General features: G+C 41.4%; 1 protein-coding gene across 1 annotated transcript; it reads left to right on the top strand.

Moving 5' to 3' along the window:
- Window positions 1-11,611: 11,611 nt before the first annotated feature.
- On the top strand, window positions 11,612-54,114 carry LOC127549106 (dual specificity testis-specific protein kinase 1-like). Its single transcript, XM_051976920.1, has 9 exons — window positions 11,612-13,330; window positions 25,240-25,430; window positions 45,921-46,042; window positions 46,815-46,863; window positions 47,424-47,573; window positions 48,125-48,298; window positions 50,017-50,100; window positions 51,297-51,383; window positions 51,975-54,114. The coding sequence occupies exons 2-9, from the start codon at window positions 25,245-25,247 to the stop codon at window positions 52,062-52,064; spliced, it is 942 nt and encodes a 313-aa protein (XP_051832880.1). The 5' UTR covers window positions 11,612-13,330; window positions 25,240-25,244; the 3' UTR covers window positions 52,065-54,114.
- The last annotated feature ends 6,429 nt before the right edge of the window (window positions 54,115-60,543 follow it).

The following is a 60,543-nucleotide window of genomic DNA, read 5'->3' as shown; positions in this document are numbered from 1 at the left end:
GCTCTCTAGGACTATTTGATGTCTGAAGTGCTCTTGATAGAGACAGGAGATATTTTCTTGGTCCTAATCCTGGAGCACTGTCCCTACTCAAAATTGAATGGAGGTTTGACTCCTTCAGCCTTCTCTCACCCCCTCATCTTTAATTAGTTTGGAAAGGAGAGGAGCCCTTGATGTATTGGAGTTGGGGAGAAGACTTTGCCCTGCCTGGTAGATGTTTGAAGACAAATCTAAGCAAAACAATTCAGACTATAAACTTGACTTTTAAATATAACTTTGTCCTGTCTTTTAATTAATCTTAACAACATGATTAGCAGGGCCAATAAAACTTTCTATATCTGGTTTCTGTAATTCCAAACTCCCTTATTATTATTATGTTGTAAGAATATGATTAAGTTAATTAGAATTTTTTAACTGTAATTCTAACCTTCCTGACTCTGAAGAATGAAAATGAATCATTATTGCTTTATAAGGACTATAGCTATTTTTATATGCATATATATATATATATATAGCCACCTGCACATACATATATACATTTATACAATAGGAACTTTTATATGTGGGAAATTCATTTCCCCTCACCACTAAAATCTGAGCCAGCATTTTACTAGTATAATCCCACCTCTTCTTTTCTCAAGTGCTGGCTTTCTGGAAACTGGTGGCAAAGTTAACTATTACAGATCTGGGCTCAAGTCAAGAAGACTTGAGTTCAAATCTAACCTCAGACACTTGCTGTGTGATTCTGCACAAGTCACTTAAATCCTGTCTGGCTTAGTGTCCTCAGCTGCAAATGAGGATGATAATAGTACCTACCTCACAGAGTTATTGTGAAAATCAAATGAACTAGCATTTGTTAAAATGGGTGTAGTACCCAGCACATAGTAGGAGCTGTATCAGGGCCTATTCCCCCTCCTCCCCCCACTCTCTATCTAGGCATTGGAAATAAAAAAATTAAATCAAAAGATTTATAGTCTACTGGAAGTTTATAGTCTACTGATGAGCCATACATATTAAAAAGTATATGCAAAAAAAATGAAGAAAATTTAATGGGAAGCCAAAGCAGTTTGGGGGCAGGGGTGGCAAGAGGAGTCTGGCAAGCAGACAGGTTTGGGGAGCATGGAGTGGGAAAGACTTCATAGCTAGGAATGGGAACACAGGTCTGAAATTCCAGCTTTTAAGGAGGCTGAGGCTGACAGATCCCTCATGCTTCCTCAGTTGGTCAACAGATGTTTATTAAGGTCCTACTATGTCCCAGGCACAGCACTAAGTGATAAGGTTACAGATTTAAAAAAAAAAAGAAAAAGAGTTATCTGCCCTTGATGAAGATTAGTCAAATCAGTCAAGGTCTTGGAGAAAGAATTTCAGGGAACAAGTTGGTTTTCAGTTAAGACAGATTTTATTGAGAATACTGTGGCAACAGCATGGCAGGCTTAGTCTTTAAGGGACCAGCAACAAGCCAGACAAAGGGTGTCATATTGATATAAATTTCTGGACCAGCTGTCACAGGCTGTTGGTTCTTATATGGTAACCACAAGGAACAAAAAAACATATTTTCAGGATGTGGCTGTCTACCAGCCAGGTTCAGGGAGCTTGGATCATGCTATATGTTTCAAAGACCTTAGTAAATAAGGTCTATCGTGTTTGCCCTAGTCCCAAAATAGCCTCTGTTACTGAGCAGTTTTCACTGTTGCTAGGCAAGTTTTCAACAAGATAAAAGGCAAGGGCTAAAGTCCATTGCATCACCCTCAAGGAGCTTACAATCTAAAGGGGAAGCCACATAAAAGAGTTGAAAAGCAGAAGGATGAGGAAGGAGGGGGGTAGAAGGAGACCTGGAGAAGGGATATGATGTTCTATGGAACTGAAAAGAAACAAAAGGAAAAAGTAAGTTCAAAGCTCTCTATAAAAAAGTGCAAATAATTATCTACAAAGAAGCATTTTAATTCAGTTATGTTTGATTTTTTGTGACTCTCGAGTTTTCTTAGCAAAAATAATGGAATGGTGAAAATATATATATATATCCTGGAATGGTTTGCCATTTCCTGCTCCAGTTCATTTTACATATAAGGAAACTGAGACAAACAGGGTTCAGTGGCTTACTTAAGGTCACACTGGTAGTAAGTGATCACATATTTAGATTGAAGTCTTCCTGACACCAGGCCTGGTACTCTATCAACTAACTGCACCACTTAGCTGTCCATACAAAGAAGATACATATAGGGAAATTTAGGACAATCTCAGGTGGAAAGAACTCAGATTAAGAAAGACTGAGACAAGTCTCTTGTTGCCAAGATAGAACTTTAGCTGAAGAAAGCCAGGGGAATTCAGGAAGCAGAGATGGAGGGAAAAAAGCTCGGAACATGGAAGGGGCAGCCAATGAAAATTTTGTTTCGTGTTTGAGGGCAGTGTCATCAGATGACAGAGTATATGGAGGGGAATAAGATGTTAAGAAGACTGAGAAGGTAGCAAAGGATCAGCTTATAAAAAGCTTTAAAAGCCAAACAGATCTCATGTTTAATCCTAGAGAATAGAGAACTTCTGGAGTTTATTGAATAGTGGGGGTGACATGATCAAACCTGTATTTTAGGAAGATCATTTTAGCAGCTGATGGACTGGAGTGTGGAGAAATGATGTAGGAAGATCCAACCAACAGACTATTGTCATAGCCTAGGGATGAGGTGATGAGGGCCGAGTGTTGGAGGAGAAAAGCAGACAGAAAGAGAGAGAGAGATGTAAAAAAGGTAGAAACAACAGGACTTGATGACTGATTTAAGATATAGGGGTGAAAGATAGTGAGGAGTAAACGATGACAACCAGGTTAGCCTGGATGACTGGAAGAATAATGGTAGGGGAGAACTGCAGGGAAAATAATGAATTTGTTTTGAATAAGCTGACTCTCAGATGTCTATAGGATATCCAATTCAAGATGTCCAATAGGCAGCTGGAGATGGGAGACTAAGAGCCAAGAAAAAGGTGAGAGCTAGATAAATACATCTGGGAATAGATCTGCATAGAAATGCAGATTGAAATTCATGAGAAATGATGAGATCACCAAGCGAAATATTATAGGGGAGAGAGAGAAAAGGCAGGTATGTGGTACAGTGGTTAGAACTCTGGGTCTGGATTCAGGAAGAGCTGAGTTCAAATGCAGCCTGAGATACTCACTAGTTATGTGATCTTAACCTCCATTTTTCTTGGTCCACTGGAGAAGAAAATAGCAAAGCATTCCAGTATCTTTACCAAGAAAACCCCATACAGAGTCAGGAAATAGGAAATGTTGGCTACAATTGAACAAGACAAGGAAAAGAAAAGAATTCAGAAAAAGAGGGTTGGAGTATGATCTAGATCAAAGTTTCTTAAACTGTGATTCATGAAACATACGGAACTATGCAAATGAATATGGGGGTCACAAAAATTTGGCAACATTAAAAGTTTTCTGAATGCTCTGTATTTTGTAGTATCAAATGTTTATTTTTTAAATAATGGCTTTTTATTTTAAACATACATGCAAAGGATAGTTTTCAGCATTTACCCTTGCAAAACCTTGTGGTCCAAATTTTTCTCCCTCCCTTCTTTCCACCTCTCTCCCTTAGACAGCAAATAATCCATATTAAATATGTGCAGTTCTTCTATACATATTTCCACATTTATCATGCTGCACAAGAAAAATCAGATCAAAAAGAGAAAAAAAATGAGAAAGAAAAAAAGCAAACAACAACAAAAAAGGTGAAAATATTATGTTGTGATCTATATTCAGTCCCCATAGTCCTTCCTCTGAATGCAGATGGCTCTCTCCATCACAAATCTATTGAAATTGGACTGAATAATCTCACTGCTGAAAAGAGCCAAGTCCATCAGAGTTGATCATCACATAATCTTGTTGCTATGTACAATATTCTCCTGGATCTGCTCACTTCACTTTTTAGCACCAATTCATATAAGTCTCTCCAGGCATCTCTGAAATAATCCTGCTGATCATTTCTTACAGAACAATAATATTCTATAATATTCATATACCGTAACTTATTTAGCCATTTCCCAACTGATGGACATTCATTCAGTTTCCAGTTCCTTGCCATTACATAAAGAGCGGCTACAAATATTTTTGCACATGTGGGTCCTTTTCCCTTTCTAATGATCTCTTTGGGATACAGGCTCAGTAGAGACACTGCTGGATCAAAGGATATGTACAGTTTGATAACCTTTGTGCATAGTTCCAAATTGCTGTCCCAAATGGTTGGAAAAGATTTAATTCTTTATGTAAAACTAAACAAGCACATTTATCTTACTAGCATTCATTTCATCTTTAATAAGTGGTAATATATATGTATATGAAAGAATTGTTTTAAAATAAATTTCTTCTGAAACCACACCAAGGCCACAGAACTAACCAGATGTTTCTAGAGGAAGGGAGACATCTACTTTTCCCCTTTGTGCCTTTTATCTGTAATGTCTACTTATCAAAGGAAAGTGCCCTCTTTGATTTTGTCAGTGTTATCAAAGAGAATTACCTCTTTGATTTTTGTCAAAGCACCATCCATGTTTCCCTTTTCCCCTCACATTGTCTCCCCTCATAAGTCCCATAATTAGAAACCCTTGATAAAGTGTTTGATGTATGTTTGTCCACAATTGTCTATAGTCTAAAAGAGATGGCCAAATGTGGTTAATAATCTCGATCTTATTAATAAAATGATTAAATTCCTCCCAAAATAAAATAAATTTATCATTTATTATCAGTAAACATTTTCTATTTCTATTTTTAAGTATTTTTAATTTTTTTTAGTTATAGTTACAATTTTTTTACATTTGTTTTTAAACTTAAAAAAAAAAGTTCCAGATTCTCTCCCTTATCCCCATCCCAATCCCCATTAAGAAAACACATGTGAAGTTATTCGAAACAAAACATCTGATTTCTATACTATTTTATATACCTATATACTCAGGGTCAGTAAAAATTTCTCTGGCACAAAGGGGTCATGAGTAGAAAAAGTTTAAGAAGCCCTGATCTAGATGAAGATCCATCAAAGCAGACTGAAGACACGTAGATGAACAACCATCATGAAAACCTTACAGAAAGTATCAAGAAAAAGAATAACAATTTTAAAGGTTGCAGAAAGATCAAGGATGAAAATTGAGAAAATGCCTTTAGAAGAACCCAGGAGATCATTGTATAAAGCAGCAAGAAGATATACCATGATCAATTTTCAACAATGAGATGATCCAGGACAGTTCCAATGGTCTTGATGAAGAGAGCCATCTGCATCCAGCAGAAGAACTGTGGGAATCCAGTGTAGATCACAATATAGTATTTTTACTCTTTTTGTTGTTTGCTTGCATTTTATTTTATTTTCCATTTTTTTCTTTTTGATTTAATTTTCCTTGTGCAGCAAGATAATTGTATAAGTGACATGTACATATTGGATTTAACATATATTTTTACCATGTTTAACATATAGTGGATTACTTGCCATCTAGGGAAGGGGGTGGAGGAAAGAGAGAAAAAAATTACAATACAAGGTTTTTTGCAAGGATTAATGTTGAAAAATTATTCATGCATATGTTTTGAAATTTTAAAAAAAATGTCATTGGTAACTTTGGAGAGAAAAGTTCCAGTTGAATAGAGTTTTGAGCTGCAGTGAACACCACAGATGAGATGTCTCCTCTAAATTAGTCCTCCACATGGTGACTCCCTGGGAGCAATGAACCTAAAGTAGGACAATTGGACCCAGCTTGGATTTGGAGGAGGTCAAAGGTCACATGATGATCAATAGTTGGATTAGGCTATGAGTGACCTCTGAGTTTCTACGTGGGCAAAATGAAGAAATCCAGTCTTTAAAAAAAAAGCAAAAAAAAAAATTTAAAATAAAAAAGGAAAAGACTTCCTATAGGATTTTGAAAAGATTGTCAGGATTCTAAGAAGTCAAAGTGAGAAGCAAGTATGTTCTAGGATACAGCCTGTTGGAGAAAAAGATGCAAAGTGTCATGTGTGAGGGACAAGAAGATGGTTAGTTTGGGCTGACCACAAAACAGGTGATGGCGAGTCATGTATGACTACATACAATGGGAGGATGGAGCCAGGCTGTGAAAAGCTTTCATTGCCAAACTAAGGACTTTGTATTTGACTGTAAACATAGCTGCCAGATTGATAATCTTAAAATATACAAAGATCTGATTAGTCACTTCTCTGTTCAAGAAGCTTCCTTGGCTCCCCATTGCCCTCAGGATAAAATACTTCATTGTTTGGCATTTAACACTAAAAGTTAATTGAATTAACATTAACTGCTAATTGACATTGATGTTATTTTTTTTTTTATTATTGTACTATGTTATCTAATTCTTGGTGACTCTATTTATTTATTTTTTATTTTAAAATGTATTCATTTATTTAAAACTTAAATGCAGTATTTGGATTTTTTTTTTGTTGTTTTTTTTTGGTTTTTTTTGGCAAAGATACAAAAGGGTTTGCCATTTTTTTCTCCAGTTCATTTTATAGATGGGGAAACTGAGGCAAACAAAGTTAAGTGACTTATCTAAGGTTACATACAACTAGTAAAATATGAGGTAGAATTTGAACTCAGGTCTTTCTTGACTCCAGGCTTGGTGGTCTATCTATTGTGTCACCTATTTTCCCAATTTTACTATAATTTACTCTGATTTCGCCTCTCTCTTTAAATAAAACATAACAATAAATAGAATTTTACTTTGAAATGAAAATTTTCATCCTCCTCTTATTTGCCTTATGGATAAAAAAAAATGCACTGTGTCATATTGGTTCTTAGCGTTATTCTCAGATTGCTGTTCTTTAAAGTCCTTGACAATCTGATCTCACTTTATCTTCTCAAACAGCTCACCTGTTGTTACTGTGTCTAGCATAATGCCTGGCATCTACTAGGTGCTTAATAAATTTTGAGTGATTCTATTTCAAAGTCCAACTCTTTTTGTACAACAAAATAATGGTTTGGACATATATACTTATATTGTATTTAATTTATATTTTAACATATTTAACACGTATTGATCAATCTGCCATGGTGGGGGGAAGGAGGAGGAAAAATGGAAACAAAAGATTTGGCAATTGTCAATGCTGTAAAATTACCCATGCATATAACTTGTAAATAAAAAGCTGTAACAGAATAAATAAATAAATAAAATTTGAGTGATTGGTTGAAGGACAAATTGGATAAAAGAGAGAGACTGGATTAGGGAGACACGGGAAAGACATTTCACAAGTCTGTGTCTGGGCCTCTGAAAAGTGAGGGGTTGGATGAGCTGACCTCAAAAGTCCCCTGAATCTGCTTTGATCCCTTATATAATTTAGGAAATAAGTCTTAGAGAGTTGCCAGGGATCAGAGGAATTAAGTGTCTTGCCCTGGTTAGTCCCTCAAGTAAATTACCTTTAATAATAGTCTAGTAAAATTTTGTTAACCCTGTTCAATCTCTCTTGGCCTAAGAATCCTTCCAATTCAACAAACATTTTGTAAAACACCTATCAGAATATGTACCTTGAGGAAAAATTACATGGTTGCAACTTGCACATGGACATAAATACAATTCAAGGTGGAAAGTGACAGATGCAGAAGAAGTCCAGACAAAACACTGCGTGGAAATTTGAACTATTTGGGGAGAGGTAAAGCAGTGGAATGTAAAGGTTTCTCAGGAAAGATAGTGTGACAGTGGGAAGGAAGCTGAATTTGGAGTCAAGAAGATAAAAGTTTGATGTTTAATCTATATGGGATTGCTTGCTATCTTGACGAAGGGAGAAGGGAGGGAGGGAGAAATTGAATACAAGGTTTTCCAAAGCTGAATGTTGAAGACTATCTTTGTATATCTTTGGAAAAATAAAATACTATTTTAAAAAAGGATCAAAGTTTGAATCCTGTATGTGGGCAAATTGGGTTTCTTTTTCCTCATCTGTTAAATGGGAATGGTAATACCTACCATGTCAGGAGACAGCTAGGTAGTATCCTGGATAACGGGAAGACCTGCCTGCCTCAGCAATTACTTGGTCTGTAACTGAGCAAATCCCCTAACTTCTACCTGCTTCAGTTTTATCATCTGTAAAATAAGGATGATAATAACATATGCTTCTCAGAGTTGTGAGTCTCAGAGAAATGTGTTTTGCACTACAGTATAATACTGTAACTGGCTCACAGAATAATATTGTTGTTCAATTGTGTCCAATTCTTTGTGACTTTATTTGGGGTTTTCTTGGCAAAATGCTGGAGTAGTGTGCAGTTTCCCCCTCCAGTCCATTTTATAGATGAGGATACTGGGTTAAGTGACTTGTCCAGAGTCACATAGCTAATAAGTATCTGAGGCCACATTTGAAGTCAGGTCCTCTGGACTCGAGGCCTAGTGCTCTATCCATTGTATCAATTATCTGCCCCACATAGTAATAGAGAAGATTAAATTAAATGTGAAAAATGCTACAGCAAGTGGCCAGGATAATATATGCAAAATAAAGATAGTGTAGGTAAAGTGCTCACAGCTAGGGGGTACTGACCTTATTTTCTAACACTTTGGTGACTGATTTCCTTTTACAATCTAAAGTATCCTATTTTCTGCATTTAAAAACATTTCCAGAAGGGGCTCATAGGGCTGACAAAGGGGTCCTTGCACATAAAAGTTTAAGAATCCCTGATTTAAGCTTTAAAGAGAACTTTTCTACCCAGGAGGGATGATGAAAGAAGTTGTTATTTCAATTACAGGTGAGGAATGAAGGAAGGTATAGGATGAGCTGAGAAACAATCATGGAATTGGCATAATACATAAGGATCCATAGCTTTTGTTTCCCACATAGGCTGAGAGGAGGGAGGAAGGAGGGAGGAGGGTATGGATTGGGATATACCAGTGAGCAGGGCTGGGTGGTGGTCACAAAGCAGAGGGGAATCCTCCATCTATTCTTTTTTATTTAGTATTTTATTTTTCCTCAGTTACATATAAAAATAATTTTTAACATTTGTTTTTAAAACTTTGAGTTTCAGACTTACATGAACTGATGCTGAGTGAAATGAGCAGGACCAGGAGATCATTATGTACTTCAACAACAATACTATATGATGATCAATTCTGATGGACTTGGCCATCTTTAACAATGAGATGAACCATATCAGTTCCAATAAAGCAGCAATGAATTGAACCAGCTATACCCAGGGAAAGAACTCTGGGAGATGACTATGAACCACTACATAGAAATCCTAATCCCTCTATTTTTTGTCCACCTGCATTTTTGATTTCCTTAACAATTGTACACTATTTCAAAGTCTGGTTCTTTTTGTACAGCAAAATAACTGTATGGACATGTGTATACATATACGTATATGGACATATAAAAACAATATATGTATTTAACATATACTTTAACATATTTAACATGTATTGGTCTACCGGCCATCTGGGGAAGGTGGTGGGGGGAAGGAGGGGAAAAATTGGAACAAAAGGTTTGGCAATTGTCAATGCTGAAAAATTACCCATGCATATATCTTGTAAATAAAAAGCTATAATTAAAAAAAAAAAAAAACTTTGAGTTTCAGATTCTTTCCCTTCCTCCCTCCCCACCTGCCCCTTGTGAGAATACAAGCAATTCAATATAGGTTACACATGTGTAGTCATGCAAAATGTTTCCATAATAGTCATGTTGTGAAAGAAAAAACAGACCCCCCCCAAAAAAAGTCCTCAAGAAAAATAAAGTAAAAAAGTATGTTTCAAACTGCATTCAGATACCTTAAGTTCTTTCTCTGGGTATGGATAGCATTTTTCATCCTAAATCCTTCAGAGTTAGTTTGGATCATTATATTGCTGAGAATATTTACCATAGATCATCTTAGAATATTGCTGTCACTTTGTAAAAATACAATTCACATTGCGTTAGCTCATAGAAGTCTTCCTAGGTTTTTCCGAGAGCACCCTGCTCATCATTTCTATTACTGCCACAATAGTATTCCATCATAATTACATATCATCATTTATTCAGTCATTCCCCAATTGATGGGAATTCCCTCAAATTCCAATTCTTTGCCCTCAGAAGAGTTGCTATATATGTTTTGTACATATAGGCCCTTTTCCTTTTTGATTTTTATCTCTCTTAGGATATAGATCTAGTAGTGGTATTGCTAGATCAAAGTGTACCATGGTTTTATAGCTCTTTGGGCTCCAAATTGTTTTACAGAATGGTTGAATCAATTCACAACTCCACCAACACTGAATTAATATCTCATTTTCCCCATGTCTTCCAATATTTTCATTTTCCCTTTTCTGTCCTATTAGCCAATCTAATAGATGTGTGGTAGTACTTCAGATTCTCCAATTAACAATGAGTTATTGCAGCATTTTTTTCATAAAGCTTTAGAGAGCTTTATTTCTTCTGAAAACTGGGAAGAGAGATGAAGTTCTTTCCAGGGGTCACTGAAAAGAGTAGGGGTGGGTGAAATTGTAAGAACAGCCCTTCATTATTAATCTGCCTGGATTTCTGTTCTCCACTGAGGGATTTGTTGAGAGGTATAGGCACTGGAATGGGTGTCAGAAAAGCTGGATTTTAATCTTTGTTCTGCCTCTTATTTTCCTTCCCCGGGTCTCAGTTTCCTCTTCAGTAAAATGAGACCTTTGGACTGGATGATTTCACAGGTTTCTTCTGGCTCTTACACTCTGATACTCTCATTTGTTTGTTTGTTGGTTGGTTGGTGGATTAAGTGACTTGTCCCAGGATCACACAGTAGTAAGCTTCAGGTGCCTGAAACTGGATTTGAATTCAAGTTCTCCTGACTCCAGAGCTAGTACTCTATTCTTTGTTCCACCTAGCTGCCACCTGATAGCATGATTCAGAGTGGTTCAAACACTTGGTCTAGACATTCCTGCCTAACTCAGACTGTATTTCAAGTTCTTTTCTAACATCTCAATGATCCACTGAGTTTCTGTAGAACAGCCAAGGCCTCCCAGTCCATGCTTTGGGACTGGGCTGGGCTCTTAAGGTGGGGCATGGGGTAGAATTCCTTTAGCAGAAAGCAACAAGACAGGGCTACAGATATCCAAGCCAAGGCCAAAAGAGGGAGTGCAAATACCGTATAAGATCAAGGCTGATGCTGTTCGTACCAGGCTTGAGGGGGAAAAAAAAGGCATAGTTTTCTCCTTCCTTTTTTCCTTTTCTTCTTCCCTCCCTCCCTTCTTCCTTCCTTCTTTCCTTCTTTCTTTCATTCTTTCTTCTTTCCTTTCTTTCTCCCTTCTTTCTTCCCTTCTCCCTCCTTCTTTCCTTTCTTCTTTCCCTCCTTCTTCTTTCTCTCCTTTCTTTCATTCTTTATTTTCTTTCTTTTTCTCTCCCTTCTTTCTTCCTTCCCTCTTTCCTTCCTTCCTTCTTTCATTCTTTCTTCTTTCCTTTCTTTCTCCCTTCTTTCTCCCCTTCCCCCTCCTTCTTTCCTTCCTTCTTTCTCTCCTTTCTTTCATTCTTTATTTTCTTTCTTTTTCTCTCCCTTCTTTCTTTCTTCCCTCTTTCCTTCCTTCTTTCATTCTTTCTTCTTTCCTTTCTTTCTCCCTTCTTTCTTCCCTTCTCCCTCCTTTCCTTTCTTCTTTCCTTCCTTCTTTCTCTCCTTTCTTTCTTTTTTTATTTCCTTTCTTTTTCTCTCCTTCTTTCTTCCTTCCCTCTTTCCTTCCTTCCTTCTTTCATTCTTTCTTCTTTCCTTTCTTTCTCCCTTCTTTCTCCCCTTCCCCCTCCTTCTTTCCCTCCTTCTTCTTTCTCTCCTTTCTTTCATTCTTTATTTTCTTTCTTTTTCTCTCCCTTCTTTCTTTCTTCCCTCTTTCCTTCCTTCTTTCATTCTTTCTTCTTTCCTTTCTTTCTCCCTTCTTTCTTCCCTTCTCCCTCCTTTCCTTTCTTCTTTCCTTCCTTCTTTCTCTCCTTTCTTTCTTTTTTTATTTCCTTTCTTTTTCTCTCCCTTCTTTCTTCCTTCCCTCTCTCCTTCTTTCTCTCCTTTCTCTTCCTCACCAATTACCCTCCTCTCCCTTTCCATTCTTTTAGGAGGTAACATAATGTAGTGGTGAACTTAGTGTATTTGAAGTCTGAAAACCAGAGGCTTTGCCACATGCGATGCTTGTATGATAGGGGGTCACGTGCCTCTTTGAATATGATAGCCCTACTAGCTTCCAATCTGTCTTCCCATGATGCCCTATAATCCAGCAGAGTCACCCCCCCCCATCCCCATAATCCCACCCTACTATTCTCACCTTGGGTATAGAGTCATCCTAGAAGGATTTAGATGCCCGCAGGCCCAGCTGACACTATGCCAGCCCCAGGGTCCGAAAACCAGTGGTAATGAGGCTCTCTAACAGCCAGAGGGAGGAGCAGGTGGTGGTAGAGGGACAGGTGGTAGCCATGAACGGGAAGACATGCTTCGCAGTACAGCTCCCAGTTACTCCACTGAGGCTCCTTAATTCTGGGCACCGAGTACAAGGCTTCTGATGAGGGGAAGGCAACGCTCCCCGCCCCCCTCCAAGCTCCACTAGGGCGCTCTCCCAGTGTAACTCACTTCCATTTCCCATCACAGCCTGTAGGAACTGTCCCTCTCCGGGAGGAGATGGAGAGGAGTGTGAGGGTAAGCGGAAGGCAGTTCCTTACAGGCGGAGAAGAAAGGTCCCCTTCCCCCTCCCCACCCCGGGTGCCACAGAGTGGGCTCGGTGAGTCACTGGGTCACGGGATTCAGGGCCGAAAGATCTGGTCTTACTCATTTATTCTACAATTAAGGAAACAAGCCTAAGGAGGAGAAATGCCTTGTCCACGGCCGTACAGGTTGTAAAGGGCAGCTCTGGAAGCAGACTTCCTTCTCGGGCTGGAGACACGAGAACGGTTACTTACCCAGTTTTAGAACCCCTTCTCGTGGGGTACGCAGAAAAATCCAGCCTTACCGCCCAACGATTCCCTCCTCCTGGAGCACGGCGAGGAGAGCAAGATCAGACCTGACTCCCAGGCTCCTGCCCACTCCCCGTGCTCCTCCCGCCTCCCCGCTCCATCTCTGTGCACTTTCTGCATCCTCCCGCGGGAGGAATTCCTGGAGGAATAAGGGTCCTTGGGGGCTCTGTGCTCCCGAGGTCCCCTTTCTCTTTACACCTGAGACTGCGGGTCGCCCTTAACCAGACCAGGGCTTTTCCTCCTCCCGGAGCAACTTCTGGGAGGCGGGGCGGGCGCTGGGAGGGACCCCGCCGCTCCCCGCCTCCCTGCCTTCCCCGTGGGCGGCGGGCACCCAGCGCTCCTGGCACAGCCTGGCCCAGAGCGGGGAGCGCGGCGCGCCGATCGGGCCGTGGCACGGGGCGGCGGCGGACTCGGAGTCAGAAGCCAGAGCCCGCAGAGCAGGTGAGGGCAGGACCGAGCCCCCGGGGCCCGACCGTCCCAACTCCGCCCGACCCCCTGCGGGCGAGACGGGGAGAAGGGAGGCGAGCTTCGCGGAGTGAGGGGCTGGAAGTGGCACGGGGGCCTGGGACTCTGCCGTCGGGGAGCCAGAAGCAGCCCCCGAGGTCCCCTAGTCTTCTCCTTGGCTCGCACCGCGCCGGCCATGCGCTGGCTCTAGGGAGTCTCCACTGAAAGGGCATCGCCCTAGAGTTGGACCATTGCCTGGAGAGGACCCCAGAAGCCATGTAGAGCACCCCCTCCCTTTGCAAGGGAGGAAACTGAGGCTGGGGAGGTTAAGCTACTTCCAGGCAGGTTCTCTGACACCAGAACCCTTCCGATGTAGTAGCCGGCGGTCGGCCAGGGCCTCTCAAAAAGAGAGCCGGTACAACTGAGCCGGCCATCAAAGCCGTCTCCCCCCGAAAGGAAAAAAGAGTTCTGTTTCAAACCCCTGTCTCGGCCTCAGCTTCTACTCTCTCCCCCCCAGCATCCTCTGAGTTTGAACCACAGAGAGGAAGCAGCCCGAGCAGATCCCTGGCCTCGGGGAAAAGATTCAAAGCTGAATAGCGCCAAGTGTGGGTTTCCCCTCAGCCCCCCACCAGTTCCATCTCTCGGGAGATGCTTTGGGGTCCGAGATTCCTCTGAGAGCCAAGGGCACAGTGAGGCACCAACTAGATCTCTCTTCCCCGTTTGCAATGTATGTGTCTGGAGTGGGGGAGGGAAGTAGGGGTGAATATGGCCTTTAAGACCCGTGTCAATACACAAGGACACATACATTCGCTCTCTTGCATGTAGTGCCTCTGTTTATACATTTGCGCCTTATGGAACCTAAATGCTAATTAATATTGCCATTTTTATCTGGGCACACCATCTGGTTTCTGTGCTCCTTCAGAAAAATTCAAGGGTGGCCAAGCGCTGGGGATCAGATATACATACACATCTGTCCGATGGACGAGCACTGCTCCCCGTTCCAGCTGTCTCTTCCAACTACCCCCCTCATTCCCCGATGGTTCTACAACTATCTGGAATGAAAGGGCCTCACACAGATATTTCTGTCTGTCTTAGTCCAGGAAACGCCATGCCTTGGGATTAGTTCTTCATCATAAATATGGAAATATGTTTAAAAGGATTGTATGTTTAACCTATATTGGATTACTTGCTGTCTAGGGGAGGAGGGAGGGAGGGAGAGCGGGAGAAAAATTTGGAACACAAGGTTTTGCAGGGGTGAATGTTGAAAACTATCTTTGCATCTATTTTGAAAAATAAAAAAGCTATTATTTTAAAAAATAAATGCAAAAAAGTAAAAAAAAAGTAATATAGAAACATTGTTCTTCAGTAGTAGTTCTAATGTGCTCTAAAGGACAACAATTAACAGTTAATAAAGAACTTTATATACTTTATCAAAAGAACTTTATATACTTTATCAACTCTAATAAGGTAGTTAGTGTGAGACTTATCCCTATTTTACAGATGAAGAAAATGAGGCTCAGAAAAATTAATGCATTGCTAGCGGTCATATGATCAGTAAACATTGGAGCTCACATAGGAACCCAACTCACTGACCCCCAGACCTAGTCTAGGGCTCCCACCTGAGCTACAGGAAAGGTAAAGGAGAGCATTCTGCCTGCCCTGTTCCTTGGGGAAGCGTTGGAGAAACTGAAACAGAAAGGGGGAAGCCAGTGGTAAAACCTTCATTCTAGAACCCCTGGAAGAGGAATCTCCTGTTACCAGAGAAAGAACTGAAGACAGTTCTGGGGCCGCTAGGAAGTGCAGTGAAGAGTGTCAGACATGGTGTCAGGAAGAGCTGAATTCAAATACTGCTTTGGACACTTAATAGCTGACTCTAACTCAACCTCAGTCTCTTCGTCTGTAAAACAGGGATAATAACAATATTTATTTGCTTCAGTTGTTTTGGGGACCAAGTGAGATGATATTTGTAAATCACTCTGTATCCTTAAAGCACCATGTAAATAATAGCTATCATCATCATCATCATCATCATCATCATCATCATCTCTCATTCTATCTTTGGGATGGACTGGTTTTGTTACTTTAGGGACACACACACACACACACACACACACACACACTTTTTTCCTTCTCAGAGGTCAATCCATGTTCTTTGTTGACTGGCTGACAGGAGGAATTGGCTGGGGTGCCATATGTGGCACATGAATACATATGTGCACGGCTTAATGTAATGGGTCAGATGGCCTTTGGGTCTTTTTAGTCTCCCATAGATGCTTTTTTACTTCCTTCTCCAATGTGTGGAAGGCCAGCATCCTTTTTATTTCTTTTCTATACATTTGGGTGAACTAGATTTGGATTTTGGATCTTTCCCCTTATTCCCCTGATTTTGGACTCCTAAATCAGGCATTGGTACTCTAATGGAGTTCAAGGGAAGGACAGCCATTGGTTCGGCACCAGCCTAAGACATCTGGTATAGTCTGAATCACTTCAGGCAGGGTGCAGTGAGGGATTCTCTAAGTTCTCTGCACTAGTTTCTCAAAGGGCATGCCCGATATACAGTAGGCACTTAATGTTTGTTGATTGAAATGTAAAGGAATATTTGTTTGCTGTGTTTCTTGGGCTGTCATGAGATGTCATAAGAATGACCCATCTGTTTTTCTCACTATTGAGGAGTTGGCAAATTGGCAACATGACCAACCAGATGATCTTCAAGTCTTACTGGTTGCTCTCCAACTTGGCTGTTCCCACTCTACCTACCCTTCCAGAGCTCTGTGGGTTTTTTCAGTCCCTTCTTGAGAGTAAGTGATCTTAAAACTTGGAAGAAATCAACATTTCCTCATCAGAAGGAGGTTGGGGGACCTCTAGCTTAAGGAAACTTTTTACTCAAGATGGTTAGTTACCTCATCTCTAGTGGAAAAACAAATAATCCAGATTGACTTTGAATTTAGTTTTGGCAGCAGAACCAACTCATTTTATAGAAGATTAAGCGACAATTTTGTGGAAGTTTTAAGCTTCATGGCAGAAACTTTGATTGGTGAAATAGTTTCCGAATCCAATACTTTAGCTATTAGGTAGCATTGTGGATAGAGTGCTGGGCTTGCAATCTGGAAGACTTACCTTCTCGAGTTCAAATCTGACCTGAGACACTCATTAGCTGTGTGGTCCTGGGCAAGTCTTGGTTGCTTCCACTGTCAAATGAGCTGGAAGAAAATCACAAACCACTCTAGTGTCTTTACCAAGAAAATCCCAAATGGGGTCACAAAGAGTCAGACATGATTGAACAACAATAAATATCCAGAATATAAATACTCAAACAGAAGGAAAAGGAAAGAGATCATGTTCTAGTGTCTATGGCCACAGAATAAGGACAATTTCATAAACTGGAGGAATGATCCAAGAAAGTGGCCCTAGGGGAAAGTACTATGAAGGAATTCAATTCAACAAAAGTTATTATAGGTGGTAAAAAAAGTAAAGGAACTATGGATGAGCATAGATAGCATCTGTGTCCCATGAAGCTAGATACAATTCACCAGAGTTTATGATTAGGTCTCTTAGGGAACACATCTCTGATTTTATAATGGAAATCAATGGGGAAAGAGTATTTATTGAAATTAATTTTACCGGGAATCGTCTGCTCTGCAATTAGGCAAAGGCCTGTTTTCCCAAGGAAACTCTGGAAAGGCTGTATCCTGGCCTGGCTTCCCTGTTGTGGTTTAATACTTGGTGTTAATTTTCTTTTGAGGTACCTGAACGGCCCCAGGAGGCTGCCTGCCTGGTCATTGTCACGTTTTTAAGCACATGTTCCTTGGGGTTCTCTGCCAGTTCTTTTTTATCAACTATGTCATTATCAATTGGGTGGGGCATTGCTGGGTGGCTGCCCAGGCTGACTTCAGATCATCTGGAAGGAGATGCGACGGGAATAGCTGAGACCTCTCTGAAAAGGAATATACAAAAAGGAGGATTTTGAGCTGTGTTTTGTTTTGTTTTGTTTTTGTCATAACCTGGGGAAGCTCCAGGATCTGGTGCCTGAATCTGCAATTAGTTATGTTCCTTGTAAAGCCCACCCTTATATTTTTTCTAGGCTAGTCTGGGCTCCCATAGATGATAGGAGGAATTGTGCTCTCCAGGGGTTATATTGGTACATTAAAATGAACCATAAGTAATTGTTACCTATTGTTATTGAATCTGGACCCTTGGGGATTCTTTGCAGTGAGATGGGTGGAATTTATCTTGGGGGGACAGTATCTTCCCTCCTCACCCTTCAACTTCTTTCCTTGTTCCTCCCAAGATACCTCCAAACCTTTTACCTGTCGTTCCTGCCTCATATACCTTCAAAATCCCTCTTAGACTCTCTCCTTTTCCTACCTCCAGTTTCTTCTGAGTGAATGAATTCAAATTGCCTTGTAGCCTATCTTTATTTTACCCCCATTATTAAAGGGGTAAATCACTTCCCTTCCTATCTGTGAACAATCAGGGCATTGTCCCAAATCAATTCTAAGATTCCTTCTAGCTCCAACCTTGTGATTTTGTATCTTCTCCTACAGGACTTCACTAACCTGATAAACATTTTTGTGAAAGATAAGCATTTGTATTTATGAGAGAGGGATGCTTCCAGCAAAAGATATGTTTTTTTTTTGTTTTTTTTTTTTTTTTTTGCTATGGCCTCCTAGAGATAGAATCCTTGTCTCTGAAGTGACCTGGACTCACATGGTGGGAATTCCAGTTCGGTAAGAGAAGGAAGCATTATGTCACTGGCAGGTGGAGGAATGACGATACCTCAGTCTCATCCTGGGGACAGTTTTCTGTCATGCTTGTATGTGGGGCTTGGATTTGAGACTCCAAAGGATAGGCCCTTTCCAAGCTTAGGAAGCATGACCTGTCAACAGGTGCTACCTGAAGACATGGGACAAAGACAGAGACTTGGCCTGAAAATGTAAATTTTCACACATCATTTCCTACATTCCCTTACCTCCTGAGCAGAGAGCTTCCACCTGCACCATCCCAGACAGATGCCAGACTTTCTGGTTCCCATTCAGGGCCTCTAGGAGTTGAAAGTCCATGGCTGTTCACTGCCTTAGTAACTTCTGTAGCTAAGAAGCTCTGACTTTAATTCTTTCTGCAATTCGAAACTAGCTATTTACTCAGCGGAGGTAGAGAGATGGAGAACTTCCCTGTATAGCACAATTCTTTGTTGGCCTTAGCCTTTGGCTCTGCCCCACCTTCACACCCCCATCTCTGGCTCCTGTAAATGAAAAATCAGACATTTCACCGAGACAGAACTCTTGAAAATCGGTGTCATAGAAACTAGTGCTGAGAGCAGACTTTTGAACAGATCTAAGTGGGAGCTGTGTTGGTGGAGGCAGCCCCTGACAGGCACATCTGCAAACAGAAGGTAGGTACCTGAATCTGGGGGGAGCAGGTACAGGGACATACTTGCCAAAAAAAATCCAAACCACCATGCAAACACGCATGCAGCAGCTGCTGCAGGATCCAAACTCAGCTCTTGGGAAATGGGAATACTCTGCAGATGTGGGAGCCGCCTTTGCAGCTGGGGGATCAAGGCTGAGCTTGGTGGGTGAGGGAGGGCTGCCAGAAGGTAGCCTTTCAAGGGTCTCCTTATGAGACAGAATTCCAGGATCCCCTTCTTCAGGGGGTGAGGGACCTTCCACTATAAGAAATGATCCCAGGCCATCTCAGCTGGATCCCCAAGATTCCAGACACTGTTAGGAAGTGGGGAGTTGGGATTGGCCCAAGCAGATAGGATGCTTCGAGCTAGAATTCTCTCTGCCCATCTGTCTGTCTGTCTGTAACTGTCACTGAAGGCCTGTAAGTGAGTAATAGTGCCTGAGCCCACCCCTTTCCCCCCATTATTCAGGGGTGACTCAGTCTTTTGGAAGAGCAGAAGGCAGCGAGCTGGGTCCTTCCTGCTGAGTAATTATCTCTTGTGAGAGAGGCCGCCTGATCCCTAGACAATGAGGTGGGGAGCAGGGTGGTAGAAAATCACATTTTGGGTATGCTTTGGGAGACCCGGTTTGGACCTGGAGACGAAGATCTTCCTTTGCCAGTACTGCCTTCTTAGAAGCTTAAGCTGGCACTCTCCCTGTGGAGAGAGAGGGAAGGGACATCCTTGCTTTTCTTCCAGTGCTGGCACGTGGGGGCCACTTGTGCCACAAGGGCACCGAGATTTTTACCTGCTGCCTTAGGGGAAGAGGAGGAGGAGAGTTACTGAGACCATTTCTACAGTGGAGCAGAGAAGGCTGTTTTTTTGCCTTGGGGAGGGGGGTGAGGAATTTCTGTCCCTGCTGTGTAGTGAAGCTGCCAGGAAGGTTTTGTTTTTTCTCTGCATTCAGGTCTAGGGTTTCAGGGGTGGTGAGAGGCCTGGAATGGTGGGGGCGCCTGGAGCCAGCTTGCCAACGGGCATGTGGCTCCTTGGAGAAACCGGGACATACATACCACACCCACACTGCCTGGCAAAACTGTGCGACTATCTCCTTGTCACTGATTTTTAAAGATGGTGTTTGAGAATGGGGAGAAACAATGGGGCAGTGTGTTTGTGCCTTTATTGTGGACTCTGGGTGGGATTCAAAACGTTGCCCCCAGATGACTGAAGTCAGGCCCTGGAAGTCTGCCAGCGTGGGTCAGCAGCCTGAGTGCTCGCCCTTTCACTAGGGTGGCTGGGCACTCACTGAGGTTGGCCGGATCACTTCCCCCCAGGAACCTCAGAACCCAGAGTCCCGCTGTCTGGGGCGCTGCAGAGCTGGGATGTGTACGTGCCGTCCTCCAGGCTCTCTCAAAACTCAAAAAGAGACTATTTTAGAGCCAGGGCTCTCTGGAGTAGAAATAAAGGCGTTTTAGAATTTTCCAGCTGAAAGTAACCTTAGAGGTCATTTAATCCAACTGCCTGATTTACAGCCTGGGGTCCCCCAAAGTGCTTTGGCTAACTAAGAGGCAGTGGGGGGAGAGTCAAACACACACCTCCCAAGGCTGTTCTTCCTTCTCCTTTGATCGTTTCTCAGCCCACCAGTGCCCGGGGTCTCTGCTTCCAGACTGCAAGGGCAGGGCTCCTTCCACAGCTGAGATTAATTGGCAGGAAGTGCCTGTTTGGGGAACTTCCATTTCTGCTTCTCACCGGTCTGTTTGTGGAGGGGAAGTGTTGTCTTCCTCCTTTTTCCTCGTCCTTGAGATATCCCAAGGTCTGAGAGGACTCCGGGGGATGTTTTAGGAGAAGGGGCCTCCCTTCCCCTGCTTCCCTCCCTTACAGGAGCCAAGGAAGTGAACCTACAGCTCAGTAGGGGCTTGCTTCTGGTGAAAGCTGGGGGGAGTGGTGGGGGGGCCAGGAAAAGTGTTGTGATGCTCACAACACGGGGAAACGTACCACTAGTCTCAAGGGCTGGCTGGAGTGCAATGGTGGAATGAGGGTGAACCTTTATCCAAAAAACACCTGTTAGGGCCCTGAAATCTCAAAGCAGGGGATGACATTTTTCAATAGGGAATTAATTCAGTTACTATTATTGAGGTTCCAGAAAAGGATGGTAGGGATTTCAGAAAGTAAAGGGATTCCATCCTCCTCGGTCACCTTGCCTCAAACCTCTCCCTGCTTTAGTTTATCATCCATCCAGCTGCCAAAGTGACCTTCCCAAAGAACAGGCGGGATGGCTCATGCACCAGGAGGTCCCTGTGGCCACCAGAATCAAGCCCAGCTACAGCCTTTCACAATCCTTATCTCCCTCACCAGGTTTATCATCGCTCCCCTTCAAGCACTGTCCTTGCTATTCCTTATACAATTACACAATTCACTACATCTCCCCCCTTTGTGACGTTGCCTAAGCTGGGCCCAGGCCTGCAATACCCTCCCTTCTCAACTCTGTCTCCTAGAATCCTTGGCTTCCTTTAGAGCTCAGCTTAAGTGGTCACTTTGCCATGGTGCCTTTCTTGATCCTTCCCATCTACTAAGTAGTCCCCCATCCCCAGCAGCTTGTATTTATTTGATATAACCTTATGTTTGCATTCATGGCTTCTTCCAAGAGTATGTAAGTTCTTGTGGACAGAGACAATTTTGTTTCCATGCCCCCAATACCTGACACAATCCTTAGCCAGTATTAAGCCCTTAACTTGTTGATAGATTGATTTACACCTAAATTGGGGCCTGGTTCAAACTGACTTTTCTTCTTTCTGGTCGGTGAGCATCTCTGTATTTGGTGCCTTGGCTTGGGAAATGACCTTTCGGCCTTGGGAAATGACCTTCTTCTTCCTTTCCCATTTTACTTGTCCTTTCTCTCTTTTGTACTTTGACTAAGTTGTTGGGCTAGATCTAATAAGACGAAATTTAAAAGGAATACATGTCTTTCAGTTTAGTTACAAAAACAAACAAAAATTCAGAACAACTTCACAAATGTAAACTAAAGAGGAATGGCTACCCAGGAATCTGAGAAAGATCTGAAGGTCTTAGTATACTGGAACACACTGTGAACTTTAAGAGGGCAACCAATATAGCTAATGCAATTTTGGACCAAAGAGAATCTTAGTGACCGGACTAAGGTAGGTGTTAGTGCTGTAAGGTTAGTTAGTTAGTATTCCACCTTGGTCAGACCACAGCCAAAATATAATGTTCAATTTGGGGCATCACAAATTGGGAAGGATATTGATCTGCTGGAGTGCTTTCAAAGGAGGACAATCCCTGAGGAAGAATTCGATATTTAACCTGCAGAAAAAAGATTTAGGTCAGGAGTAAAGGGTGATAATGGAAATGTGTGTGTGTGTATACATACATACATATATATATATGCATATATATAATTTCCAAATAAATGTTTTCAGCATTCATTTTTTTTGTAAGACTTTGTATCCCAAATTTTTCTTCCTTCTTCCTTTAATCTCCCTAAGACAGCAAGCAATCTGATACAGGTTATATGTGTATAATTCTCTTAAATATATTTCTATATTTGTTGTGTTGTGCAAGAAAAATCAAACCAAAATGGAAAAAAACCAAGAGAAAGAAAAATGCAAACAAACAAACAACAACAAAGGTGAAAATACTGTGCTCTGCCACTTTAGTCTTCTTTTGTTAGACTGGAGGGGGCAGATCTTGGCACAACGGGAAGAACTTGCAGAGAAGCAGATTTGGGCTTGAAAATAAGGAAAAACATCCTAAGAATCAGAGCTATCCAGAAGTGGAAAGATTTGTGTTAAAAGGTAAAGGGTTCTTTCCCAGGGGTGTGCTAGCAATTGTTTATCAAATTGCTGGAGGGTAGAGGTGGAGAGGGAGGTACTCAGGAAATAATCTGCTTTGTTAACATTTTCTCTCTTACTTGCTTTGGTCTAGATAATCAACAAAATAAATTGAACCCCGATTTGTAGCTTTCCCCAACAAATTGAGAATGCTCACCTTGAAAATTTAACTATGGGCTCTTCTATCTAGTCAGACCTGACTTCAGGACATCCCTGGTCCCATCTCACTGAAAGCCTTCCCCCAAAGTTAAACAATCCCTTGGGAATATTAGAGGAGTATTATTTTGTCATATATTGGCCTTCAAGGGTATCCTTCAACCCAGATTTTGTGATTCTGAGCATCTTCATCCTGACCCTATAGTCCAATCTTTGCTGAGATATTAGGTTCTTAGGACGTACCATGCACCTGGAGAAGCACTTCAAAGGATACATTTAACCCCCCAAAACAGACTGACGGTGGTTTGTCCTTAAACATCCCCTGAAGAGACCCTCTGACTCCTCATGACCCATAATCCCAAACTCCGAGTCTTCATAGCAGATAAATGCTTTCTGATTTCCTGTAAGCATTCTTAAGTAAGGGCTTTCCTATCTGCTGCCTCATGGCCCCACTCAATCCCCTTCCAAGGGAGCTCAGAGCCGCCTTCGCTCAGCCTTGGGGTATTCCAGGGGCCAAAAGTCAGCCGGCGGGCCGGGACAAACGGCTCTTTGAGGGAGGGCTGGAGCGAGAGCCCTGCCCTCCTCCAGGAATCCCAGCAGCCACACAGAGAGCCATTGAAGAACAGTCTGGCTGTCTCTGCCAGCGTGGGAATGCAGGGGGGAGTAAGCAGGGCGGGGGGAGAAGAGAACTGAGAGAGCTTTTCCCTTTCTCCCTCCTTCCTCCTAGATGATGAAGAGTCTTAAAACCCGTATGAAAGAAACTGGGGGTGTTTAGCGTAGAGAAAAGAAGGCTTAAGGCAGATGTGTTCATCCTCATTAAATATTTCAAGACCTGTTCTATGGAGGATAGATAGAATTGTTCTGCTAGTCCCCAGAGAGCACAGGTTGGGCGCATGGAAGGGAAGGGACTCGGATTGGGAGTCGGCTTGAGATGTCTCCAACTACTAGCATCCGATCTGGCTGTTTTATGAGGGAGTGAGCTCCCTGCCATCGGGACCGTTGGAGCAAAGGGCTCTGGGAGAGGGGATTTATTCTGGAGTGGAGAAGAGGGCCAGGCCAGTCTCTGAAGTCCCTTCCGGCTTGGAAGGCCGTGGGGATTCCTATGGACAAGACTCCAGAGTAGCCAGGCTGGGCACCTTGTAAGGGGTCCCCTCTCAGTGGGCAGTCATGCCCATTTGTAAAAAGAGAGGCAACCACTGTGAATCTCAAGCTTGAGCTAGTTATGGGGTCGGAGGCAGCTGGTTAAAAGGAGGAAACCAGGGGGAAGGAAGGTCCTGCCTGGAAGAAGTGGAGCAGTTGGTTTGGGAGAGCTTCAGAGCCCTTAGCAGCTCCTGCTGCCTTAGTTTCCTCAGAGCAGGGCAGGGACTGCTCTACAGTGACATGGGATCTTCTGGAGTGGGGGCAGAGTGGGATCTATTCTTAGGGTGCCATCCCCTCTCAAGCTCCCCATCCCCCAAACGCACTGGTGTGGCCCCTGCTCCAGCTAGACAGGAGGCCTGCTTCTCCTGCCCCTGGAGCTGTCAGAAGCACATGCTGAAGCAATTACTTTGTTCCCTCGGGAGCTAAGGCTTCCAGAAACGGCCCCTGAACAACAACAACCACAGAAATGGGCCCTGCCCCCACCTGGGCTACCCCCTGAAAGGGAAGGGCTGGGGCCAGGGCCATCACCCCTTCTCTCTCCCCCCACCACCCCGCCTCCCCCCGCAGGGCCTGCCCTCTGCTTGCCCAACTACAGGCCTGTGTTGGAGTGGGGGGCCGGGGCAATGGCGCGTTCTTGGGGTGGAAGGGACCATTGGTGTGCCAACAGGTGGTTCAGTGAGTGAAAGGGGCAAGCTGCTAAAAATAATCCAGATATCAAACCCAGAAATCTGTCTAAGAATTTAGCTACTAGACAAAGAATTAGTGATTATAATAACTTCTATTTGGGTTTAAACTTACAGGCTGAGACATAATGTGAATATTATTGCTCTTGTTTTATAAATTGCAGGTGTGGAGAGCAAAAGTGACAATTTATAGCAATAACTTTAAGCAATAACAGTACCAACAACTCATATTTCCATAACCTTTGAAGACTTATAACCACTTTCCTCTGAATCAGGGAGGAAAAGAATTGTCCCGTTTCACAGATGGAGTCACTGAGGCTGAATGAGTTAAGATCTATGCTACAATGAAAAGATTACTAGCTCCAGAGCCAGAAAACCTGGGTTCATTTCTCATATCTGATTTTCCTTCATGGACCATTTAACCTCTCTCAATTTCCTCATCTGTAAAACCAGGAGGGTGGTTTCTGAGGTCCCTTCCAGCTATAGCTCTGTGTCCCCATGATTAGCCCAAGGCCACACAATTAGTGCTGAGCGGAGTCTCTGCTCCCAGGGCTGGGCCCGGGGTCAGAATCTGGCTGATCCCTGTTAGATCCCTCCTTTCCACCAATCTGCCCCAGGACACACACACACACACACACACACACACACACACTCTGATCGGTCCTTAGGTCCCAGGCTCTCTGCTTTATCATCCTCCAGCAATCATGTGTGAGACGGGCACAATGCCCCCCGAACTGGCCAGCCCAGGGGCCTATGATGGTGAGTCGTCGGACACCTATCTCCAGGTTGATCGCTGGCAGAGACTACGAACAGCTGTCCGGAGGCTGGAATTCTGGGAGAACTTTGATGCAGAACTTATTGGGAGTGGCTTCTTTTCTCAGGTCTATAAGGTAAGACTCCAAGAAGAGATCTCTCTTGTATGTATTGGAGGTAGAAGTGGAGGGAAAGCAGCCAGGGGACCTTAAATGGCTCCAATGTATAAATTGGTTTTGGTGTGAGGCAGGTGCTGTTTTCCTGTTTTGTGTATTATTTTGAGGTATATTAAGTTGTGTGTCCCAACTCCTTCCTATCCCTGACCCGAGTGAAGTGGAAAGTCAGGAGCAGGAATGGACCTAACCCATTGGCACTGCCCACCCAGAAGGCTCCCCCTTTCCCCCTAAAACCGCCCTTCCCACCAACCTTTCTGTCTGTTAATGGCACCTCTTTTCCAGTCTCCCAAGCTCATAACTTTGGATTTGTCCCTTCCCACCTGGCCAACTCCCTATTATTTCTGCCATAGAAATACACGACCAAACATATCACCAAATCCCGCGTCCTCTTGTCTCCCTGGCTCCTGCAAATGCTACCGTGTAGGACCTTTCTCTTCTCATCTAGACTACTGTAATAGCCGCCTCCCAGGTCTGCCTGCCTTTGGGCTGTCCCTTTTCCAATCCATTCTTTGCCCTGGTATCCACATAATCTTCTTAATGCTCCACTTTGATCATATTCCTCTTTCCCTCAGAAATCTTCAGTGATTCCCCATTGAAGATTAAGTTAGAACCCTAGCATTCAAGGCCTTCCGCAGTATGGCTCCAACCTACCTGCCCAGACTCTCTCCTAAGATCATAAAGCATAGATTTTGAGTAGGAAGGGCCTTTGGAGGTCATTTAGTCCGGCCCTCTCATTTTTAGAGATAAGGAAACTGGGACCCAGAGAGATTTAGCGACAAGGTCACATTGGGAGTAAGCTGGAAAACTGAGATTCAAACCATTTTTACATTTTCCATGTTCTATCATTATCATTCAGCCATTTTCCATCTTTGAGATCTAGAATACAGTTCCTTCCTCCACATCTCCATTCATGAAAATCCTTCCCTTCAAAGCCTGGCATATACCTCCTGGGTGAATTCTTCCCCTCCCTGCCTCAGCCAGCAATCCGGCAAAAGTGATCTCTCCCTCTTCCCATTTTTCTCTCTCTCTTTCTTTCTTTCTTTCTTTCTTTCTTTCTTTCTTTCTTTCTTTCTTTCTTTCTTTCTTTCTTTCTTTCTTTCTTTCTTTCTTTCTTTCTTTTTCTAATCTTTTCTTTCTTTCTTTTTCTATCTTTTCTTTCTTTTTTCTCTCTCTCTCTTTCTTTCTTTTTCCTTCCTTCCTTCCTTCCTTCCTTCCTTCTTCCTTCCTTCCTTCCTTCCTTCCTTCCTTCCTTCCTTCCTTCCTTTCTTTCTTTTTCTTTCTTCTTTGCTTCCTTTTTTTTTTTTTTTTTTCTGAGGCAATTGGGGTTAAGTAACTTGCCCAGGCCCACACAATTGGGAAGTATTAAGTGTCTGAAGCTAGATTTGAACTCAGGTCCTCCTGACTTTTAGGCTGGTGCTCTATCCCTGTACCACCTAGATGCCCCCACTCTTCCTATCTTTCAAAGCACTTTCTCCCCTTTATGTCACAGCTCTCTCCTTAGGCTGGACTTCCCAGGGAACAGGATCTTTAATGTCTCTGAAGTTTTGGTCCCTAACCTTGCTGGCAGGTTGAACTCAATAAAGGTTTGCCATCAAATCGAGTATCTTGGTGCCCTAGGGGTGTCAGGTTTGGTGAATGCTTGGATTAGATAGTTTTTCTCTCCCCTTGCCCTAGAGGCAACTAGGTAGTACAATGGTTAGAGCATTGGGTCTGCTCTAAGAAGACCTGAGTTCAAGTCCTAGCCTACATGACTATTAGCTATGTGACCCTGGTCCAAGTCTGTTAACCCCTGCCTCAGTTTCCTCAACTATAAAATGGGGCTCTGTAAAGTGCCTTTCACTTAGTAGATACATAAGAAATATTTGTCCTGGTCTCTCATTCCCTTTTCTGGGGAGCCTCCAGGATATCTATACCATTTGAGCGGCTTGAGCTGATTCCCCTACAGCAGAGAATCTTAACCTTTTTGTGTGTCTAAGCAATTTAGTAAAGTCTATGTGCCCCACTTCAGAAAGATGTGTTGAGTGTATTTTAAAAAAATTTATAATGGAAGGAAATGCTAAATTTCAGTTAGAAGTGAGTAGAAATAAAGATACGATTTTTTCCCACTGAGGTTCCCAGACTCCCTGAAATCCATCCCTGGGTGGGGGGGTAGGGGGAGGGGAAGAACATCAGGGTAAGGACCCCTCCTCCAGAGAAAAGAGTGCTTTGGATGGACAGAAAGAGGGGAGCTCTGATTGTCCCCGCTCCTGTATGCTCTTCTCAGCACATGATTGGAGAGACCTGGACTTTTATTTGATCAGGGGTTGGGGAAATAGCCCAGGCCAAAGACTTGTTTATTAGCATGAGGTTTGGCCATGAGCATATCTGCTCCACCTCCCATCTCTTAGGCTCAGCTAAATTGTGTGTGAATTATACCCTGTCTTTAGGAATATAGTAAGCTATATTTTGGCTGAGCAGCTGATGGTAGGGATCCCTGCCAAGGATCTTTTTTTCTCAATAGTATTTTATTTTTCCAAATACATGTAAAGATAGTTTTCAACATTCATTCTTGTAAAATTTTGCGTTCCAAATTTTTCTCCCTTTCATCATTACTTTCCCTCTCCCCAAGACAGTAAGAAATCTGATATAGGTTAAATATGTTCAGGTCTTTTAAACATATTTCCATATTTGTCTTGCGATACAAGAAAAAATCAGCATCAAAATGAAAAAAAAAACACACAGGAAAGAAAAACAAACAAACAAACAAAAAAGTGAAAATACTATGCTTCAATCCACATTCAGTTTCCCATAGTTGTTTCTTTGGATGAAGATGGCATTTTCCATCCGAAGTCTATTAGAATTGCCTTGATCATTGCTAAGAAGAGCCAAGCATCAGAATTAATCGTCAAATAATCTTGTTATTGTATATAGTGCTCTCCTGGTTCTGCTCACTTTACTCAGCTTGTCTAAGTCTTAACCAGTTGTTTTTTTTTTGAAATCAGCCTGATAAACCTTATTCTTCTCCCCCCTCCCAGCTGGTTTTATTTATTTAAAAAATAATAATAGCCTTTTATTTTCAAAACATGCAAAGATAGTTTTCAGCATTCACCCTTGTAAAACCTTGTGTTCCAAATTTTTCTCCCTTGTTTCCCCTACCCCTCTCCCAGACAGCAAGTAATCCAATATATGTTAAATATGTGCAATTCTTCTATGCATATACCATTTTTTTTTCTGTTCTTGATTCCTCCCCAGGGCTAGAGCGAATGAAGGTAAGAACCAGACAATCACTTCCCTATAGATCTGGGCTCCCTAAATCTGTAAGAGAACAGCTTTAAGGTTCATAGTTAGGGATTAAAAGGTCAGAGAAGGTATTTGGAAGCAGAGGGAATTCCATGCTCCATGGGAGGTGATAGGATCATAGATCTAGGAGTAGAAGAAACCTTAGAGAACCTCAATTTTATAATTGAAGAAATTGAGAGCCAATAAGGTTAGCTGACTTGGAGACAGCTAGGTGGCCCAGGGGCTAGAGTCCTGGACTTGGAATCAGGAAGCATCCTGCTTCTGAACTTACTACTGTGATTCTGGGGAAGTCACTTAACTGTTCTCAGTCTCAGTTTACTCATCTGTAGAATAGACATAATTATACCATCTACCTTTTGTGAGAGCTAAATGAAGGAACATTTACAAAGAGCTTTCTAAGCCTTGATGTTGTTTACTATTGTTGCCCAAAGCAGAATGGGTAGTAAGCTGAGATTTGTGCTCTGACTAGGAGTGTGGGGCAGGAGAGGCAGGTGCAGCTTGGATGGGGACCTTTCCTTCCCGCATATGGACTAGAACTTATCCTGAGAGCTCAGGCGAGACCTAAAACTCCCTGGTCCGAAGCAGCCTTCTCTACCCCCTACTCCCTACCCCCAAGGGGTAGATCCAGGATCCCCAGTGAGAAAGACACCAGAATGCCCCATCCAAGAGGATAATCTGGGGCCCCAGAACCCCTCAGACTTCCCCAACCAATCCAGCTTTTCTGCTGCTCCCAGCTCCACACAAACATCCTCATCCTACAGGCTCAACTCCAGGTCACCATGGTAACAGTTGTAGCGCTTAGCTCTTATCAGGAAGCAACCTCCCCCTCCCCCCTTAGTATTTCCATCACGAAACTAAGTCTGAATAAAGAATGAATCATTCAATCAATCTGAATCTTCTGTTCTCTAAATACAGGAGAGCCCCCTCCCCATCTTGGAATGTGAGGGGAGGGCCTGACTCATAATGTAGCTAGAGTTCAGGAGAGGGGCGAGGGGTTTTTGAGATCTCTGATAAATTTTAGGGGGTCTCTGTATTCCTCTGTGGAGGGAGATTTTTCTGTGAGATTTCTTTGGTTTTTGTGATTCAGTCTTTAGAGGCACATGAGGGCACTAATTCCTTGGATCTGGGCCTAGGGGAGTGCTAGGAAGTGGGGGGCTTCAGTCTCCCCCTCTCTGATACGGTTCTGTGCAGTGGGAATTGTCCCAGAGAGAGGAAGGTATGTGGAGCCATCCAGCTCCTCTTGGGCTGATAGCCTGCTTCCCAATGGCCTCTCCCACACATTCCCTTTCTTATCCAGGTTCCGCATGGAAGGTCCAGCCCCCGGGAGCCACACAGGGCTGGGCTGCCAAGGAATCAGAACCTGGCTTATCCTGATCTGAACCAAGGTGTGGCCTCTCAGCCTTAGAAAGAGCTGGGGGGACATCACCATTGATGGAGCTGATCACCATTTACAGCAATGTAGAATAATAATAATAATATTAGAAGAAGAATGTAGCATTTATTTAGAGCCTTAAAGTTTTCAAAGAGCCTTTGAAAACAACCTCATCTTATCCTCACAACAATAGTGTGTATGTATATACGTATATGTGTGGATAGATATTATTATTGTCCCCATTTTACAGATGAGGAAACTGTGGCAGATCAAGGTTAAGTGATTTGCTTAGGGTCACATAGCTGTGTAGGTATCTAAAATATAATTTGAATTCAGTCTCTCTGGCCCCAAGTCTGGTGCTCTATTCACTGTGCTATACTTGTCCCTAGGTATGTAACAGATAGACTATTAGACTTAAAAGGTCCTGGGTTCAAATTCCACTTCAGTCACTTCTTAGCTGTATGATCCTGGGCAAGTCATTAGCCTTTGTAACCCCAGTTCCTCTAATCACCCTGTGGTCTCTATTTGGGGAAGATTTGGGAGTTCCCAGGGCCACTGGGCATGAAAGGGAAGCTCGGAGGTGAAAGCTGGGGGATAGACCCCCAGCTGGCCCCACGAAGAAGGGTCCGACACAGGAGGGCTGACTGACGGGGAGAAAGCAGGTTCCTGGGGGGCCATAGTTTGGGAGGTGGAAGCCAGTGCCAGGAGATGGTACTGGCAGTCCTTCTGGCACCGGGCTGGCTCAGCACAGCAACGCCGTTAGCAGCCCAGCCAGATATTTCCACCTCAGCCCAGGCCAGCAGAAGGGGGAAGGGGAGGCTCCTGGCCCCCCTGAGCATTGGATGGTCATGGAGGTAGCCCTGGAAGTAGCTCCCCAGGAGCCCCTTCTGGCGCCTTGAGACCGAGGGACTGGTGAGGAAGGAGAGTTCCATCTATTCTCCTCCCCAGTTCTTTGTTTCTCCTGGAGGGAAGGCCGAAGATATCAAGGTTCCTATTGCTGTTATGGTAACCGGGGTAACTCCACAGGATAATTTTGGTGCTTTCTGGGCTTCCCTCTCTGGGATGGCTGGGCCTATAGGATCAGGCTACGCTGGAGGGGGAGAACCAGAGGGCCAATGCAGCTCAACTGGACACATTCCTTACAGCATCAGTAACCAGGGAGTTTCTGTCATGGAGATATTGGATTGGATCAGAAAAGGGACAGAGCAGAGAAGGGAAAAACCTGGGCCCAGATTGGCTTGCAAGATATGGGCCAAAAAACCAGTGGAACAGCCCGAGCTCCCAATGCTGGTTTTTTTGTTTTGTTTTTAGCTATTTCATGTCAAATCCAGACTAATAAAGCCAATAGTTTCATTTTTTGAGACAGTTGGGGTTAAGTGACTTGTCCAGGGTGACACAGCTAGAAAGTACGTTTTTAAAAAATAAAATAAAATTTATTCTTTATAATAGCTTTTTATTTTTCAAAATACATGCAAAGATAGTTTTCAACATTAACCTTTGCCAAACCATATTTTTCTCCTTCCTTCCCTCTTCCTCTGTATAGCAAGTACTCCAATATAGGTTAAACATGTGCGACTCTTTTAAACATATTTCCATACATTTATCATACAATTTTAGGCTTCCTTTCTAGTTGAATCTGGATTTGAACTGAGATCCTCCTGATTCCAGAGCCAGTGTTCTAACCACTGTGCTATCTAATTGCTCCAGAATAATGTTTTTAAATGAATAAAATAAAATATATAGGATTATTAAAGAAACCAATTATTAAAGAAATCATCATTGAAATATGGTTATCAAAAGATTTTAAAAAACAATTCTTGGATCCCAACTTAACAGAACTCCTGTATCTAGTGCTAAGAGAGAGATCAGTAACTCCCCACCTTGAGACAAGCACATCATCAACATTTGGCAGTTATTTTGAGAACTGTCCTGTGCCCTCCAAGACCTCACCTAGAACTCAATGTCTCTCTCCTCTTTTATGAAGGTAGGAGCTCCACCAAAAGGACAGAAATTAGGGGGTCCACTTTCTAAGGTCATATGTCAATATATGAACAAAGGGTCCCTTCCCAGAAGATTGGACCCTTCCTATGCGGATGTGTGTGGGGGAGTATTTCTCATCTTCCTAATACCTTCCCCCCTGATCTTTCTTTTAAAATTCACTTATCTTTAGTGACTCATATTCAGTATATCCTAACATCACTGCACTCCCCCCTCTTCCTGCCACCCCCATATTCACAGGCGACAAAACCACAAGGCCCTTGAACACAAAGCCCCCTCCCCCCCCAACTCCTCTGCAGCTTTGCAGATGTGAGATGCACAGTGATGTGTCAGCACAGACAGGTCCCAGTACCGATCTCAGCTGGGTACCGGGGGCTCAGATGTGAAACAGTTCAGACCTGCAAGCTGAGCCTGAGTGGGAAAGGAGATGAGGTACAGAAGGGGAAAATCAGAGGGAAAAGACCAAGAAAGGGAGAGATTTATATAGAACAAAACACACTCACAAAGTGACATCAGTCAACCAGCATGTATTAAGCATTGATGTTTCAGGAAAGGACTTGTCTCTAGAATGTCAGAAACATTGAAAATAGACTTTGAGGAGCTCGGTCCCCACTTTGTATGTCATCCCCCATCCTGTCCCCAAGACCAGAAAGGGTCTTTGTTGGTAGGAGTCTTGGGAGCTCTCAGCCTTTGATGGTACCAACCTTCACAAGAGGTCTTTTTCCAGCTAATTTATCCAATTAGCCCTTTTGTGCAAATGGCCTTCTGACTCAGGGTTCTTAACTTGGGCTCCATGAATTCCCTTAAAGAGTCCATGAATAGACTGTAGGAGGTACATAAACTTGGATAGAAATAAAAAATTACATTTTTGTTTTTACTAACCTCTAACTGAAATTTAGCATTTCTTTCAATTATTTAAAAATATTTTGATAAGAGACCCATTGGTCTCACCAGATTGCTGATGGAGTGGTCCATGACCCCCAAAACTGCTTCAGTTAAAATGACTGGGACTCTTTTCTCCTCTTCAACCCAGCACCATGTCATTCTGTGGAAATTCCTCTCTTTCTTCAGCATCCACTAAGATGTACTTTCCTGAAGCCTTCCTAGGGTACTTTAGATGAACCAGATCTTTACTATCTCAGATTTTTCATTCCTTGACAATTCCATTCAATTAGCATTTTTAAAGCATCCACCATGAGGAAGGAACTATTCTGGGAGTTGTGGCCCACAAGGAGCTTAGGATCTCCTGGTGTGTGGGAGTCATAACATTTATGTAGATATTTTATTAGATAATTCAATACCAGATAACTTGTTAAGGGGAAAAGGGAGAGGAATAAGCATTTATTTAGTGTCTGCTATGTGCCATGTACTGTGCTAAGTACTTTACAAATATCTTACTGGAAGATAAAAGTATTAACAGTATGGGGATCAGGAAAGGTTTCTCACAGAAGGAGACACCTGAGCTGATCCTTGAAGAAAGCTAGGAATTGTATTGTAAGAGGGGGAGGACAGAGGTAGAGGAGGGAGGAAAGGAGGAAGGGGGGCATTGTGACACATGGAATACTGTGCAAAGAGGGAGAGGATAGAGGTAGAGGAGGGAGAAAAGGGAGTAAAGTGCATTCTAAATACATGGAACAGAAATGGGATGTGGAATTTGGAAAAGAGCAATATGTAGACTGAGACTGGTACAGAGAATATGTGAAGGGGAATAATAAATCTGGAAAAATAGGCTAGAACCAAACACTGAAGAGCTTTATTTTTTATGATTTTTAAAAGTGTTTTTAATTGAGAATTTCTTTTGATATCTTTTTTTACAGCATCTTCATTTCCAAATATATGCCTCTCTTTCTCCTCTCTCTTCTCTTTGTTATAAGGAAGACACTTTTTAACAGACAAAAAAAACAGTTCCAGTTCTGTAGAATTAACCAACACATCAACCAAGTGTGACATTATACTCATTAATGCACACTCATAGTTCCCAACCTCTGCAAAGAATGGGGGGGAGGTATATTCTCATGTCCCTTCTCTGGGGCCGCGCTGGGTCTTTATAATATATGAAAGGCTCTAATTGCCAAAGGAGGAGTCTGCATTTTCTACTTCTGGCAACAGGAAATCACTGAAAATTCTTGAGTTAGGAAATGACCTGTTCCGAAGATTCTGTTGGCTGCTATGTGGAGGATGCAAGCTGAGGCAGAGAGGAGGGAGAATGGGGGGTTATTATAGTAATCTTGGCAGGAGATGAAGAGGTTAGGAAATATAAATGGTAGTTATGTGAATAGGGAGAAGGGTATTTATAAGTGAGAGAGTTTGTGGAGAGAAAATTGCCAAATTTATTAACTAATTGCCTGTGGGGAGTGAGAAAGAGTAAAAGAATCAAGGGCCATTCTGAACTGCGATCGTAAATTGTTGGAAGGATAGTGATGTCTTCCCCAGAAATGGGGAGTTAGAGGGGCAGCAGGTTTAACAAAGGAGAGAGATAACAAACAAATTCCATGTATTTGTTGAGTTTGAGACATCTACCACAGGCTTAGATGGTCAACAGGCAGTTGGTGATGTGGACCTGAAACTCAGGAAAGAAAGGAGAACTGATTGGTTGATTTAGGAATCATTTGCATAGAGATAATTGAAGTCTTGGGATGGGAGATCCTTAAGAGGGAGAGTATATAAAGAAAAGAGAACCAAGGCCAGTCTAGAACCTTTGGCTGTACCCACCCTTGGGAGTGGGATACAGAGGATGATCCAGCTTTTACTCTTAGAGCTCAGTTGGCTGAATGCTGGAAACAGCTTGAGTTTGTTTTTCTATCCCTTTCATAATACTCATTGTAAATGGCATCATGGGGATGAGAGAAGGTGGTTTGTGTGATTTCAGGGTCTGAGATATATTTTGATAAAATTTTAAAGTAAGTTATAATTAGTCAATAAGCATTATATGTGGCAGATAATGTGCCGGCTTTTAGGGATATAGATATATAAATTTGAGATCTTTGATCTAGTAAAAGAAGTCACTTTTATTAGACTAAATCAACCTGAATTGATTTCTGGGAGCCATAGGGAACCCAGGCTAGTCTGTTCCTGAATATATAGAAAGTACTTAATAAATGATTATTGATGAGTTGTTTGATTACTGTGAGATTTGGGATAAAAATTGTAGGAACCCAGATTGAGCTTGGGTCCTGCTTTGTATATCATAGAGAGAGATTGGAGGGAGTCTGAGAACTCGAGCACCTTGCAGTCTGAAAGTTACCTGGTGATTTATGCAGAAGCAGAATTAGGAGGAGTTGTGGCTCCCAACCACTTGCCTTCCTGGTTCTAGTGCCTCTGTAAGGCAGGTGTTTTCATGGAAAGAATCCCATTGCCATTTATATGTCAGTGTATTCTCCTTCAGGAAAATGATAAGCTACTTGAAAGCAAGGTATATATCATCATCAACATTATATCCTAGCCAAAAAGGACTGCTAAATTATTGCCTGAATTTGATGTTTCATCTCTTAGAGCTTTCATTAAAGTTGTATTACCACCACTTCTATGTATCTAAGTATTCAGATCTATTCTCCCTGAGCAGAGGGAAAGGCTCTGGGACCTAGCCACAATTCTGGGAATCGTAGTCCTGAAGGGCCACATCAGTTTCCCTTTCAGCATCGAGTCACCAGATGGTCAGGAGTTGCTAGAGAGTTCTTTCTTTCCATTCTCAAATGTTCTCATACATGTGATTATATGATACATGGTAGTATGTAATAAATGTTTTATGATTGATCAGCAAGAAACAGGCAGGACACATTTGCCCATGCTCTACCCAACTCATGTTATATTTGTATTTCAATTTGCATTTCAGGATCCTTTTCTTCCTTCAAGAGTCAACTCAAGTGTTATCTCTAAGAAGCCTCCCATGATCACTTGAGCTTGTACATTTTTCTTCCTTAGAAATTTTTGTGGCACATTGTCGGATTTCCCTTCCATCTTGTTCCTGTCCTGTATTATATTTATCTGTGTGTATATGCCCTACTTTTCCAGGGCTAGCATAGCCACATAAAAAGGGGCTCATTAGGCTGCCTGTAGAATGATGAATTCTTTGGCCACAGCAACCCATCACATAAAGAAAGGTACAAAGTGGTCCTCATTCCTGTGAAGCTCCTTTCTGCTGCTGCAGTGAGAATAACAGAGTTGGGGGAGAGAGAAAGGATCACTCATTTGCCAGCTGGCTTTCCTGGGCAGCCGCAGCCACTGTGTCTTCTCCCATCCTTCTCTGAGAAAACACTTCTCCATATGCTTTGACAGTCACAATATCCCCACGTTTTGCTCTCCCTCCTCCCTACCCCAAACCAGCCCAGGGACCTATCCTTGTTCAGATGGCCTCAGAATGCAAGTAGCTATTGAAATATTCTAAATTTTGTGTGATACAAAAATTTGGAAATGTTCCAGGCCAGAGGAAACAAGAAAAGAAAGAAGACAGTTATCTTTTGTTTCAGAGCTGACAAAAAAAATGCATCATTGTAGAATAAGGCAAAGAGATCTTAGTGGGAGAGATGTCGGTGTAAGCATTACAGATCCTTTCAAGCATTTTGTGGGAACACTTCCTGAAAAGGACTGTTCCTACGCTTTATGTGATGCAAGTTTTTAAAAGAAAGAAATGAAGAAAAGAAAAATTGGTATTTTTTTCTTTTTTTTTGTAACATGTATATATTGAAATTTTATTTTAGGTGAGCAAATGAAAAGTTAGCTTATATGAAATGTAAATGACAGTTATGGCAAAAAGAGCAGAGAAAAGAATGAAAAACAATCTAAAAGGGAGGTACACCTAAAGCATGAAAATTCACATCCTTTAGTGTTTCAGCTTCAGTTTTGATTGATACATGTGGAAAAAATTTTTAAACAACAAACTTTTAGCACCAGTGCTAAGATTTGTGCATTCACTTTGTGATTGACTTGTTATCCATTTACAGAGTGTATGGTGCAATTTGTGACAGTGTTGAGAAAGCAATACTTCCCTGAAATTAGAAAGGACATTCTAAATTTAAGACAAAATGGAAGTTTTTTCAATGGGCTTCAGAACTAGCACTTCTCAAAAGTAAAATGATTTATACAAGCTCCAAGGATGTAATAAAAAAGAAACTTCAAATCCATTGTCAAGTAATTGGGCCAGAAGACCTCAAGTGGATTAGTTTTTCTGAGAAAATAGGAGAATACTTAATTGTAGCTTTTTTTTTTTTTTACTTTTTCAATAGTATTTTATTTTTTCAAATATATGTAAAGATAGTTTTCACGATTCATTTTTGCAAAACTTAGTGTTCTAAATTTTTTTCCTTCCTCAAGATAGCAATCTGATATAGGTTAAATATGTGTAATCCTTTTAAACATATTTCCATGTTTGTCATATTGTACAAGAAAAATCAAACCAAAAAGGGAAAAAAACACAAGAAAGAAAAAACCAAACAAACAAAAACATGAAAATACTATGTTTTGATCCATATTCAGTCTCCATAGTTCTTTCTCTGGATGTTAAAGGCATTTTTCATCCCAAGTCTATTGAAATTGCCTCAAATCACTACATTGTTAAAAAGAGCTGAGTCCATCAAAGTTGATGATCATACAATTTTGTTATTATATATAATGTTCTCTGGTTCTTCACTCAGCATCAGTTTATGTTGATCTTTTCGGGCCTTTCTGAAATCAGCCTGCTCATCTCAACTGTAGCTTTTTAAGGAAGTCCTGTGTAGATGGACATTCTGTGCCAAAAGCTAACAAGCTTTTGTGTTTAATGTATCTTCTTATTAAATTTGTTAAACAAATATATTTAGGCCAGGAGAAGCTGTCTTATTCTAGATTAAATAGATATGTAAAAATCTAAATAAAAAATTTTATGGTTGTATATTACATTTTTGCTGGCTGAGAGTCTTTTTGGCTGGTTGGCATTAAGATTATTGTTTAATTTCAAAAATGTTAATTGTATAATTAAAACAAAAAAAGTGGCCATAAAGATAGAATGGAGAATTAATAGATGTTTTTTATAACTTCTATAGTTGCTGTCTCTCCTTTGATGACCATGTTGGTCATAATCCAATAGCAATTTAGACCTATTTAAAAAAAAAAACACAAAACACAAAACCTCCTTTGAGCTAAATAGAAACTGATTTTAAGGTTTTAAATGAATGGAAAGAATTTCTTCTCAAAAATTAAAAAAACAACACTAATCCACTAAATATAGTAACAAGTCTATATTTAGACTGTCTTCACTTTAGCAATTAATGTGTGATTATAGATTACCTTAAAATTGTATACACTTGTAGTAAAAGCTAATCTTTCAAAGCACTACTTAATGCATATAGAACCTGGGAAGCGACTTCTTGAGTCTATTATAAAGCTCTTCCAGTCATTGATGGTGAGGTTTTGTTCTGATGAAATAATCTTTCATTTAGGAATCACAATACATTCTGCAATGATTGTGCAATACCTTTATATAACACTAAATTATTACACAAAATAAATTATAGCTCTGCAGTAACTTGGTTTGCTAATGAAAATGACAGAACATTGTGTCAATGTGCTAGGAGGCTTGTGATATTTTGAACTAGATAGATATTTTGATATCTATCAGAACTTTGCTGCTTCTATTACAGTAAACTATGGAAGATCATTAAGCAAATGTTTATTTTGGGACATGGGGAAACTTCTTAATTTCTTATAGAGACATATTGATTATATCTCAAACAAAATATTATATTATTATATATGAAACATAATATTCAATTTAATTATCTACTTTATGAAAGTTTACAGTGTCATGTTAACACCATGGGTCTTTTGAACACAATGTAGAGATGCACAAACAAATGTAAAGGAAGGCTTTATTCAATAAAAAAAAAAAAAGAAGCAGTTTTAGTAACAAAAATAAAATAAAAATTTTTAAAAAAGAAAAGAACTTGAGAATAACAAAAATGGCATAGTTTTTAGGACCATTTATTAATCATTAACCTAACTGTGGGTATTCAGTGTGTGAGACCCTTATACAGTGGATGGATTCCTAAAGGTTATGAATCAAATTAGTGTTGATATTCTCACTGTAACTACTGAAAAGATAAAAGGAATTTGTGATTAGATGGGAAGATGGTTCACAGATTCTCTTTGGAGAAGCAAATAAAAGAGTTGATGGAGTTTGTTTGATCCTTTATATCCAAAAGAAATAGGAGATTGAATTTCATGGGAGAGTTGTTCTTTGTGTATTATAGTACTTAGGCTAAGCATTTACCAAAAAAAAAAAAAAAAAAAAAGCAACTTATGCACCAGCATCTGAGGCTGTAGAGAAGTTCTGTGAAGAACTTAAGATCCTCCAAAATTAAATGATACATATACTTTAACATTCAGACTCTTCATTTCAAAGATGGACAAAAGAATGACAAAAATATGTTGGAAAATATGGGTCACAAAATAAGAAATAAACACAAACGGTCATAGACTATACTGAAACCTCATGTCTATATATCATCAATACTTCGAGAAAAGAAGAGGGAGATTCTGAATAAGGGAAATACTTAATAATGTGATAAAAATGAAGGGGATTATGTTTAAACAGGTAGGAAATGAGTGATTACTGATATGAGAATCATTTCTGAAGCAACTATCTATGTAGAATCAGAACACCAGTCTGTTTAAGTAGAAATCAAAATCAATACCAAATTAGGGGCAGAGATTCCAAACATGGCTACCATGTGAGGACCCTCTGTCCACTGGACCCTCTGTCCAGTGGCCTCCTTATCTCTCCCTTCGCCTATACTTTAACTTTGCTTATCCAATAATAAACCTCTTTTATCAATCTAAAAAAAAAATACCAAATTAGGTGAATTAATAAAATGAGGAGACATAGCACATAATTGAAGTAATTCTTGCTAGACTTATTAAAACAACCTGTTGATGCCCTCCCCCCCCCAAAAAAAAGGAAAATGGACAGAAGAGACACAGATTATAACCACTTCCTTTTTATGCATTTTTATTTATTTAATTAAATATTTCCCTATTACAGTTTTTAAAATTTTAAGTTCCAGATTCTTTCCCTTCTACTCATTTCGTGAGAAGGCAAACAATATGATATCTATTATACATAGACCACCATTTTTTAAAAGGAAGTTTAACTACTGTAAATCAGTTGCTCTAATGAGGAGATCAAAAGATCCTAGAAGCCACTTCAGCCAGCAAACCTACAATCTTGGCTAGTAAAGAGACAAAGGTAAGCAAAGGCATAGAATATATAACTCATTTGTGGAATCTTGTGATATTCATAATTCATTGAGAAGCAGTAGAAGGAAAATATTGCCAAGAATGCATGGCAAAATCCCAACTGAAAAAAAGCATCTTGTATAAGATAGATAATGGAAAAGTTCTGTGATGATTTTCATAATGAACTTTTCTCTTTCTTTTTGACAACAGTAGAAATGCCACATATAGCCTCAAGTATCACAGTGTACAATGTGCTGCAGTAGAGTATAAAAAATGACACTAAAGAAAGCAAAGATAAGAACCTAGGAATAAGTAGGAGCAGATAGATGTGGAAGTGAGTTGTACCTGTTGTTTGCTTACTTGTTTTTTCTTTCTAATTTTTCCCCCTTTTGATCTGATTTTTTTTTTGTTCAGATAATAATGTGAAAATATGTTGAGAAGAATTGCACCTGTTTAACCTATGTTGGATTATTTGCTGCCTACAGGAGGAGGGATATGGGGAAGGAGGGAGAAAAGGCCTTTTTCCTGAGTTCAAATCTGGCCTCAGATACTTACTGGTTGTGTGGTCCTAGGCAAGTCCCTTACCCCTATTTGCCTCAGTGTCCTCATCTGTAAAATGGCAACCCACTCCAGTATTTCTGCCAAGAAAACCCCAAGTGGGATAACAAAGAGTCAGACACAGGTGAAGTAACTCAATAACAAAAGGACTAAGTCTGCACAAACTAGAGTTGGTCTAGACTAAATATGCACAGAATAGAAAAAGGTTAGACTTGGTCTAGACTAATAGAAAAGACCAGACTTGGTCTAGACTACATATGCACAGACTAGAATAAGGTTAGACTTGGTCTAGACTAAGTATACATAGTATCCATGCTAGAGAAGACACAATGATGGTATCGAGGGATTCTTTTTTGAATTTTTTTTAAATTCCAATTTTATTTTATTTTATTTTTCTGGTCCATATTTTCTCCTGTATTCTTTGCCCCCCAATTAAGGTAGCAAAAAACCCAAATAAAATAAAATTTAAAAAACAAAACTAATAGCTGCTTTAGAGTTGGAGGAAACCTGAAAAGGTCATTTAGTCCAACTCCTTCCATTTCTAGATAAAGAAACGAAGTCTCGGGGAGGTTAAATAGCTTGTCCGATAAGTGGAAGAATCGAGACTCCACTCTAGTTCTCTGAATCTGAATCCAGCAGGACATAAGATTGCCTCTCCAGCTCTGTTAGATGAGCTTCTGGGTATTAATGTGAAATGAGGCATAAAATGTAAATATCTGCTCAGCAAAGTTATTTGCCATTGACATGGATGATGTCAAGCATAGCGAACTCATGGAAGAGGGATCCCCACAAATGGCAAGGCCTCCAGATGCTTCTGTTTGCAGAAAGACATCATGCTGAGGTCATCGAGCCCTGAAATATTGATAACATCTCTCAAATGAGATCTGTAATCATGCAAAAGAATCGAGCTTGATTAGAAACCAGGTAGATGATGATTATTTATGATTTGGACTGTGAAATGGAATATAATGGACGTCCATTGAGGTGGGCTTTCTATATCTCTGTCTTGACTTAAGACACTGAAAATGCAGAATCATCTTGATCCAGAATTGAATAGGAAGAAGAGAGCTGGAGGAGAGCAGACTGGCCTGCTATTGGAAAACTGGGCAGTGCTTATAATGACCCTCAGCTTCTCCCTGTAACAATATTCCTCCAGTTATGAGAGGCCAGGAAGGGGAGAAAAAAGAATAACTATTTATATACTGCTTTACACATTTTATCTCATTTTGATCCTTACAAAAAGTCTGGTTGGCAGGCAATCTTATTTTCCCCTTTTATTATTGAGGAAACTGAGGCAGAGAGAAGTTAAATGACTTGCCCTTGATCACACAGCTAGTGAGTGATTGAAGTTAAATTTCAATTCAGGTCTTCTGACCCAGGCTCAAATTCTGTGCACTATGACATCACCTGGCTGCCTCCAGGTAATATGATATGATGATAGAGAGCTGGTCTTGGAATCAGGAAATTCAGATCCTGACACGTTCTGTGTGATCTAGACCAACTTACTTAATTTCTCAATATCTCTATAAGGCTATAAGTTGTTGTGCAGGTGCTAATCACTTGGGGAGCTTCCTGGACTGATGAAGTCACAAGTTTGACTAAAAAAGATAGAAATATATCTATATCTCCAATAACTAGAGGAGTTTCTGTATATATATCTCCTTCCAGTGATGATATATGGTAACACTATTTTTTTTAATCTCTGAAGCATGAAAAATTGTGAATCACTCAAAAAGCAACAGAGAAGTTCTTGATAGATCTGAACAATAATAGTTAGCATTTATCTGGCACTTTAGGCAGCTAGATGGCTCAGTGGATAAAAACTTATTAACTGTGAGACTTGGGAAAGTTATTGCACTTCTGGAGAATCCACTTAATTCACTGGAGAAGGAAATGGCAAACCACTCCAGTACCTTTGCTAAGAAAATCCCAGGGACAGTATGGTCCATAAGATCAAGAGGACTCAAGTACAATCGAGTGACTGAACAACAATGTGCCAGGTTATCAATGAAGAATTGTTCAAGTTTTCAAGTTCAAGTATTTTCATTTTTTAAAATTATTCTTTGCTTGCTTTTTTCTTTCTCATTTTTTCCTTTTGATCTGATTTTTTTTTTGTGTAGCATGATAAATGTGGAAATATATTAGAAGAATCTATATTGGATTACTTGCTGCCTAGGGGAGAAGAAAAAGAAAAATTTGAAACACAAGATTTTACAAGAGCGATTGCTGTATCTTTGCATGTATTTTGAAAAATAAAAAGATATTGTTATTTAAAAAAAAACTGTTCAAGAAAAATGGCACAAAAGATATCAGCGGTAGGAAGCATGACTGGAGAGGAAGATGGGCTCACTGCCTGGTACTAGAGTAAAGGATAAGTCAGTAGCCCAGCTTTGTGTCCCACTGGTAAACATGTACTTTCTTTTTTTCTCAATAATATTTTATTTTTCCAAATACATGAAAAGACAATTTTCAACATTCATTTTTAATTTTTTCATTCTTTTAAAAAATGTTTATTGAAGCTTTTTGTTTTCAAAACATATGCAAATATAATTTTTCAGCATTTACCTTTGCAAAATCTTGTGTTCCAATTTCCCTCACTTCCCCCACCTCCTCTCCTAGATGGCAAATAACTAATATACCAACATTCATTGTTGTAAGGCTTTGTGTTTTAAATTTTTCTCTCTCCCTCTCTGACCAAGCAAGACAGCAAGCAGTCTGGTATAAGTTAAATGTCAATCTTTTTAAACATGTTTCCATATTTTAGACATGTATTTTCTTTTTTTAATAGTATTTTATTTTTCAAGTACATGTAAAGATAGTTTTCAACATTCATCTTTGTAAAACATTATGTTCTAAATTTTTCTCCCCCCTCATGACAGCAAGCAATCTGATATAAGTTAAACATGTGCAGTTCCTCCATAAATATTTCCATATTCTAGATATGTACTTTCAAGAGCTCCAATGGAACATTAATGGATTTCTTCGTGGAAGATGCAGGCAACAGTCAGACAGGATAAGTTAGATCAATAGATTGTGAATTGTACTCTTTGAAAGGATGCACAGTATTTTCTTTATGCTTTCAGCTTCTTGACCCCAAATCCCCAAGAATGCTAGAGCCTCTAAGGCTCTAGATGACCCTCTATTATCTACCTTTAAGATAGAACCTGCTTCATTTACTTGCCTTTGTATTTCTAGCATCTAGCACATAGTACGAATTTAATACATATTTGTTGATTGATTATTGATTAAGTGACTTGCCTATAATAACATAGCTAGAGAATATAGGAGGTATTTGAACCCGTCTTTCCTGACTTCTAGTTTATTATATCAAACTTCCTCTCTATTCATGAATGCCCAGGTAGGGAGCACTTGGCATGGTAGGGGTTGCTCTACTTCTGGCTCTTTGGGGCTCAGAGTTCTGTTAGGAGAGAAGTGAAAGGAGGGTCAAGTGTCAGGGATCCTGAGGTCAAGGTCCAGAGAACCGGACCTAACATGACTACTTTAAGTCTGCCAGGTAGCACCATTGAAGATCTGTCCTCACTAGTTTTCAAGGTGCTAACTGTACCCGGTGACCAGGTAGACTGCTGAGGCTGGTGCCACAGACTGGCCCACTTATTTTTTTATTATATTATAGCCTTTTATTTAAAAGATATACGCATAGGTAATTTTTCAGCATTGACAATTGCAAAATCTTTTGTTCCAACTTTTCCCCTCCTTCTCCCCACCCCTTCCCCCAGATGGCAGGTTGACCAATACATGTTAAATATGTTAAAGTATAAGTTAAATACAATAGATGTATACATGTCCATACAGTTATTTTGCTGCACAAAAAGAATCGGACTCTGAAATAATGTACAATTAGCCTGTGAAGGAAATCCAAAATGCAGGCAGACAAAAATAGAGGATTGGGAATTCGATGTAGTGGTTCATAGTCATCTCCCAGAGTTCTTTCGCTGGATGTAGCTGGTTCAGTTCATTACTGCTCTATTGGAACTGATTTGGTTCATCTCATTGCTGAGAATGGCCAGGTCCATCAGAATTAATCATCATATAGTATTGTTGTTGAAGTATATAATGATCTCCTGGTCCTGTTCATTTCACTCAGCATCAGTTCATGTAAGTCTCTCCAGGCCTTTCTGAAATCCTCCTGCTGGTCATTTCTTACAGAACAATAATATTCCATAATGTTCATATACCATAACTTATTCAGCCATTCTCCAATTGATGGGCATCCACCCAGTTTCCAATTTCTGGCCACTACCAAGAGACCTGCCACGAACATTCTGGCACATACAGGTCCCTTTCCCTTCTTTAAAATCTCTTTGGGATATAAGCCCAGTAGTAACACTGCTGAGTCAAAGGGTATGCACAGCTTGATAACTTTTTGAGCATAGTTCCAAATCGCTCTCCAGAATGGTTGGATGTATTGACTGGTCCACTTATTTGAAAGGGAGTGTGGTACTTGATCCTTCTCCGCTTCCTCTTCTGAAAAGAGTTCCACAAATAACCTTCTATGATTGCTTATGTGGGCCATTGAAGCTCCTGGGCCATGGGACTTCACTCACTTTGTTTACATCTACTCAGTACACTTGATGCTCTGCATTTTACTTATCTGGTGGGGGGTTTTATCCAGGGGCATACTTGTCAATATTTTCTGAAAAGGTAGGACATTCCATTCAAAATTACATTCACATTTTGTCTATCACTTTCATAGCCAAAAAATAATAAATCAAGTCCTGCTATATAGCATTTTAAAATTTCTGAGATGTAAATGTTTGCAGTAAAAAAAAAGTTCTCAAGAATCAATGTGAGCTGACTCCATCACACCCCGCTCTCATCCCTTTCCAAGACTGTAAGCTTCATGGAGGTAGGGACAGTGTCTCCCTTAAAGGTTTTCTGTTTCCCCCAGTTCTAGAGACCCTGTCTCTAGACAGGTGTTTAATAAATGTTTGTGGAGTGTGTGATTAAGAAGAGGGATGGCTATGTGGGAAAGCCACTGCGGATTGTCCAGGGACCTGACCTAATGTTTCCCTCAGGTAACCCAAAGTACGACCTGCAAGGTGATGGTGGTGAAGATCTATAAGAACGATGTGGACCAACTGGTGATCCTGAGGGAGATCAGCTTGCTGCAGAAACTATCCCACCCGAACATTGTGAGGTGGGCCTGGGGACGGGGGAGTCAAGGCCAGGGGGCCAGAGGGTTTTGGGATGGTGATAGAGCCCAGGGCGACACAGACACCCCCCACACACACAGACCCCCCCCAACTTCCCCCCCCCCCCCACTCCTCCCCTAGCCAGGGTTCTTCCTTGTCTGAGTTATATTGAAAGAAGCGAGGGAAGCCAAGTCCCCTTTGTCTCTGTGCCATCCTGGGCGCCCCCGCGCCCACTGGGGTCTGCACTGGTGGCTGCGCTGCTGAGCCCACACGGTCCGGCTCTCTCTGGCAGCCAGCTGTCGGGCTGGGGCGTCTCTCCCGGACGGGAAGCCCCCAATCCCCAGAACCTCTGTCCTGCCCATCTGCATTCCTCTTCATTCGGAGAAGTGTTCTCCCCTCTCCCCCACCGCTGTTGGGAACAGAATCAGCAGCTCTGAGGTTTCTGCACCTTGTCCAGACAGACTCAGACACCTGCCGCAGGTGGCCCCGCGTTAGAGTCGGCAGCCCGTCCTGGGAGCCTCGGGTTACACACGGCCCCGGGTCAGAGGAGCCTCGCGTTACCTGCAGCTGCCTGTCACGGTCGGGTGCACTTTCAGTAATAATGCAGCAGCGCATTACATGCGGGCTTACATGACCTGGCGGCATCTCATTACCTGTGCCACGCTCCCACCCGTCGGTCCGCCCAGCGTGGTCAGGATTCTCGCGGGAGCAGAGGGCGGGCGCAGGGGACCGGGGGAGGCGGGGAGGGGACCCAAGCAGTGGCCGTGTCATCCGCAGGTACCTGGGCATCTGTGTGAGGGATGAGAAGCTGTATCCGATCCTGGAGGTGAGCGCCAAGGAGAGCCCAGACCGAGTGTGAGAATGGGGAGGTCCTTGTCGTCCACCCCCTGCTCCGCAGGACTGCGCCGGCCCTGGTCTGACTAGTGAGACAGACCCCTGGCCCCGACCCCTTGTCTGATGATTCCCGGAGGAGAAGACAGCTCAGAGATGGCCAGTCGATTTGGGCATAGCCACACAGCAGACAGAGGCTAATATATAAAGGAAACCCAGTTAGAGATCAGGGATGTAACCGCTTAGTTGCCTGGGGATTCCCAGAGAGCCAAACATGGATGTTTCAGAACGTCAGAACTTAAGGAAGCTTAGAAATTAAGACCATCCTAATTTTACAGGTAGGGGAAACTGAGTCCCAGAAAAGAAAGTAATTAACCTGAAGTCCCATAGCATGGCAGTAGATTATCTAAACTTGGGGTGAGATGGGGCCCTATCCCCTGGGCTCTTTTGTGGCAAGGGATCATAGGGAAGTTAGCCAGCTTTGGCCCAGAACTCCCAGGGGTCTTATCAATTCCTGCTGGGGTAAGTGCTGGTCCCCTTTTTTCTCCTCTGTAGTATGTAAATGGTGGCTGCTTGGAAGAGCTGCTGGCCAGACCTGAAGTGCCTCTGAGCTGGAAGGAGAAGGTGGCTCTGGCTTGTGACATTACCAGGGGCATGGTGTACCTCCACTCCAAGAATATTTATCATCGAGACCTCAACTCCAAGGTAGGGGCAAGTGGAGAGCAAGGACAAACCGTGGGCTGGTTCTGGGTCCAGAATCAGCAGCTGAACACCCACAGTTCTCCTCTCCTCACCCCCTCAGCCCTAGCACCCAGATTTTCACCCCCTCCCCTTTTCTGTTTGTTGGAAGCCTTGACCCTGCTACCCGACTCCTATTCCAGCCATAGCTATTGCTTTTTCTTTCCCCCTTACTCCAGAAAGGAAAGGCTGAGTCCCAAGTCTGATCTATTAACATTAGATTGGGCCTGTCTTATGTCTTGGTGACATTATTCTCCCATCATTCAGAAGGGAACACTGGGATACAGAGGGAGCCTGAAGTCTCCTTCTAAGGTCACATAATACCTGAGTGGTTCCAGAATCCAAAGATGGGGAGAAGGGAGAGGAGGAAATGATGGAGCAGGGTCTCTTTACAGCTGTGCCCCATGAGGGGAGGTCTCTCAAGGGGATTGAGGAAGGGGTGCCGTTACCCAGAATCTCTGGTCCAGATAAGACAAGAAAGATGTGGGCAGCCTTCCAACCTCAGGTTTTCCTTCCAGAACTGCCTGATCCGTGTCTCCCCTCGGGGCCGGGAGGCCCTGGTTACTGATTTTGGCCTGGCTCGGGAAGTGGTGGAGATGCCAGCCTCAGACCCTGAGCGGAAGCTGTCCCTGGTGGGCTCTGCCTTCTGGATGGCCCCTGAGATGCTCCGGGGGGAGCCGTATGACCGGAAGGTACGGCCCGACTTCGGTGCACCACAGGCCGGGTCTGGAGGGGACGTGTCCCTTATGGAGGGGATATGTATCAGGACCACTCACTGCACAGGGAACCAGAGCTTTCTAAGCCGGAGGAATTATAAACAAGGAAGAGTCTAAGATCAGTTCCTTCATTTGGCAGCTAGTGCCTTTGATTATATGGTAAAGCCCTGCATCTGCACAAGGGTGGGGAAATGGAAATACCCTCACACAAGACTGAGGCCTCCAAAAGCGATTTACTAAAGGATGTTTGGAACAGTCGGCTAGAGCCAGGGACGGGGAGTTGCTGTGGACCTCCAAATCCAACTGGGACACACTCATAGCTACTCTAGATGTGGCTCGTTTTTTTGTTTTTGTATAGAAAGTCCCTCTCTGAGGGGTTGCTTCTTTGGGGGAAGGGGGGGCGGATTACAGATGGTAACTGATGGGGATTCAGGTTTAGAATCTTTAAGCCCAGGAATTGGTTGAAGGGAGGAGAGGCTAGAACAAGGAAGCAAATCATTTATGATGCTAAGTGCTATGAAGCCTTGTGGGCCCGAATGGTCACTTACTTAACTATGAAGTTATTATTGGGAAAGGAGGAGACTTTGACTGGTTTTAGGAACAGAAGCCAAAAATGGAGGGATAGTTAAAACTCACAGGATTCTGAAAATAGCCTTTACTTATTCATTCTATAGGGAGAAATCAAAGACCCTATGGAGATGCTTATATTTTTATTTAACTTCCTTTCTAACCCCCTACCTTGGGATTAATCTTGAAATGCCAGCTCAGATTCCAAAGGGGTAGAGAGAAGTAAACTCTTAATATATAAATATCTTAACAAGGTATTAGGGTCTTATAGATTGATATGTTTGGGAAGCTAGGTGGCCCAGTGGATAGAAGGTAGGGATTTGAGTCAGGAAAACCTATGTTGAAATTCAGCCATAAACATTTATTAGCTGTGTGACCCTGGGCAAGCCATTTAATCTCTGTTTACCTCAGTTTCCTCATCTGTAAAATGGGGTTAATAATAGCACCTACTTTGCAGAGTTGGTGTGAGAAACAATGAGATAATAATTGTAAAGCAATTGTAAAGCACAATAGTAAGAGCTATATAAATGTTAGCTGTAATCGTTATTAATATAATTAAGGATAAATGGGTGCATGCTGGTGTTTATTCCATAGTGACTGCTATTGATGTATTTATATTCTTCAGAATGAGGAAGGAGGGCCTTTGCAGTTACCACATCTCTAAGAAGCAAAACCATATGCTTAACTATATATTAAGAAAGACAAATAGAATTTCTGAGACCAGCTATTATGCGACGAAGCAGCCAAAGTTCTCTTGGCCCAGCCACAGGGTGTGGGAGCCTCTGGGATGAGCTCTTGGCCTCGGGTCTATCCCGGTTTGGACAGACACACCCATTTTCTCCTTTTCCCAAAAATGTGGCTGGAGTGGAGGCTGTCCCCACCTACACCAGTTCCAGACACCCACACTAGGCCAAAGAGGAGAATTTTAGATTAGCACTGTAGTGTTGGTATCAGTTGAACCCTTTCCAAAGTGTTGATCGGACTAAGGGTAGAATTCCATTTGGATGAGGGTAAGCCACTAGGAGGGAGATTTGTCTCCTGTGCCTTGAAGGCCTCTCACTGAGCTCGAGGGCAGATCCTGGTCTCCCTTACAGTCCCAGCTCCTCCCTGTTTTTTGACTTTGACAGGTAGATGTGTTCTCCTTTGGCATTGTCCTTTGTGAGATTCTGGGGCGGATTCCTGCTGACCCCGAGGTTCTTCCTCGGACTCAGGTGAGTCACACAAACATCATTATGTGGGTTATTATTATAAAGGGAACAGTTTGAATGCCCGATATTAAAATTATATGTGTAACCTATATAAACTCAGGGAACTTTCTTGGATTTCCCCCGGGGCTCTCAGGAGTAACCTCAAGATAAACTTGAGTTTTCTAGTGACTGAATGGCCAGAGGACTTTCCCAGACAAACCCTTTCTGTAATCCAGGACCAGGAAAAAAATTGCTTGGAAGCTGAGAAGCCCATTGAATGTCTCAGAATGGGAATAGAGATGGGGGCTGGGGAGAGTGTTCCAAGTGGAAGGCCTGGGGATACAAGTATTGGAGTTAGAGCTGCTGGTTGTATCCTAAGGCCCATATTTCCCCCATTCTGTGTAGGAAACCCTTAGCTTTTTGAAGGCAAAGACCAACCCTTATTTATCTCTGCATTCCTTAAGGCAAGCAATTAGTATTCAGTAAATATTAGTTGAATTGAATTTTCCTGGACCTCAGAGAGAAAGTGAGGGAGCCATTCTGTGCCTGGGGGAAGGACTGGGAGATCTTGGGGTATTTGATTAAGAGATTTCCTCCCATCCTTTCCAGAAATCTCTTTGTAGTTGGATTCTGGGAGGACTCATCTTGGTCACTTCAGGTGTTAGGTATTTATAAAGAATTACTCTCAGAGCAGCTGGATGGTAGAGTGAATAGAGCACTGGCCCTGAAGTCCGGAGAATCTGAGATCAAATCCATCCTCAGACACTTAATACTTAATAGTGGGCAATGTGTTGTCTCTTAACCCCAATTGCCTCCCGTAAAATAAAGAAGTACTATTGTCAGGAATCTCCAGTTAGTCCCTATAGTAATGAGAGCTTGGGGGAACAGAGCTTTCTAAGGAACTAGGTGAAGTGGTGACCATAATAGATAACCAAACTGTTGGAGGAAAATGCATTATGGGTTCTCCCCTTTTTCTTTTGTGGGTGTTATTCACAGTTATAGTACTTTTAGCAAAGAGAGCTTGGGGGAACAGAACTTGCTTGGAGCCAAGTGAAGTGATGGCCACAATGATGATGATGGATAATTGATACCCAAAGTGTCAATTGTGGGTTCTCTGCTTTTTCCCTTGTGGGTGGGTTGGGAATGAAATAGGGCAGATTTCTGTAGGAGCTTTCTCCTTGCTGGGCATAGGCTCACTCCTCACCTTTCTCCTCTCCCAGGACTATGGACTAGATGTGGATGCATTCCAAGGGATGGTCAGTGAGTGCCCCTCACACATCCTCGAGTTGGCTGCCAGCTGCTGCCGGGTACGTCTCCTCCCCTTCCACCCTCATGCTATCCAGGAAACGGTGTCAACCAGCCTGTAGTAATAGCTTTAACTAGGTGATGCAATGGTAGGGAAGTCAAGCTGTATGATCCTGGGCAAATCATTTAGTCCCCTTCACATACTCTTCTATCTGTAAAATGGGGTTAATAACAGCACCTACTTCCCAGCACTATTGAAAGGATCTAATGAAATAATTTCGGGAAGCAATATATAAATCTTAAGTTCTATATAAATGCCAGCCAATTTTGTCATTTTTTTCTTGTTCACATGTCAACCTTAGGAGAAAGTTTCTGAAGCTCAGGAAACTCTGGAATGCCTGTGGTTCTAGTCTAGGGTCTATCTGTGAGATGTGTGGACTTGAGGAAGGGTCCATGAGGTCTCTGGTCCCCACCCTGTAATAACCTCTGGAAAGGAATAACTTTTAATAGTGTACATAGAGTAGATTTTGCTAACACCCAGCTCTAGACTGATAGAGATTGCCAGTAGACCTTCAGGACAGACACTTGTGGATAGAGGACTCCAGAAAGGGTTTTTGTGTGTTCTCATTCTTTTTCTCTTTCCCGTCTCTCAGCTGGAAGCTTTGAAGCGGCCATCCTTCACTGAGCTGCTTGAAGAACTGGAGGAGATGGCTGAGATGCTGGACTCCCAAACAGCCAGTTAGCTTTTGGGGTGTGAACTTCGGTGCCTGCTCCCACCTGACCCTCCTGTAGGGACACACGAGGCTTCACTACCTGAGCCATAAGCAGATCCAGGAGGGGACAGTTCCCTCCTATATCCTCCATGGATTTGTTTGTGCTTGTGCCTCCGGCTGCTTTCTCAGAAGACTTGGTGACAAAGAGAGTTCAGCAGACATTACACAGAGAGTTATTACAGAAATAACTCAAATGGGAACATTTTCTGGAGTCTTTTGAAGCAAAAGACTTAAAGACTTATTTGTAATATAAATAACCCGAAGTGCTCACAAAATGGATGGAAATGATCAGATACCAGAATTCTACTTTGCCCTGGGGGCTCCATCCTGGGTACCCTGGAACCCCCCAACTAGTGTGGTAACCAGGTCGACACTCCTTTTGGGGAAGGAGAGGATGCTAGGTTACAGATGAAAGTCAGTTAAGGCCAGGATCTGAAACTGGAGTCTCCAGCCAGCTCCCTTCTAACGCTGGAGAAATGTCCACCCTGGACCCCATATTCACTGATTGGTGACCTCCTCTTCTGGCCCACTCTTTCAAGAACAGTGTCAGCTGTGCCTCCTTTCCCCCTACTCTGTGCACAGCCCCTCTTGTCCCCTCTCATGGGAACCCTTTCTTTCTTTTCTTCTCTCTTCCCCACTCTGGAACCATGAGCCATGACCAAATTAACTCTGGCTGTGTTCTTGCTCAGCTGACTGCTCTAAACCCCGCTCTAGCCTTCCCACCTAAGTGACCTTTCCTGGCCACTTCTCTCCTTTGGGTATCGTTAGATCTCTGGGACTGTCTTTACTTTTTGTCTTTTTTTCCTCCATCACTTAAATGAATGAATGATGGCCAGACAGGTGGGAAGTTAGACAAATGGCTCCTGAGCAGTAGGGGAAGAGTCCTTGGATCTGTCTATTCCTGGGAGGCCCATTCCCCTGTTGATCAAAGGCCTGAGGCTACAGGGCCCAAACCTGACCTCTCAGTTCAGCCAGTCAGTGAGGAAGCCAAGAGGGCTGAAAGGAGAAGGAGTTCTATCTAAAGAGCCAAATTTCATTCCCTCTCCTCCTTTGACTTGGGTGATTCCCCAGAGGAAGGAGCCGATGAGCTTTCCTGAGTCTGGAATCGTCCGTCTCACAATGGATATACCTAGTCAACTCAGAAACCTTTCTTATGGGTGTCAGCAGCATGATTCTCTCTCCCTGGGATTTACATGTCTCCTTAGATGGAGATTGACTTTTAAGTACAAGTCTTTCCTCCTGCCTTTGCAAGACACCGTGTCCTAGCATCTCCTATCTAGGCGTCTCCCCCCTTTATCTGGGTCTCGTCATCTCCTTCATCTGTGCTCTGGGAGGAGATGCTTTCACAAGCAAAACCCCAGCAAACCCCAGAGGTCCAAGTACATGGGAGGGTGTCTAATGTGTGTTTACATGTGGCAGCTTCTTGCTCCCCCTGTACTTTTTTGCAGAGCAACATAGTTTGTATCCCTGTGAATTGTTTTTTTTCCCCAATGCTGTCTCCTTGAAAACCCAGCTAACTTTCTTCATGAAAAAGTGAAGCTGGAATGGCAAGGGATATCCAAACAGAGCAGGAGATCTGGGAGCACAAAGCAGGAAGTCTGGCTAGCAAGCTTCACTGTGTCTGGCTGGGTGAATTTGAAGAAGTCACTTAAGAACTCTGGGTCTTATTTTCTCCATGGGATTAAGAAGGATGCCAAAGTTTCTCCAGATGTTCGAGATAGGGTATGACTCGCCATGGATGGATGGAGAGGGTTTCCAGCCTTTGAAGCATCACCTATGAGGTTGGTCATCATCCTTGTACCCCCTTGAAGCTAGTGCTGGATGGGGCTGAGGATAGAGCAGAATTCTGTGAATCCAGGGCTCTTGTTGTCAAACATAACCAGCCGATGTCTGGGGGAGGCAGGATGACCTGGGCAAGGTGGGGAACATGTGCAAACACAGCTGGCTCTGCTCCCTTGACCCAAAGTCCCAGAAAACATCTTACTAAATAGAGGAAATAAAACTTGTTGAATCTGATAAATGGTTGTTGTTCAGTTTGTTTTACTCATGTCTGATTCTTTATGATCCATTTTGGGGTTTTCTTGACAAAGATACTGAAATAGTTTGGCTTTTTTTTTTTTCCAGCTCAGATGAGGAAACAAAACAAACAGGCTTAAGTGACTTACCCAGGGTTATACAGCTAGTGTCACAGATGAGATTTGAACTCAGGAAGAAGTCTGTCTGACTCTAGGTCCAGGCTTCTGTCCTCCGTGTGACCTAGCTGCCTTGATAAATTGTTTAGATTCAACAGAAATTGTGTGTGTGTGTATGTGTGAGAGAAAGACAGACAGACAGACAAGGAGAGAGACAAAGAGTAACAAGGAGAAAGAGAGAAAGAAAGACAGATAGACAAGGAAAGAGACAGACAGACAGAAACAAGGAGAGAGACAAAGAGTAGCAAGGAGAGAGCAAGAAAGAGAGACAGAGACAGGCAGACAGAGACAAACAGAAACAGACAGGGAGAGAGACAAAGTAATAGGGAGAGAGGTAAGGAGACATACACACAGAGAAATAGTTCAATGGTGTCTCTGTGTCAGATTAAATCGATCTCTGTGCATGCATCTACATCTGTATTTATATAGCTATGTATATATCATTGTATGTGCACTGCTGAAAAGTTTTCTCTTTTTTAAAAAATGGCTTTTTATTTTCAAACTACATCTAAAGATGGTTTTCAACATTCAGCCCTGCGAAATCTTGTGTTCCAAATTTTTTTCTCCGTCCCTTCCCCTCCCTTCTTCCTTAGACAGCAAAGTAATCCAGTATATGTTAAACACGTGTAATTCTTCTGTACTATTTCCACAATTATCATGCTGTACAAGAAAGATCAGATTTTAAAGGGAAACAAATGAGAGGAAAAAAAGCAAATAAACAATAAAAGAAGTAAGAATACTATGTTGTGATCCATACTCAGTCCCCATAGCCCTCTCTCTGGGTGCAGATGGCTTTATCACAAGTCTATTGGAATTGGCCTGAATCTGAAGAGTATTAGTCTTAAAAGTAGTACAACTTGAATTTAAGTTCTGGTTCTGACATTAGCTGGATGACCCTGAACATTCTGAGTATCATCCCTCTGATTATCAAATTCCTCATCTGTAAAATGGGTACAAATCATGATTCAGGGAATGGTCTTTGTGGTTAAAACTTCAGTCTGTAAATCAAATTGGGGATCAGTCTGTAATTTGAGTTTAGTCAATGCTTGAAAAATATGTATGTCTCTGCCCTGGCTCCTGCTCAGTCCCTGGAAAGAAAAGTCCCTCATTCCGGAAATCCAAGGTTTTATAATTAGGTTTTTTCCCATGACTTGCTGAAATGACTCTCTATTTCCAGACATGAGGAAATTCTTCCGTATTGATCTATCTTAAGCTGAATGTAGCATGCTCAAATAGAATATACTTAGACATCCAACTGAGATTTCTTCTTTGTGTCACCCTCCACCTCTCCCCTTTCCCCCCAATATATTTAAATGTGTATATGTGGGAGGGATGGTGGGTAAGAGGAAAAGGAGTGATGCTATCACATAAATCTTTCCCTTCTGTTCCAAGCAAAAATGATCACTGGGAATTCCATCTGAATAACTCTTAATTATCTGATTCTACAATACACAGTGCCCTGATGAAATTCAGAACAAAAGGCTATTCTTTCTGACAAAAATTTACATCCCAAACCTTATTCCCTGTTATAATCCCCCAATCATAGGACAGGGGGCATTTAACAATTCTTTCCAAAGATGGCTTGAAACTAATGGTGGATATTTTGAATTCTACAGATTAAGAAATAATATTATCCAATATAAGGTTTGTATCTGAGGGTTCACCCTGGATGTACCTGAAAATCAGAAGTAGAAGAAGGAGAAAGAATCCTATTCGAAAACATTTAGGAAAGATGCTTATATTGCTATTAAAGAAATGTATAAATAGCATCTGAGTTCTCTGAAAATGGCAGCCTTCTCAGTTATCCTTACTTAGGTCCATTAAAAACTCTACAACCCCTATTGATGTTTCTTTGATCAGATCAAACCAGATGATCATGAATTTAAGGCAAAGATATTTAATGAACTTGAAGAGTTTTGCTAAAACAGGGAATTGAATTAGGTATTATACATTCTTGGCACTCATTCCCAAATAATTGCCACCTCCACACGTGTCTCATAGGGAGACCTAGTCTTACTCTCAAATAATAACCATTCAGTCCTCTCAACACACTTTGAAGGGGATAATTAATCAGAGAGAACTGCTGGAAAAATTTGCCACAGCTCTTAGGAACATTAGGCTCTAGTGGAGGAAATAAAGGCTCTCTGAAACAATGGGCTGGTTTTGAGAGTCCATCTCAATACAGAACTGGAGTGTACTCCAGAGCTCAGGAGAGATGCCTTATTCCTCCATCTTTCTCTAATCAAGCCCCATACTTTACTAACTGTATCTTGTCAGCATTTTTGGAAGGGTTTATCTATATGGAACCATGAATTTCTATTATGTACAGCTTGCTTTAAAAACCCCCACAAAATTCCAATTTTTCTTGTGCAGCAAAATAACTGTACGGATAGGTATACATATATTGTATTTAACATTTACTTTAACATATGTAACATGTATTGATCTACCTCCCATCTGGGGGAAGGGGTGAGGGGAAAGAGGGGAAAAGTTGGAACAGAAGATTTTGCAAGGATCAGTGCTGAAAAATTACCCATGCATATATCTTGTCAATAAAAAGGTAGTTTAAAAAACACACAAAATTAAACTAAAACTCCATTAGTTTTGAAGTGGTTCTGCTCAGCTATTCCTCTTGAACTTTCATCTTCTCTGCATTTAAAAAAAAATGATTCAATGACCCCTCCTTTTTTGGACTTCCCTATCACTAATCTCCCCCACAGCCCAGTGGCATATTGGCTAAGAGTAGGAAGTCATAAGTTTGAATTTTACCACAAATTTTTATTTGCTGTATGATCCTAGGTAAGTCAGTTACACTTTCCATCTTAATTTCCTCGTTTGTAAAACAGAGAAAATAGCAGTTACCTCTCAGTGTTATTGTGAGGATCAAATGAGTAATTTGCAAACTTTAAAGCACCAAGTAAATGTAAGCTTTTATTATTGTTATTATTATCATTCCATTGACATCCACCTCAAACTGGAAAAAAACGAACTCTGAAGCAAACAAACACAAATAGGGATTGGATCTATGATTTCACTAGCATAAGGAATTCCTGGTGAATGATTTTTTCGACTGTGAGAAATGAATTTTTCTTTCTTGTATTTAATAGCTAATTGTTGTATTAGGATCAAAGTTTTTCTCCTTTTCTCACTTCTTCATCAAGAAACCAACCAATATGAGAAATATCTCAGAGATTTATTCAGACCAAGATCTAAGAGGACAGTAAAAGCAATCTAAGTTTGAACTAATGGATATATTCCTGCTCATTGTGTTTGCTCAAACAAGCCCGAAGAACTGTTGATTCTCCCCTTTTTTCAGACAGATGATATGGAAATTGATGTTTCTTTAACCAAGATTTGGGTGACACAAGTCATATACCCCAAGACCCTCATTTTAGTATAGCCTACCTCTCATTACATTAACCAATCAGAATTAATTGCCATCTCTCAGGTACACCTGTTTTTTGAAGGGCATATCAACTGTAAGCCTACTGCCAGGGCAGGTTTTTGGTCTAAGAGAGAAAGTTCAATGATCATCCTTTATCTAATAAACATACTGGCCTTATAATAAAATGATTATATAACCCAGAAATTGTGTCTCTCAGAATTTTAAAAATATCATACTATCAACAAAAGTTGATACACTTAAAGTCGCTACAACTTTCTCTACACTTAAAGTCTTAGAAAGTTGTTTAGACCAGGGCTTTTTTTTTCTTTTTTTTTATGCAAGAAATTTTAAATTTAAAATATTTGAAATGATCCATTTTACACTTCAACAATGCTTGCACCTTATTAAGGTTTGATGAATCCCCTTCCTTTAAATTTTAAACAACTTTTCAATAACAATAGCTTTTTATTTTTCAAAATACATGCAAAGATAATTTTCAACACTGACTCTTACAAAACCTTGAATTTCAAATTTTCTCCCTTGCCCTCTCCCTCACCCTTCCCTTAAACAGCAAGTAATTTAATATATGTTAAACATGTGTAATTCTTCTAAACATATTTCCATGTTTATCATGCTGCACAAGAAAGATCAGATCAAAAGGGGGAAAATGAAAAAGAAAAAAAAAACAAGCAAGCAAATAACAAGAACAACAAAAAAGGCGAAAATACTATGTTGTGATTCACATTCAGTCCCCATAATTCTCTTTCTGGATACAGATGGCTTTCTCCATCACAATAGACCAGGACTTCTTAAGCTTTTTCCACTTGAGACTCCTTTTCCCATGAGGAATTTTTACATGACCCCAGGTATATAGGTATATAAAATATGTATGCAAATCAAACATTCACTTGTAACAAATCATAATTTTGCAGCTTCCATATTTATCTGTGAGACACTTATGCTGTCATGAACCACAGTTTAAGAAACTGGGTTCTAGAACACTGAGAAGTTGTCAGTCAGTCAATCAACAAGCATTCCCTTAGTATGTGACAGGGATTATGCGAAGTACTAGGAACACACCCAAAAAAGGCAAAAATAGCTCCTCCTTTTAACTAACATTCAAATAGGAGAGATGACATGTCAAGAACCAGGTACATACAAGATTTATGTATACATCCACATCCACACAATAAGGGTATACAAAGTAGAGTCAATTACTTACACACACACACACACACACACACACACACACACACACTAAAATGGAATCATATATTCAAGGCAATTCCAATAGACTTGGAATGAAAATTGCTCTCTGTATTCAGAGAGAGAACTATGAAGACTGAATATGAATTGAAACATAGTATTTTCATTTTTTGTTTCTTTGTTTGTTTTTTCTTTCTCCTGGCTTTTTTTCCCTTTTGATTTTATTTTTCTTGTACAACATGACAAATATGGAAACATTTTTTAAAAATTGCACATATTTAACTTTATCAGATTACTTGCTGTCTCCGGGAGAGGGGATGTAAGGGAAGGTGAAAGAAAAATTTGGAACACAAAGAAAAAACAAATATTGAAAACTTATCTTTACATTTATTTGGAAAATAAAATGCTATTGAAATTTTTAAAAAATGGAATCGCATACATGAATATAAAGACAATAGTAGAATCAGTCACATATATATGTATATATATATATAATACATACAATGGAGTGTGAAACAGAATCACATATATACATACATAATAATAGAATATAAAATGGCAGTGTTTGTGTGTATGTGTGTGATAGATGATCTCAGTGAGAAAGGCATTAACACCTATGGAGACTGGGAAAGGATTCCTGCAAGAGGTAGGATTTGGGCCAGTCTTGAAAGAAGCTGGGGAAATTAAGAAGGGGAGGTCAGGATGGAAAACCTGAGGCAGGACTGACAAATAATGCAAAGGCATAAAGTTAGATAAAGGATTGTGCTTGAGAAACAGCAAGTAGGCCCAAGTTGTATGATACTAAGATCATAGAGTGTGTGGGAAAAGGAATAAAAAAAAATATAAGAAAATTGAGAAGGTAGGAAGGGATCAGACTAAATGTGAAACAAGATTTTATATTGGATCCTAGAGGTAATAGGTAATCTCTGCAATTTATTAACTGACCTTCATTTTAGGAGAATCACTTTGGCAGCTGAGTTGGGGGTGGATCAGAGTGGGGAGAGACTTGATTCAGGGAGACCAATGACAAAATTATTGCAATGGTGAGAATTAATGAGTGCCTGTAGCAGAGTGGTAGCTCTGTGAGTGGAGTGAATGGGAGATATAGAAAAGATATGAAAGTAGAAATGACAAAATTGGGCAATGGAATGGACATAGGGGATGAATTAGGATGAGAAGTTGAGAATGATATTAAGGATATGCGCCTGGGCAGTTGGTGAAATCGTGGTGCTCGTTTTAATAATAGGGAAATTCAGAAGAGGGGAAGTTTGGGACAGAAAGATAATGAGTTCTCTAGAAGAACATAGGATGGTTTACCTCTCAGATCTGTGCAGGAGAAAGGAATTTATGACCTAAGATGAACTAGAGATCATTATTGATCACAAAATAGATAATTTTGATTATATTAAGTTAAAAAGGTTTTATATAAACAAACCTAATGCTGATAAGATTAGAAGGGAAGCAATAAATTGGGGAAATATTTTTACATTCAAAGGTTCTGATAAAGGTCTAATTTCTAAAATATATAGAGAATTTACTCAAATTTATAAGAATTCAAGCCATTCTCCAATTGATAAATGGTCAAAGGATATGAACAGACAATTTTCAAATAAAGAAATTGAAACAATTTCTAATCATATGAAAAGGTACTCCAAATCACTATTGA

Source organism: Antechinus flavipes, chromosome 2 (assembly GCF_016432865.1).
Source record: "Antechinus flavipes isolate AdamAnt ecotype Samford, QLD, Australia chromosome 2, AdamAnt_v2, whole genome shotgun sequence".
In the NCBI taxonomy this organism is placed as follows: domain Eukaryota; kingdom Metazoa; phylum Chordata; class Mammalia; order Dasyuromorphia; family Dasyuridae; genus Antechinus; species Antechinus flavipes.
This window is presented reverse-complemented; position numbering and strand designations above follow the sequence as displayed.

Coding starts and splice junctions, on each gene's coding strand:
- LOC127549106 (XM_051976920.1), top strand. CDS start 25,245: ATGTGTGAGACGGGCACAATGCCCCCCGAACTGGCCAGCCCAGGGGCC. Junction 46,043..46,814: donor TCCCACCCGAACATTGTGAG/GTGGGCCTGGGG, acceptor TGTCATCCGCAG/GTACCTGGGCATCTGTGTGA. Junction 46,864..47,423: donor AGCTGTATCCGATCCTGGAG/GTGAGCGCCAAG, acceptor TCTCCTCTGTAG/TATGTAAATGGTGGCTGCTT.